This window comes from Pristis pectinata, chromosome 29 (genome assembly GCF_009764475.1).
Source record: "Pristis pectinata isolate sPriPec2 chromosome 29, sPriPec2.1.pri, whole genome shotgun sequence".
Taxonomy (NCBI): Eukaryota; Metazoa; Chordata; class Chondrichthyes; order Rhinopristiformes; family Pristidae; genus Pristis; species Pristis pectinata.
The window spans coordinates 16,292,114-16,364,202 of record NC_067433.1 but is presented as its reverse complement, the minus strand read 5'-3'; the positions used below and the strand labels follow the sequence as shown (position 1 = coordinate 16,364,202).

The following is a 72,089-nucleotide window of genomic DNA, read 5'->3' as shown; positions in this document are numbered from 1 at the left end:
TTGAAGTGAGAAGGTAGAAATCTTCACAGTTTGGTCAGGATTCCACTGCTGGCCTGTCCGTTACTGTTCAGATCCACAAAAATTTTGTATTTTGCAGGAATTCAGCCATTATTCAGGTGCATTATTCTCCACATGCAGGATTTACTGATGGCTCCAGCGGAGGATCAGCATTTGCAAAAGCAACAATTCCTCCTTGCAGATATTGTGATATTCCTCAGTGTAATATCTCACCTCTGCTTCAGAAGCAATGCAGCCATCCACTGAAGAACATATTGTAACTACTAATATCATCCACAGGAGCATTATTGTTTTGCTCCAAACTTTAAACAATCTCCCAGTCTGCAACACGGTCAAAGAGGAAGGAATTAGAATTCAGTGAAACCTTATTCATTCCATCCATTCTTGATCCCCTGCAGATTATCTGCAAAATTTGCATTTGAATAGCAGCAACAACAGTCTTTAATGCTGCTGTTTTGTTGAAGTAACTAGTAGACAGAATCACCTAAACATCTTTTATTGAAGCCAACAATCTCTGTTTAGAGCAGTGCCTGATAAAATCTAGCATCAAAACTCATAACATTCACTTCTGAATGTGCTGCTGATATCCCCCTCTCAAACAGATAGACTGTGTAGGTTAGTGTTGGGAGAATGGCCTCTCAGGAGAAAGCAGCAGCAGACAGGTCTGTGGCACCACAGTTGGCTCTGCTCCACAGCAGGGGACTCGGAGAGCTATGGTGACAGGGACTTGGTTGTAAAGGGAGCAGACAAGCGTTTCTGTAGCTGCAAACAAAACACTCAACTTGTATGTTGCCTCCTTGGTGCCAGGATGACAGATGTCTCAGAGCAACTGCACAGCATTCTAAAGGGGAAAGGGCAAACAGCCAGTGCTCAAGGTACACATTGGTATCAACAACATGGGTAGAAAAAAGAAAGAGGTCCTGCAACATGAATTTATGGAGTTAGGTATCAGATTAAAGAGCAGGATCATGAAGGTTGTAATCTCTGAATTTCTCCTGGTGATGGGGAAGGTGGAACCTGTACAAACTGGATGGGTTGCACCTGAACCAGAATGGGACCAGTGTTTCCTCATGCTATGGCTAAACTAATTTGGCAGTTGGATGGGTCACAGAATGACTGTACAGCTGAGGGCAAGGTTAAGTCAAATATAGACAAAAAACGAAGTCAGTCCATTAGCCAGAGCATATATGGGAGGATTGGAAGGTTAAATTGCATCTATTTTAATGCAAGGTGCCTGACTGGTAAGGCAGATGAACTTAGAGCATTGATCAGCATGTGGGAATATGATATTGTTTCTATCACAGAGATATGTTGGATGGAAGGTCAGGACTGGCAACTCACTGATCCAGGTATAGAAGCTTCAGGTGTACAATAGGAGGAAGTAAAAGAGAAGGGAATGTTGCAATATTGATCAATGAGACTATCTCTACAGAAATGAGGAGGATGTCTTAGAATGCTCTTCAAATGAGGCCATATGGGTACAGCTTAGAAATAAAAGAGGGCCGATGGTTAGGCTGGGTTAATACTACAGGCCTCCCAACAGTCAGTGGGAGACAGAGAAGTGTCACGGTGTACAGCTAGTACAACTCCTGCCTTACAGTGTCAGCTACCTGGGTTCAATCCTGACCTCAGCTGTTGTCTGTGTGGAGTTTGCACATTGTCCCTGTGACAACGTGGGGTTCCTCCGGATGCCAATGATTCACTGGCCACAGGTGAGATGACAGATGACTGGAAGACAGCAAGTGTGGTTCACTTATTCAAGAAAGACAGCAAGGATAAGCCAGGTAACTACAGGCCAGTTAGCCTAACAAGAGTAGTCAGGAAATTCTGACAGACAGTTTTAATCTACAATTGGAAAGGGGGGGATTGATCAGGGATGGTCTGCATAGATTTGTTGGTGGGAGATCTGTCTCACTAACTTAATTGTTTTTTTGAAGAGGTAATTAAATGAGGACAGTGTGGTTGATGTTGTCTACATGGACTTCAGTGAGGCCTTTGATAAGGTCCCACATGGAATGCTGATCCAACAGGTGAGAGCCAGTGGGATCCAAGGCAATTTGGCAAACTGGATCCAAAATTGGCTTAGTAATAAGTGACAGAGGGTGATGGTGGAGAATTGGTTAGTTAAGAGGGTAGCCCTAGGCTACAGAGAGATATTGTTCAGCTGGCAGGCTGAACAAGGGAATAACAGATGGAATTTAATCCTGATAAGTGTAAGGAGATGTATGTTTGGGCGGGGGGGGGGGGGGTCGAATAAGGATAGGACACATACCATGAAAGGCAAGGCCATAAGGAGTACTGAAGAACGGAACCTTGGTGCACAAATCCAAAGATCCCTGAAGGTGGCAGCACAAGTTGATTGGGTGGTGAAGAAGGCATGAAGGATGCCTGCCTTCATTTTGTCAGGGCATAGAGTATAAGAACAGGAGGGCATTGGTACAACTTAATAAAACATTGGTAAGGTCACAGCTGGAATATTGTGTGCAGTTTCTGTCACCACACAATAGACGATGAAGAAGAGATTTATCAGGATGTTGCCTGGGATGAGACTGAGTAATCTGTGTTTATTTTCCATGGAATGGAAGAGGCTGGGGATGTGGGGAACCAGAGAGAGGTGTATAAAATTATGACAGGCACAAATAAGATAGTAAGAAATATTTCTCTATGACAGAGATGTCTAAGACCGGGGGCATAGGTTTAAAGTGAGGAGTAAGAGGTCTTCAGGGGATCGGAGGATGAATTTTTTTCACCCAGAGGGAGGTTACAATCTGGAATGCACTGCCTAAGGGGGTGGTGGAGGCAGAGACTCTCACAATGTTTAAGAAACATCTACATGAATACTTGAATCACCAAGGCCTAGTCGACTATGGACCAAGTACTGGTAAAAAGGATTAGTAGAGATGGGTATTTGATGACTGACATAGAAGTGGTGGGGTGAAGAGCGTGTTTCTGTGTTGCATAACTCTATGACCTTCTCTTTACACTTATGTACACAACATTGCTACATTTTAAAATATAAAAAACCCATAAAGAACATCCACTATCTACATGCATAATATTATACCATGTAAATTATATTCAGATTTGAAATTCATCAGTTAAATAATTATTCACAGATACACAATGAGGCAAACATGAATTCATCCAGACTCAGTCTTCTCAATTACAAAACTCTTTACGGTAAGCTGCACTTAACATCTCTGAAATATCCATTCAGGTTACATTTCCAGTGGATTCCTTCTCCAAAAAGCCTTCATACATGTGAGGTCATTTCAACTATTACAATTGTTACAAGTATGCATTGTATTTGGTACATTGTTCACTGCCATGAACTCAATCATAATTTCTACTTCGATTACTTCTTAAGGTGCTCGATCTTCATGCCTCTGTTTTCATACTTGTCTCGCATTCTGACCACTCAGACTTTCCCTTTTTGGGTAACCTCCAAATCTCTCAATTCTTCCATAAAAGCAGAAAAAACGGAAAACACTCATCAGGTGGAAAGAGAAACACAGTTAATGTTTCAGGTCGAAGACACTTCATCAGAACAATTAAATCATTTTGGATTTCTATCAGTGCAGTTTTTTTTATTTGCAATTCTGCCATGCCTGTTTTTATCTGATCTACTTCTACCCTTACTACATTAGTAAATCCATATCCACTGTGACATCTTTCTTAGGAGCTAGCGTACTTTGTCTTCACATTACTATGCCATCTTCTCTTAAAGTGTCCAACTCAATCCGCGCTTGATTCAATCCATTCAGTGATTCTGCAGGCAATAAAAACCCTTCAAACCCCCATTTCTTTCCTAGAACTTGCTTAGTCTTATCTCCAACCACATTTTCTGCACCTGACTCAATTGAAATCAAGTCCCAGCAGCATCCGGTGCTGAGCCTTTTTCTTTCCATATTGTCACCCTGAAAATCCTGCAAACCAGTCCAGATGGATTGCAGACTCTCCTTCTGAACTGCTTGACATTGAGATTCATGAACTATCCCATTGCTCTGAACTTGCTAAATCACTGTCCAGGCGATGTCAGACTCACACTGGACTATCCCTTCTTCTGGGACACCTCATCCTGTCTAATGCTCTGCCCAGCTTGTTATTTCACTTTGGAGGTCTGTTTTGCAACTTCAAGGCAACAACTGCAGTCCTTCCGTCATCGACATCACCTGCCTCAGTATTGCACTGCCACTATAATGTAAAGTCTGTTTCAGTTGCTGCTCACAGAGAAATAGACCAACATCTGACCCTTACTGTCTAATATCTGAACTCCAGAACTGTTCTCCAATGATTCTCAAAGAATTCCCAAAATATTCTATTTACGTCAGGTGAAGTATATTCTTTATTGATATAGCCCACTTCCATTACAAATGTTCGAAGGATTTCACATTCCCATTCACTACCAGGTGACCTCATCATAGCCCTTGGCTCTATAATCCGCACTCTCTTGAGCTATCTTTGCTCTGTTCAGTCAAATTGCTGCCTTGCCTCTTCCTAGAAAGACCTCATGTTTCACCACTCACCTCTCGTTTCAGCACACACTCTCCTCTTCAGGTGGATCCAGGTGTAGGTAGGGTTACCAATAAAATCTTCTTTACTGAAGCCAATAGCTCTCAACTATTAGCAGTGTCTGACACAACATTGTATCAAGGGTCATACCAATTGACACACTTACACTTAGGTACACGATGAACAGCAGCTTCCATTTATATCACCTTTAACAAAGCAAACACATTCACGATTCCTCCAAGGATTGACGGTGAACCTCATCAGGTGACTGAAAGCTTTAGTCACAGTGTATTTAGGAAAGTGTCAAAAGACGAGAGAGGTTTGGAAGGGAATTCCAGAGCTTCAGAGCCAGACAGCTGAAGGCACAGCCACCTGTAATGGAGAGGTCAAAATTTTGGATGAATTTTAGGCTGAAGTTAGAAGAGCTCAGAGTTCTCAGTTAGTTAAGGGGCTGGGTGAGATTGTAATCATTGACTGACATGGGACTGAAAATGAGGCAAGTGATTGATAACTGTATGGGTGGTTTGTTCTTAAGGCTGATGGTCAACTTCACAACACTGGCCAGAATTTGAGTAGCGTTTGGTTTTGTAAAGCAGGCAGAACAGAGTATAGCAGAACCCCACAAGCACATTATCTATTTCTGTGCTGGATTAATATGGTCCAGAATACTTAGGGAGAACTCTCCAAAACCATACTGTGCAATCTTTTATGTCCAACTGAGATGGAAGACAAGATCTCTGTTTAACACCTCCTGGAAGACCCTCAGTATTGAGCCCCATTGTCAGAGGAGCACCCACAGAGCATGTCTAACAGGTTAAAGCCAAGTGCTGCCACGAACCTGATCTGTGCTCAACTGAGACAGATCCTATATTTTCCATTTTCTTGATTCACATTACACTGCTTAACTTGTTCCTATTGTCAAAAGCTACAGAATCCAAATCAAGTGGAAACTCTTGCTATGCCTGCCAGTGTTTACTTGGCACAGTTGCTAAAAAGGAAGACACACATTTTCCAATCTCAACATCCATTAGCTTCCAAGACCAGCTTTCAATGGGCACAATTTTCCACAACACTTCAATTTACTGCAGTTTTCAATGATGATTAGCGACAGTTACAGTTTGCAAGACATTTTGTTAATGAGTACTCACTGGCACGGGGGTACATCATAGCTTGGAAGGGCTGCAGATGAGACATTATACTCCCAGGGAGACCCAGATAGGGTTCCAGGGAGGTTCTTTGGATGATATGTGTGAAGTTCACTGGATAATGTGCGGGAGCACATAAGGACTTAACAAATAGATCTAGGAAAGATTATAAAGAGAAACACTAAAAGTCATTTGTGAATCTCTGGAGAATATAAAGAAAAGTTAATGGTCATCTTGTGGAGGTAGAAGGATAATTCTGGTGTCCACAATAATGCAAAGGAGATGTGGAGGAATGGTTTCAAGTAGTGACTTGTGTTGACCTGTCAGAAAGGGTGGCGGAAGCAGCACGAAAACTGGCAGAGTTGTGGATAGTGAGGAAGGTTGTCAGTGGACACAGCAGGGTATAGATCAGTTGGAAATTTGGGCAGAGAAGTGGCAGATGGAGTTTAATCAGGACAAGCGTGAGGTGATGCATTTTGGGAGGTCAAATGCAAGAGGGTAAAACAGTAAATTGGTAAAATGGTAATTGGTTTATTATTGTCACCTGCTGAGGTACAGTTAAAAACCTTGATTTGCATGCTATCCTACAGATCAGTTCAAAACATCAGTACATCGAGGTCATACAAAGAGAAAAGCAATAACAGAATGCAGAATATAGTGTTACAGTTACAGAGAAAGTGCAGATAGACAGTAAAGTGCAAGCGCCATGACGAGGTAGATTGTGATGTCAAGAGTTCATCTTTATTGTACAAAAGGTCTGTTCAAGAGTCTTATAACAGTGGGATAGAAGCTGTCCTTGAGCTTGATGGTGCATGCTTTCAAGCTTTTGTATCTTCTTCCTGATGGAAGGGGTAAGAAGAGAGAATATCCAGGGTGGGAGAGGTCTTTGAGTATGTTGGCTGCTTTCCCGAGTCAGCGGGAAATGTGAGCAGAGTCCACGGAGGGGAGGCTAGTTTTCATGATGGACCAAGCTGTGTCCACAACCCTCTGCAATTTCATGGGCAGGATGCTTCTGAGCATCCTGGGGTGCAGGTCCACAGCTCCCTGAAAGTGGCAGTGGATAGATTTGTAAGGAAAGCATCAAACATGCTTGTCTTCATCAGTTGGGGCATTAGTATAAGATTTGGGAAGTCATGTTGCAGCTGTATGAAATTTTGGTCAACCACATTTGGAGTATTGTTGGCACTTCTGGTCACCATACTACAGGAAGGATGTGGGGGCTTTGGAGCAGGTGCAGAAGAGGTTCACCAGGAAGTTGCCTGAATTGGAGTGTATTAGCTATAAGCAAAGGTTGGACAAACTTGAATTGTTTCCTCTGGAGTGTCGGAGGCTGAGGGGCGACCTGATAGAAGTTTATAAAATTATGAGAGGCATAGATAGGGTAGACTGCCAGAATCTTTTTCCCAGGGCGGAAATGTAAAACACTAGAGGGCATAGCTTTAAGGTGAGAGGGGGGAAGTTTAAAGGAGATGTGCTGGGAGGGTTTTTTAACACAACGAGTGGTGGGTGCCTGGACCGCGCTGCTAGGGGAGGTGGTGGAGGCAGATATCGTAGCAATGTTTGAGAGGCATTTAGACAGACAGGCAGGGAAAGGAGGGATATAGACCATGTGCAGGCAGATGGGGTTATCTTAATTTGGCATCATGGCTGGTGCAGATGTGGTGGGCCGAAGGGCCTGTTCCTGTGCTGTACCGTTCTATGTACTAATCAACAACAACTTTCAAGAGGGAAATTAAAAAGAAAAATATTCTAGACTCTGGAAGAAGAGCTCTCCCAATGGGCTAGCACGAGCTGAAGGAGCTGAATGGCTTCCTCCATGCAGTGTGAATTCTATCTTCACAGGACAATAAAGTTATTGAGCACTGCTCCTGAGTCAGAGATATGCCTGCCCAGAGCACACATTAGGAATTCTGACAGGAATTAAGAGAATTCCTGAGCTACCTCGAGCGATTTTAAAGATTCAAAATGGGTGGATGACTCGTTCCTACCCAGCCAGTATTTTTCTCCATTCCTCTGTAATACAAGCCTCTGCTGTTCCCATGACCTGCCTTGATCAAGTATACATCATTTCATGGACTGGAAACACTGCAAAACCGCTCAGCGTTTGGCAGATTGAACAAAGACATTTATCAGTACTGAAAATCATACTTAACCAGTCAGGACTTGCTGTGTTGTTAAGCACATTTTCTAACAAAACTTTCTGTTCAGGAATTAAATCCAAACTTTAGACTGTAAGGACAATATGAAGGAGATCAGCGAGCCAGCGAGGTTTAGAGATGGAATTCCAGAACTTGGGGCCTTGGTGCCTGAGCACATGGCTACCAGTGAGAGGCTCATTAAAATCAGGAAATTGGATGAGGCCAGAACGCAAGGTGTGCAGAGATCTCAGAGGGTTGTAGAGTCGGAGGACATTACGGAGAGCGGAGAGACAGAGAGTAGCAGAAACAGAGACTATTAAAGTAGAAAAATGGAGCCAGGGAGCACAAGGATAACAGATGAACGGTGGCTGATGTGGTTTAGTGTATGTGTGCCAAATTAGGCCCCAAATGAAGTCGACTGATTATATCCTGAATTACCCTGATTTATTTGCTTTTGTAGCAGAGCTTCTGAAATATCATCTTGCAGAAGTTAGCAGGAATAAAAATATTGATAGTTGATGAGCAATTTGAGTCTTAATTAAAATAAAACTGGTCCAAAAAACTTTGAGAAGAACCTTGTCTGGCAACTAACAGCTTTAAAAGGAATAATAAACGCATGGGAAAAATGGAGGGGCTAATCCTTGTGTTTGAAGAGCAAAATTGGAGCAATTTATGATTCTAAGATTAGATTTATCACAGTATCATTCATTGAATCTGCTTTGCTTTAACCGACATTGTTTACTTTATGTGAGGGCTTAATTCTATTGTTAACTTACAAGGACATTCACAGCAAAGGAATTAAATTTGCTGCAAGTTTATTAGGGAGTAATCAGAAGCCAAGTATAGGAGCGTCTCAGGCCTGAGAAGCTGGAATTGTTTCATCTCCATCCAGCTGGGTTAAGACAAGAGTCATAGTTTATATTTCTCTGGTTCTCATATAATCAATCACATCCCTTTGATATAACCTGAAGTCTTTTCAAGCTTTCTTAGCCAAAAGTGATTAACTTTTTTCTATTTCAGGGGAAATAAAACACTATTCCCAAAGGCTGTGGATGCTGGGAAGCCACGACAGACAGAGATTGACGGATTTCATCCATATCTTTATTGCTTTATTACACCCATGCACACCTGCCTCCTTCTTCAACCCTCAACATACTTGAAGTCCTCCAAGACTCTGCTGCTTCATCTCTCACCAAGTTTTGCTCACCTTTCACCCCCGTGCTTGCCGACATCTCTGCTTCTTGAATCTAAAACTCTCACCTGCTTCCTCTAATCATTCAGGAATCTAATCACCAGACTGTGTCTTCAGGGCCTAGGCTCTGCTATTCTCTCCTTAAACCTCACCACTTCCACCTTTAAAACACCCTTTAGCAGCCACCTCCTTGACCACGCTTTTAGTCAAGCATTTTCCTCATGCGAGAGACTAAATTTACAGACTCAGTGAAAGTCCCTTTAAGATAGAGAGTGTGTGTGTATGTGTGTGTGGGGCGTGCTTACGTCAATAGAAGATAAAGGACGTAATGACGTTGTTGAAGAAGTTAGAAGAAGAAGAAGAAGAGAGAGAGAGAAGGGAGAGAGACACCAGCCTGCTAGTGTTCTCTATCGATGGATGAGAAACAATAACTGTGTCTGCCACTGAAATCCATGTATGGAAGTTGGAAGTAATCCGGTGGAGTTCACTTTGTTGCTGACCTGTAGAAGGAAACAGGTATTTGTGTGGACAACCACGATTCGGATGCTTTTCGGGGTGAGGGAGTCACTACCGAGTAAACACTGAAGTGTCGTTTGGGTTCCATCTTGGAACATTTGGATTTCGTATTTACTCTCTCTATGTTTCTCTACATCTACGTCTTATCTTAAGACAACGGTGGTTGTTGAAGAAGCCCTTGCTCATGTTTCACCTTATGACTTGCGGAACTGAACTTTAAGAACCATTCCGGAACTTGGAGTTTGAGACTTTGTCACACACACACACAACGAGTTTAGTTTTGGGGTTAACATTCGAGGTTTAACATTTTTGAATTCTAACATACTAACATTTTTACTTTTATTTTACGTATTATCATAAGTAGTAATTAATAAAATAGTTTTTAACACTGAATCATGCTCAGTGTGTTTCTTTTGTTGCTGGTTCGTGACAAGTAACTCTCCTTCGAAGTGCCTGATAAAAGGAAGGAGGATTTGAATGCCTTTTTCTGGATTTCTGGACTACCAGTACAGGCCTGTGGATTCCTGATTCAGTAACATCACCACTATGCTGTTGTGTCGATAAAACAATTCAAATCAAATTGGTGCCTTAAACTGGATGTTCTACCACACTGAATGTCATGGAGTCACAGGGAGATACAGCAGGGAAACAGGCCCTTCAGCCCATCGAGTTTGTACCCATTTTACACTAATCCAACATTAATCCATTTTTTATTCACCCCACATTCTCTTCTATTACCCCCCACCCTAACTGTACCGCTCACCTACACACTAGGGGCAGTTTACAGTGGCCAAATAACCTGCCAACCTGCATTGATCAGAATCAGAATCAGGTTTATTATTAATGATGCATCGTGAAATTTGTTGTTTTGTGGCAGCAGTACAGTGCACGACATAAAGACATAAAAATTACTATAAGTTACAAAAATAAATAAACAATGCGAAAGAGGAATAATGAGGTAGTGTCCATGGACCATTCAGAAATCTGATGGCAGAGGGCAAGAAGCTGTTCCTGAATCATTGAGAGTGGGTCTTCAGGCTACTGTACTTCCTCCCCGATGGTAGTAACTTGAAGGGGGCATGGTGAGGGTCCTTAATGATGGATGCTGCCTTCTTGAGGCACTACCTCTTGAAGATGTCCTCAATGGCGGGGAGGGTTGTGTCCGTGATGGAGCTGGCTGAGTCTACAACCCTCTGCAGCCTTTTTCGATCCTACGTGTTTGAGCCTCCATACCAGGTGGTGGTGCAACCAGTCAGGATGCTCTCCACTGTACATCTATAGAAGTTTTCAAGAGTCTTTGGTGACATACCAAATCTCCTCAAACTCCTAATGAAGTAGGCTCACTGGCGTGCCTTCTTCATGATTGCATCAATATGTTGGGCCCAGGATAGGTCCTCTGAGATGTTGACCCCCAGGAACTTGAAGCTGCTCACCCTTTCCACTGCTGACCCCTCAATGAGGACTGGTGTGTGTTCTCCCGATCTCCCCTTCCTGAAGTCCACAATCAGTTCCTTGCTCTTGCTGACGTTGAGTGTGAGGTTTTTGTTGCAACACCACCAAATCAGCCAATCTATCTCACTCCTGTACACCTCCTCATCACCACCTGACACTCTACAACAACAGTGGTGTCATCAGTAAATTTTACAGATGGCATTTGAGCTGTGCCTAGCCACACAGTCATGAGTGTAGAGAGAGTAGATCAGTGGGCTGAGCACACATCCTTGAGGTGCGCCTGTGTTGATTGTCAGCGAGGAGGAGATGTTATTACCGATCCACACTGACTGTGGTTTCCCGATAAGGATCCAGTCGCATGATTTTGGGATGTGGGAGGAAACCGGAGCACCTGGCAGAAACTGACGCGGTCACAGAGAGAACCTGCAAACTCCAGCCAGACAGGCCCTGAGGTCAGGATCGAACCCAGGTCTCTGGCGCTGTGAGGCAGTGGCTCTGCTGGCTGAGCTACTACTGCTCAAAAGTGAGTATCACTTTTTTTTGTTTCAACTTACGTGCGCTTTATCTGGATGGCAAAATGGCTGATTAACAAAAGAAGGGTCTTTCTACTGAAATAGAAAATGCTGGAAATAGAGCTAATATTTCGGGTTGATGACTTTTATCAGAACTAGGAAACTAGGTAATTGTTGACCAAGGCAAATTGGTTTAATGCCTCATTAACCCACTCTCATTATATTCTATTCAGCAACAATATAACATTTGTAAAGGCTGCAATGCTGGCCTGCAGTTAGACAAAGCGCCTTAGTTTAATATATTTAGATGTACACTCCACAGACTTCAATTTGGGTTTGTGTCATGACTATAAAACAAACAATGGAAAATCAGTTTGAAGAGAACCACTGACCAAGTTCCTTAACGTGAATGGAAACAAGCAGCTGGAGAACTGATCGGAAGCTCCGAACCTGCAAACCATACAGCTCCATCTACCTTTGATGACCCAATGTGGCCCTTGATCGATCACCTTGTGCCAGAGTCAGCAATTTAAAACAACATTCCAGCTGGAAGTTTTCCAAATTGGAATTGTTACCTTTACACAATAGCATGATGTTCCTGAGCATTAATCCACAGATTTGAAAGTGTAGAGAATTAGAGATAGAGGTGTTCAAATCCCTCTACAGCATCTGTGGGACTTAAATTCAATTAATTAAATGTCAGCAACAGTAAACATTAAACTACCCGACTGCCATAAGAATCCTGACCAAAGGTCATTGGCCTGAAATGTTAACTGTTATTCTCTCTATGTCTGATCTGCACTTTCTGATTGAATTTTGGATGTCCAGCACCTACAGTTTTTTTTTTGTTTTTTTTAATACAAATAAAATCTACCTGCTGCTCTAACCGACTTTTGAGAAGGAAACCCACTGCCTTTATCCAGTCTGGCCAAAATGTGACTCCAGACCCATAGCCATGTAAGATGAGCAATGAAGCATTAAACCAACTTACTTCAGTCCACAATTAAGAAGCTTCCGTGTTGTACAGGTCTCTCTGTCAGTCCCTGCACACAGCAGGCCAAAAGATGGGCCTTGAAATCAGCAGCATTGGTCATCTTCTGTGGTAGCAGCAGCACCTTGTCCTCTGGCTCTGATATCCATTCCATTAAGTCTTTAACATTCCTGACTGGGGGTGAGTTTGCAGGTAATGAAGCCTTCTTCCAGTAATGCGACTAACTGCAGGCCAGCGCTGCAGCCTTTACAAATGTTACATTGATGCTGAATGGATTATAATGAGAGTGGGTTAATGAGGCATTAAACCAATTTGCCTTGGTCAACAATTACCAAGTTTGCATTTCAAACTGTCAATAATTACAGACAAGCTGTGAAAGAATATATGCCCAGAAATTCATCTGCACCTGGTAGCTGTGTACACTGTCCACAGTAGTGCCATGTGGTTGACCATTGACTGCCCTCTGGAATGGTCCTTCAGGATGCTCAAGCAAAACAAACCACTACACGCTGTGTGAATCCTTTATCGCGAAGACTTCAAGAAGGGAGCTTTGCCAGTAACCCCTGCATCCCCTAAAAGAATAAAATGTTCTGTTTATTCAAAGTTTCAAATTCTACAGCTTAGTGTTTGAGTTAGACCTGGGATGAGGCCATGGCTAGATACTCTCACTTTGTCCTACATCAACAAACAATCAATGGAACATCTCTCCCGGTGGATCAGTGGACAACACTCACTCCTCTGAGTCAAAAGATTGTGGGTTTGCCCCACTCTACAGACTTGTGTACAGGAAGGTATTGCCTTTTTCACAGTGTAATTGCAGCCTGAATCCAAGGTTAAACCCATCCAGATGCTAAAATCCCACTAACGAGACTCAAGTATGTGATTCAATCAGTCAGTCTGGTGCAGTACTGAGAGAATGCAGCACTGTTGATTATACCATTTGACAGATGAGTTGAAGCCCTGTCTGCTGTCTCAGATATAATGACCCCATGTTGCTAGTGTCAAGAAGAAAAGGTCATGTTACCCTTAGTATCCTGGCCAATATGTGTCCCTCAGCTAATGTTACCCAAACAAATCATCAGATCTCATTGCTGTTTGTGGGAACTTGCTGTGCACAAATTGCCTTCCATGTTTCCTATGATAAACTTCAAAATATACTTTTCACTGTTAAATGATTTTGGGTGTTCCAAGATTCCAGAAGGCACTATGTAAATATGCATTCTTGCTTCCTTTTCCTCAAGAGGTTTCACTGAGCTCCCCTGTGAATAAAATACGGCATGTTCAAAAGACAGGGTTAAAATGATTCCAAGTGCACACCTCAGAGAAACAATCAATAAACTCCACAATAAAACAAAGAATCACATGAACTAGACTCACACAAGGAACCTTCAAATCAGATCATGAGCCGAGCATTCCGTTTTGGGCATCAGACTCAGGGAAGAGATATTTGACGTTCTATGTTCTATGTAAGAGATATTTGGAAGTTGATAGCAGGGCTCAAAGGATTAAGCTGGTTGAAATGTGAACTTATAAGACTGAACTCTTTGAAATGATGAAAGGTTCAGAGAGAATAGAGACCGGGAAGTTTGTTCCTCTGGTGTGGGAATCAATAAAGCAGAATGTTTGAATATGAGCCAGGGGATTCAGGAGCACAACTGGGAAATACTCTCAGACAGTGGAAAGATGTAATTTTCTCCCTCATACAAGGGCCTTCAGTAATAAGGTTAGTACATTTGGTTTGGCAAAGGTATTGAGGAACAAGGAGCAAAAATGGTGAAGTATGTATCAGCTGCATTCTGATAGAATAGTGGAGAAGGCCTCCACATGGGCCTGTGGTCTGGCCCGCAAGGTGAAGCAACAGTGAGCATGTGTGAAAATCTCACAATGGCGAGAAACACAGTTTTTGTCAAAGTGACAAGAATCTGCTGAGAAAATAACAGGGAGTGTGGGATGGCATGAGATTTGACAAAAGGCAGTTGACATCTCACCGTGAAAGAATTGTTTTCATTGCATCATAAATATCTTAAAATAAAAAAATTCTCCCTGCCTCTTAACCTGATCTTTTGTCCTTCGCATTGTTTCCTGTTCCGTGCCTCTTTCACCTCTGCTTCACCCTCTTTCCTGCTCCCTCATTCCACTGCTATGTTAAATGTCGTTGCTTCATGGACTAAACCGCCTGTGCTTCCGTTAACCAACTCCCATTAGGAGGTTCAGGCCGAAGCAATAATTGCACAGGAGAACTCCACTGGCACAATTTCCCTGCACTGCATGGTCAAGTTCAAGTTTATTGTCATAGGCAGACATACCCAGGGTATAAATGCCATGAAAATTAGCTTTCTGCAGCATAACAAACATAACACAGCCAACATAAACTTAAATTAACATAAATTGTACATAACTTACAACACAAAAACACAAAATAAATATAATAATATTAATGCAAGTTGAGAGAAAGAAAAAGGAAATATGGTTCGAGGTAGTAATAGGGTTTTTCAGGTTGGTTCAAGAACCTGATGGAGGTTAGCAAGAAGCTGTTGTTGAACTTTGAGGAGTGGGTCTTCAGGCTGCTGTTCAAAGACAATGCAATCTGCGTCCTTTCCCCTGTTTCTCATCCCCTTCCTACCATTATTGTCAAGAATGAAAGCGCTCTCAAAGCTCTCCATTTCCTGTTTTCTTTCTAAAGAGCTGGTAATCAGCAGCCTGATTAGAGTCGGTGCTGAGGGCACATGCTCGTTGCTGTTCTGCAAACCATATATTCAGCATAAAGTATCCATTCCACACCCTTCCACTGGAAAACAGCCCCTTCCCACATCCAGAGGAGGCTCCTTACTTCAGGAGAGGAGAAGACGAGGGGTTGGAGGGGTTCTGAAAGTTGCATAGGAGTTCGCTAGGTTAGATGTGCTTGCTTGTTGTGGGGAGAGACCATCCCAGAGGCAAAAAAGTTCAAGTCAAGTCAAGTTGATTGTCATAGCATGTACAGTGAGGAACAGGTACAATGAAAGACTTTCTTGCAGCAGCACTACAGGCGTTTAGACAACACACAGAACATAAATTATAAAAGACGGTGAAGAAAAAAAAGGAATGTAAATCCAGGAATTCAGGAGAAGGCTATTTACCCAGAGAGTGTTGGAAGTGTGGACCTTGCTCCCACAGGCAGTGGCAGAGCTGAATATCAGTGAGGTGTTTAAGAAGAAGCTGGATAAACACATGAGGGCTAAAAGGAATGGGGAAGGATGAGTGAAGGCTGATTTGGAGGAAACATACCAGCATGGGCTGGTGGGGCCGAATGGCCAGTTTCTGCTAAAAACAAGAGGGGAAATACTTCATTTGCAGGCTGCTTGCTCCACATGAATATCAAATGCTCTCCCCCTTCCTCTTGTGGGAAGGATTACTGAACATCAGTATGAGGCGGTGTGGTGACAATATGGGGGCAGTGGGTATGGGTGTATTGAGGTATTCTAATTGCAAGCACTGCGAATTGACAGTCCAATGTATGGACCCTGAAACCACCCTTGTCTCACCCCCATCTCCCTCCTGAAAAACTACAAAGATATTGTGTAAAACTACTTGAGATTTACAAGAGCTACAACTTCACACATTTCACATATTTAGTTCAAATGGACAGTGATTTGGTGGACTTCTGTGAGCTGACGATTTTTGGTGCTGTGGCATTTGTTCCATATAATGGGAATTAGTATGAAACATCTTTCAGCAGCTGTCAGAAGCTGTGCAATTTGCAACCTGGGATCATGTACAGCAGGATCTTATCTGGAACTCAAATCAGTCTCCAATTAGCCTGTATATAACTCGCCAAGTTCCTAGAATTCTCGCCTGGATCCATTTCCAGGAGGAATTAGAACTGTTTGTGAAGACGGTACATGGCACTGTGACATTTCTCTTTGCCTTCCCTCCCATCCTCTCCGAGCATCAAAGGCACCACCCAGCCAAACACTTCAGGCCTTCCTGGCAACAACACATCCTGCTGTTTATTCCATTCATTCCCTGGTGACCTCAGGCAAGACAGGCATGTTCTCTCCTGGCCCCAAATCTGCTTATCAGGACAAAATCTCAAAAGTCGATTTGAACAAACTGCCTGAGTATTTACTTTGTTCATCAAAAGAGAAGATCCCTGCATTCCAGATTTACAGATTATCAGGGATTGGTGGGTAGAGAGGGAACAGTCAATTTGTTTCCTTTCTATATGATACCTTGATCGGTATTGAACAGTTGCCGTTTCTTGAGGCCAACAGAGAGGAGGGTATTGCAGTGTGTATAGGTGGATAGTTGGGGGTAGAGATTTGTCCTTGGTCTCATGATGTGGTTTAGAGCTGCATTGGGCAGGCATGGTAGTGTAGCAGTAAGCGTGACGCTATTGCAGTGCCAGCGACCCAGGTTCGATTCCGGCCGGAGTTGCACATTCTCCCCATGTCTCTGTGGGTTTCCTCCGAGTGCTCCGGTTTACTCCCACATTCCAAAGACGTACGGGTTAGGAAATTACGGGCATGCTATGTTGGCACCGGAAGCATGGCAACACTTGCGGGCTGCCCCCCAGAACACTCTACGCAAAAGGTGCATTTCACTGTGTGTTTTGATGTACATGTGACTAATAAAGATATCTCATCTTATTATCCTGAAATTCCACAATTCAGACTCACTACTTTCAATGGAATCAACTTTCAGAAGTGCAGTATATAAATGTGCCTTTGTGTTTTCTTTTCCTCACTCTGAATCGCTGGGCTCCTCAGCAAACAAGAAATGGCATATTCAGGACATGTGGTTGAAATAATTCCAACTGCACACCTCAGGAAAATAATCAACAAACTCCTCATAAAACAGAACCCCTGCTATACCAAGTGCTTGCCGTGTATGACCAAAGAATTTACAGCACTGATGTAGGCCATTCCATCCAGTAGAACCTTTCTGTTTCTTTTATTTATGGGTTTCATTCAGTAGCCTCGCCAGGATTTATTGCCCATCCCTAACTGCCCCTGAGAAGGTGGAGGTGAGCCGCCTTGAACCCCTAACTTCCATCCAGTGAAGCTGCTCCCACGGTGCTGCTGGGGAGGGAGATCGTGGATTTAGACCCAGTGACGATGGAGGAACTGTTGCAGATATCCAAGTCAGGACAGTGTGCAACTTCGAAGGGCACCTGCAAGGGGTGATGCTCCCATGCACTTGATAGAGGTCACAGGTTTAACATGGAACAGGAAATAGCCCTTCGGCCCACAATGTCTGTGCTGAACATAATGCCAAATTAAACTAAACCTCTTCTGCCTGCACATAATCCATCTCCCTCCATTCCCTGCATATTCATGTACCTATCTAAAAGCCTCTTAAATGCCTCTATCCTATCTGCTTCCACCACCACCCCTGGCAGTCTGCCCCTGTCACCTTAAATGCATGTTCTCTAGTACTTGACATTTCTACCCTGGGATAAAGATTCTGGCTCTCTACCCTATCTATGCCTCTCATCATTTTATAAACTTCTATCAAGTTTCCCCTCAACCTCCATGCTGTTGGGATAGCCTGGGTGAGTAGCTACAGTGCATCTTGCAGGTGTTACAGGCTACAGCCACTTGCACCAGTGTTGGACGGACTGAGTGTTTAGGGTGATGCAAGAGGTGCCAATCAAACTTTGTTCTGAATGGCGCACTCAGTGTTGTTGGAGCTGCCCTTACTGGGCAAATGGAGACATTCTATCACATCCCTGACTCGTTCCTTGCAGATGGTGAAAATTCCTTGGGAAATGAGGAACTTGCTGTAGGATTCCTAGACTCCCACTTGTACTTGGAGGTTCCCAGGAGCCTCCGACTCCCAGCCCCTTCGCCTCATTGATCGTTGTAAATTTATCCTTGTATTCCTTCTGCTTCTTCGTCAGCGTTGATCTTTCCCTCAGACCTACCTTTTCTATCCTCCTCACTGTGGGAGTGAGTTCCACACTCTCACCATTCCCTGGGTGAAGTTTCTGTTGAATTCCTTATTGAATCAATTAGCAACAACTTGAATCATAGACTCAGAGCACCAGATCCATACTGACCATCAGCAGCCACCAACATGTATCCCATTTTATTGTCCTCATATTCCCCATCAATACCTCAGAATCTAGGACACCAGCGGTACTATGGCCAATTAGCATACCAATATAAACTCAGAGAGTACAAAAACAGGCCCTTTGGCCCAACTGGTCCATGCCGACCAAGATTCCCATCTAAGCTAGTCCCATTTTCCTGTAGCAGGCTCATATCCCTCTAAACCATTCCCATCCATGTACCTATCCAAATACCTTTTAAATGTTGTTGATGTACCTACCTCAACCACTTCCTCTGGCAGCTCGTTCCATATACTGACCACCCTTTAGATGAAAAAGTTGCCCCTCGGGTTCCTTTTAAATCTCCTCCCTCTCAGTTTAAGCCTAGGCCCTCTAGAACTTGTATGTCTTTGGGATGTGGGAGGAAACCGGAGCACCTGAGGGAAGCCCACATGGTCACAGGGAGAACATGTAAAATCCACGTAGACAGAACTCGATGTTAGAATCGAACCTGGGTCGCTGGAGCTGTGAGCCAGCAGCTCCACTAGCTGTGCCACTGGGCCGCAGGACAAATTTGTCTCCTAATTTTGCTCTTCTCAACAAATGGGAAAGAACTTCTCTGCAGTTGCCCTAACAAAGTCTGGATAGATTAAACACATTCACCCAATTTTTGTCCAGTTGCACACTGGTGGCAGTGGCTCTATAGGGAATGGACAGGCACCGACTTGGTTCAATGTGGGAAGAGCCTCCTTGGCCTTTGAGGATCCTGGTGGGGGGATCCTGAGCTGGGTTCTGCTCAGGCCATTAAGGGGAGCTGTGAGCTCTGCTCACCGATGTCGAGTCGGTGAGCTACTCCTGGTAAACCTGGCTGCTTCACACCTACTGTTGAACATCAGGCAGCACTGGGCTTGACTGAAGACACAGTTTTCTACAATCTGTCCGCTAAGACACTGAACAGTGCAGCTGTCTCTTGGCAGACTCAGTGCGCACACACAGTCTGGGAGAGCTGAGGCCCCTTGTACCAGAAGAGGTGAACTTGCTCTTTAGTAATGCAGCCTCCTGTTCGCACCTGAGCAGTATGTCCCATCCACCATTCTCTCCCGCAAATAATTACATTAATAAGTAAACTGTATAAAACATGTCATGCACCTCACTAAAACTGTCTCTGACACAGCGCAATCGAGAAAAAAGTAAACTCACCCGCCTCTCTCTATCAGAAAGTAAAAAGACTTGCCATTCTATAGCACCTTTCACATCCCTCACATATCATAACAAAGCACATTACAGCCAAAGAAATATTTTTGAAGTGTTTAATCACTGTAATACAGAAAATGAGGCAGCCACCTTAAACACAGGATTTCAGAACAGTATTTTAGTAATGGTTAGATAATCTATTGTGGAAATACTGTTTGAGAGCTAAATACTGACACAGGGCATAAAGAATAGTTCCCCTGTTATACGTTGATATAATGTGGTGGGATTTCTTCCACCCATCTGAGAGGATAGCTGGCATTTGATGTTTCATTGGAAAGCTGGCTCATCAGAATGTGAGGCACTCCCTCAGAAATGCCCCACCAACCCTGCAGCTCTCCCTCAGTACTGCCGGTCCCTGAGGGTACAGCGCTCCCTCAGTACTGTCCCTCCAACAGTAGGCGCTCCCTCAGTACTGACCACCCGGCGGTGTGGCATTCCCTCAGTACTCCCTCAGGACCATACTCTGTCTGTGCAGTACTCCCTCAGTACTGGCCCCTCTGCCACGCACTGTGTCTCAGGAGTAGGGCTTGAATCCCACATCAGCCACTTGCCCGTTACAACAATAACTGCACCAACAGGGGTGGCACAGTAGTGCCGCAGTAATGTTGTTGCCCCACAGTTCCAGTGGCCCAGGTTCAATCCTGACTTCAGGAGCCATGTGCAGTTTACACATTGTGCCCGTGACTATGTGAGTTTCTTCGGATGTTCTGATTTCCTCCCACATCCCAAAATCAAACTGGCTGGGAGATTCATTGGCCAGTGTGTAAATTATCCCCAAAAGCTGGCTGGATAATCCGGCTGGAAGTGATGGACACGTGAGGGAGAAAGAATTACAGGGAAATAAGGGGGTGATAGGATTGATCTGAGGGACAGCATTGATTCGATGGGCCAAACAGCCTCTGGTGTCATAAGGAACGATGAGATCTCCATTGGTTGGACTGAACTTTGTGTGACTGAGACAGCAGAAGGCAGCATGAAAACACAAACTCTCTGTCTTCATCTCTTTATATTTTCTTTCCTTCTCCCACTGCAGACGCAGATCAGCCTCTCTGCAGCTGTGCTGCACGTTTGCTTAGCCACACTCAGTCTGACTTTTATAGGGCTGCTCCTGAACGTTAGAGAATTATTGGATTTACTTTGAAGCCTCCATTGCATGACACATCTGTTTTCACAGCTCGCCGTGAAGGCAGTAAAGCAAGTTCAAAGTCATGAAGCAAGAGAACAGTCATTGTAATTTAGCTGAAGATTTGCAAGAAGTGTTCTGTTCACCATTCACTGAGATCACAGCTCATCTCACACATCTCCCACATCTTGCAGTACCTTGGGTTACAGAAAACCTCTGGAAAAATCACAATGAACCCAGCATCAACTGCCTCTGTGGAAACAGGTTCCAAACTTGCACCACCTCTGACTTCACACCCGAAGGGACTGGCATTCGTCGTTGGACTGTGGCGTTTGTCCCAACTCTCCGACCAGTTCTCCACTGCAGTGCTGAACAGTAGGGCCAGATCTGCAACCCAAACCATGTCCGAGGATCACTCATGGGGCAACGGGCTTCAGGTTCACTGTTCCTGACTCGACTTTAGCCATGTTAAAGGACACAAGTTTCCTGACTCAACTTCAGCCATGTTAAAGGACACAAGTTTCACTGTCTCCTGCCTGCCCCCCTTACTCCCCCTTCACTGCTCCACTCACCTCCCCATTTCCCCTTCACTGCCCCCTCACTCCTACCTCACCCCTATCAACCCATTCACTGCCCCTCATTCCCACTCACTTCCCCACTCACTCCTCCGCCTCACTCCTATCTCACATCCCCCCACTTGCTTCACTGATCTGGATCTGGACTCAGGCCCTGAAGATCAAACTCTGCCCACCAGAGTCTCTGGGTCTCTCCCTGGCCCCAGCCTCTTTTGGGTGCCTTCTCCCAGCTGTGTGCAGAGATGTGGAGTTCCAGGGGTCCAGGGGCTGCCTGAATGGTGAGCTGGTCAGGTGGATCCATCTCACAGGCTTTCTGCTCCACTCTACCAGTTCCCCGGGAAAGCTGCAATTGTTGGCCCTTAATTCTCCAGGTTTCAAGGCATTCCAGACTAATCACTCCTCTACACAGCACACTGGTGCATCAGTTAGTGCTGCTACCTCACAGCTCCAGCAACCCGGGTTCGATCCTGACCTCGGGTGCTGTCTGTGTGGAGTTTGCAGGTTCTACTTGTGACACATGGGTTCTCCAGTTTCCTCCCACATCCCAAAGATGTGCGGGCTGGTAGGTGAATTGTCTACTGTAACTTACTCTGTCGCGTAGGTAAGTGGCAAAAGAATCAAAGGGGAGTTGATGGGCAATGACAAAGAATATGCCTTTAGGGGAAAAGGGAACGGGACTGATCAAATTGCTCTGCTGAGAGCCAGCATGAACCCAATGGGCTGAATAGCCTCCTTCTCTGCCAAAATAAGTGCACGCCAGTCCATGTGCCCGTGGTGTGTGGGTACTGGATTCAGGTGGGCGCTGGTTCAGAGGTGGAAAGAGATGAGGTTAAAATTGTGTGGCAGGAACAACCTCAGGGCTGTGCAGTCAGCAGAGAGGTGGGACGAGGCTCAAGGTGTAAGGCCAGACCACGGTGGGCTTTCTGACCTGGCACTAGCCACCAGCAGCTGGTACCAACCCCCAGCCTGAACAGCTGGTACTGAAACCAGTTCAGGTCCCACTCCTGCCTCCTCTGTGTAAACCTCTTCAACCTGCTATCAGTGCAGACATCGCTTCTCCATGCCCAGATAACGTTCAGCAGTACAAAAGGGACACCCTCATCATCAATAAGTGCTTTTTATTTTTGGAAAAGTCAAATTGCACTATTGATGTTAATGAGCGATTGTTGTGGCAACAGGGAAGCTATTTCAACACTTGCCATTTGCACAACATTCTCTGCAGAACACACAATGGGCCCCAGCTTTAAACCCTTTCAGAAATGTAAATGATTCAGATCCATCAGTCCGATGAAGTGCTCTGTTATTCACAAGCTGTCCAGATGTTGATTGCATAGAAGTTCCATTTTAAAAGATGTATTCCCCTGATTCTAATATCTGATTAAGTCAGGCAGCTCCTCTGTGGGGAGAAATAATGTTTCAAGTCTGAGTGTCGAAACCATGAACAGGGTTTGAAGAGCAGGGAGTGGGAGACTGCAATAAGAAGGCTGTTTAATTGCTCCGACCCTGCTCCTTTACACCACCCTCAACATGAGTTCCTTCTGCAACTGGCACTGCTGCGTAACATCCACAAAACACACTGCAGTTTCCACCTCAGCCGCATCGACAGCACCTCCCAAGAAAGACAAGGGCTTCAGGTGCATGGGACATCACCCCAGCAAATCCCCCACCATTTGAAATATGGAAATATATCACCAGTCCTTCATCTCTGCTGGGTCTAAGTCCTAGAAGACCCTACTCAGTGCAGTGAGAGCTCCTTCACCAGAAAGGCTGTAGTGATTCAATAAGGGGAATTCCTTGTTCTCAAGGGAAATTAGAAATGGACAATAAATGCTGGACCTGCCAGTAATGCATGCATCCTAGGAATTTATTGTTAAAAATATACAAATATAAACCTGGATTAAAATGCAACTCCCCCTTGGTGCACAGACTTGTAGGCTGGCATGCAGGGGCAACAAAGGAAGGAACTTGTGTTTACATAGCACCTGCCACATCCCTAGGATGTCACAGCCAATAATAAATGTTGCAAGTGCAGAAATACTGCAGTAATGTGCACGAGGCCAGATCTTATGAACAGCAATGTCACAGCAAGTGGATAATCTATGATTAAGGATGTAGACAGAAGGGCAAACACTTGTCTCAGACACCAGGGAGAAGCCCTTTTCATTTGCTTTATATAGCCTACTGAGAAAGCAGAGGCACACAAACAGAGGCACTTGGATCTCAGTCTCAACTTTAGACACAATTGAAGGACTTAATCAAATAACCTGCAGTATCCACGTTGGTCTGCTCTTAATCTACTGGGATATCTTGAGTCAACACTGCAATGCAACAAGACAACAGGCACCGTTAGACAGAAAGCAAATGTGGACAAAGACTTTTGTTAATGGACTAAGTTTATTGGCATTTATCTCTTTTGAGGTACGGTGCCCAATCTGTTGCTAACAACCAGGAGAAGATTGGGACCTGTATCTACACAATACTGTGTCCCATGTCCCACTGTTTACACCTCTTTCTGACATCCCAATGCACTTTACAGCCCACAAAGTACATTTTTGAAGGGTTGTTGTGCAAGAACCAAAGCAGCCACTTTATGCACAGCAAGATCCCACAAACAGCAACAAGATAATCACCATAAATTAATTAACTATAAATTTGTTCCCAAATCATTCATGTTAAATATGCATTGTACTCCTTTTTGAAAACGTTATGCGAATAATTTGTTTTCAAAGTGAAATGCAATATTTTTGTTTCTTAATCAAGGAAATGAAGATCATTATAGTAAAGAAAGAGACCATTCAGTCCATTATATTCATCTTGGCTGATAAACGACTATTCAGACAAACTTCCTGGTCCTGTTGATTATAGTATGTCAAATGCTCATCAAGGAGCTTCACAAATGTGTCACAGTGTCGTAGAGAGTTATGGCACAGAAACAGGCCATTCTGCCCACTGAGTCCACACCGACAATCTACCACCATTTACACTAATCCTAACTTAATCCCATTGTTTCAGTGCCCCTACATTCCTGTTAACTGCCCCCCCCAGATTCTACCACTCACCTCCACACAGAGGACAAATTACAGCGACCAATTACCTACCAATCCGCACAAACAAGGATGTGGGAAGAAAGTGGAGCAAATGGAGGAAGCCAACACAGTCACAAGGAGAACGTGCAAACTCCACAAAGACCGCACCTGAGGTCAGGGCCGGACACGGGTCTCTGGTGCTGTGAGGTGGCGGCTCTATCTGCTGCATCACTGTGCTGTCGACACTCTCTGCCTCTGCCACTGTCCTGGCAGTGAGTTCCAGAACCCCTTCACCCTATTAACTTTCCCTCCATTCCTTCCTACCATGACAGTAAAGTTACATCCATTAGTTATGTACTTCTCTGCTAAGAGAAATAGGTCCTAACAATTCCCCCGTCTAGAACTCTGGTAATCTTGTACGCCTCAGTTAAGCCTCCCTTCTGCCTCTTCCACTTCAAAGGAAACACCTGCAGCCTAACCAACCTCTCTAGATAAATTCCCCATCTTCAAAGATATCACAAATCACCTCTCACCCTCTTCATTGTGACCCCTCCTTCACAGCCAATTACATCAGACACCTCTCACATCTCCTCCAAAAGATGGCATCTATCATGCTGCAAGACAAGTATAGGTTAACACTGTAAGTAGAATTTATTTACAGGTCAGTTTATACACAGAAGCCAAATGATGCAGCAAGACTGCCAACACCAAATGTTAAAAACAAGTTCTTAGGTTGGATGAAAGGGTTTGCAGATCAGACTATTCAAAACAAGTTTCACGTTAACTGCCACACACATATTTTGTTATAATCTCCCGTGTGCTATTTTTCCTTTATTATTGCAAGACAAGATTATGGTCAAATCATTCATTTTGTGCTGTCAAGTTGTGTAACTGATTTCATTATAGTCCAACGTTCCACGCAAGTAATTGTCAAATTAACACAAAGAGGCTTTAATTGTGCAAAGGTAACAAGATGGAGGGTTGACATTTCCTGACTGATTTTCCAAAGGTCACGCATGCTTTTCTATTCAACTCTTCACAAACACACTGTCTGCAACTCCTCTCCAATAGCTTAAGAAGCACGTACAGTACAAAGGAAATAGTATGCTTATGATATAGTGTTATGGACATATATATAGTGTTGATATACTGTATAGGATTAGAGATAATACTTTGAACATAAACACTAAAATGTACACAGGATTATAAAACAGAATTCAAAAAATGTATACAGAATATATATGAAAAATGTGTTCCAAGATAGTTACAATATTGAGCCTTAAAACACTCCTTTTCTTCCTCTTCTTCTTATGCAGTCTCTCAGAATCGAGGATGATGCCTCCACTCAGGCTCTGAAGTGACTACTGAACCTAATACAGAAACTGCTGACTCTTCCAGGAGGTACCTGGTGGGGAGAAGGGAAGTTTGTCAGGTGGTTCAATGCTTCAACCATGTACATAGAGTTTCTGTGTGCTCCCAGTGCATGGACTCAAGGTCCTCAATACCAAACCAAATGCTCCTTTGCCATGCCTTACCCAGCACTCAGTGCCGACGTTCCTTTTTCTCAAAGAGGCTTTGAGCACATCCTTGAATCTTTTCCTCTGCCTGCTTGGTATCCTTTTCCCAGTACAGAGCTCAGAATAAAGTTTTGTGTTGGACATGTGAATGATGGAGCTGACTGAATGTACCAGGGCCCCAATGTGGGGTCGGTGTCCTGGGAGTTGACATTGACATTAGTTTGCTTAAACATCCAGTGAAATGAGAGGAATTTGTAGAAACAATGGTCATGGTACCTTTCAAGTGAGTTGAGATGCTTTCTGTTGGTAATCCAGGTCTCATATAGAAGGGCAGGGATCACTGCTGCCCAGTAGACCATGAGTTTTGTTCCAGATCTGAGGTCTTGATCTTCAAATACCCTTCTACTTTATTGATCAAAGGTGGTGCTGGTTCATCAGAAGCTATGGTGAACTTCATCAATGTCTGCCTTTACTGGGAGGTGGTTCCTGAGAATGGGAAGTGACCCACATTTTCCAGGGTCTCCCGATTGTCAGAGGGCGGTGTAGGTGCAGCGGGGGCAGGGTGGTAGAGGACCTTTGTCTTGTAGATGTTGAGTGTAAGGTCCATCCTCTGGTGTGCTTCATTGAATGACATTACAGCTTGCCCTCTGAGCTTGAGCAAATGCAAGCATTGCCTGCAGATTGTAGCTCACTTCCTGCAGCTGGATGGACCTTGGCTCTGGTGTAGACGCCTCCACACAAAATTAATAAAATTGCAAAACATTACAGGTTATAAACAGAGGTTATGATTTTGTAAGTGTCCTATTTCAGATTTTACTGAATAATTTTCCTCCTCATCTTGTGCACAGGTCAATATTTTAATCCCAAGTCATCAAAGGTTTATTGTGTTCACTGTGAGGTTATTCAAAATGTAGCTCCCTTACATGGGAAATATGACAAACCTAACTTCCATCTGACAGAGGAAGATCTAGATTTTGTCCAGAACATGCCCAAGTCCGAAAATCAATAGTTACAATACATCCTTATCCGGGTGAAATGACCATTGGAAGGTTTAATTTCTCACTGAAGGTTGCAATCCACTTCTTCTGAATTATCTTTCCGGATCGGAGGGTGCTGCAGTCAGTGTCAGATAAGATGGGAGAAGTCCTCATCTTTTACTCTCTGATTTTCCTTTCCTCAACCTCCTGCCCCATCTATCAGTCCGTGAACACTTGCTCTCAAAGTCCCAAGCAACTGACCACTATTTGTGTTCGTCTTTCCCCACCCCCCCCACCCCACCCGGGGCTGTTGGTGAATTACCTGGGAATGGATGGTTTCAAAACAATTATTCATGCTCAGTGTTTGGATAAAGCTTTTAACGACAAATGCAGAGTAAATTTCATAGAATCATAAATTCGTAGAGTCATACAGCACAGAAATAGGTCTATTGGCCCATCATGTCTATACCAACCTTCAAGTACCTATCCATACTAATCCCACTTACCAACACCTAGTCTCTAGCCTTCTATATGTTGACGATTTAAATGCTGATTTAGATAATTCTTAAATGTTGTGAGAGTACCTGCCTCCACCACCCCTTCGGGAAGTGCATTCCAGATTGCAACCACCCCCTGGGTGAAAAAGTTCTTCCTCAGACCCTCTCTAAGCCTCTTACCCTTTATCTTAAATCTAGGACCTCTGGTTTTAGATACCTTTGCTTCTAGGAAGTTTTCTGCTATCTACCCAGCTATGCCCCTTGTCCACCTCTATCAGGTTCCCCTTCAGCCTCCTGTGCTCCAAGGAAAACAAACTCAGCCTGTAAGTTCTCTCCTCATAAGTTCCATCCCGGGCAACATTCTGGTGAATTTCCTCTGCACACTCTTCAGTGCAATCATGTCCTTCCTAAAGGGCAGCAAGTGACACTACACACAGTAGTCCACCTGAGACCTAACCGATGTTTTATAAAATTGTACCAGAACCTTTCTCTTCTTATTTTCTGTACCCCAGGTAAAGAAGGCAAGCATCCCATATGCCTTCTTCGCCACCTTATCCTCCAGTGCTGCCATCTTGGATACTTGCACTTGTACACTGAGGTCCCTCTGTTCCTCAATACTCACAAAGGCCCTATCATTCATTATGGATAATCTACCCTTAATTGGTCCTCCCAAAGTGCATCAGCTCACACTTATTAGGATTAAATTCCATCTGCCATTACTTACCAGCTAATCAATATCATTCTATAGCCTACGGCTATCCTCCACACCATCATCAACACCACAGATGTTTGTGTGTTGTCTGCAAATTTACTAATCATACCTCCTACATTTATTTCCAAATTGTTAATGTATATAATGATCAATAATGGATCCAGCACTGATCCCTGTGGCACACCACTGGTCACAGGCTACCAATCACAGAAATAACATCCACCATCACCCTTTGCCTCCGATTACCAGGCCAATTTTGGATCTGATTTGCCAACTTACCCTGGATCCCATGGGCTCTAAGCTTTTGGACTAGTTTCCCATGTTGGCCTTGAAAAGGCCTTACTGAAGTCCATGTAGATCACATCAACTACACTGTCTTCATCAATACATTACCTTACTTCTTTGAACAATTCAATCAAACTGGTCAGACAGGATCTCCTCCTCACAAAACCATGCTGACTATCTTTGATCAACCCCTGCCTTTCCAAGTGAGAATTAATCCTGGCCCTCAGAACTGATTTCCAATAACTTCACTACTACTGACATTAGACTCACAGGTCAGTAACTACCTGGCTTATACCAACTGCTTTTCTTGAATAAGGCCACTACATTTGCTGCCCTCAAGTCATCTCAATCTGTGGCCGGCAAAGAGTTAAGAATCTCATTCAGAGCTGCAGAAATCTCCTCCCTTGCCTCCAGTAATGTCTTGGGATTCATCTCAGGCCCTAAGGAATTATCCACCTATAAGCCTGATAAGACATCTAACATTGTGTTCAGTTCTGATCGCCTCATTCTAGGAAGGATGTGGAAGCTTTGGAGAGGATGCAGAGGAGATCTACGAGGATGTTTCCTGGATAGGAAAGCATGTCTTATGAGGATAGGTTGAGTGAGCTAGGGCTTTTCTGTTTGGAGCGAAGGAGGATGAGAGGTGACTTGATAGAGGTGTGCAAGATGATGAGAGGCATAGATCGAGCGGGCAGTCAGAAACTTTCTCCCAGGGTAAAAATGGCTGACACGAGGGGGCATAATTTTAAGGCAATTGGAGGAAGGTATGGGGGGGATGTCAGAGGCAAGCTTTTTACACAGAGAGTGGTGGGTGCGTGGAACGCACTGCCGGCAGAAGTTGTGGGGGTAGATAGCCACATGAATGATGGGGAAATGGGGGGCTACGTGAGAGGGAAGGGTTAGATAGACCTTAGAGCAGGATAAAATGTCGGCACAACATTGTGAGCCAAAGGGCCTATACTGTGCTGTAATGTCCTATAGAAAATCATCCCAAGGATGATTATCAAATAAAATTTGGCATTTGGCATTGAGCTTTATAAGTTGCTATTAGAGTAGGTTACTACAAGCTTGGTCAAAGAGGGAGGTTTTAACAAGTGTATTAGAGGAAGAGACAGGGGTGGAAGGGTTTCCAAGGGATTTCCAGGACTTAGGGCCTTGGCAGCTCTGCCTACAGTGTAGTGACAGAAAAAGGACGGAGTGCAGTTTCAAGGCTTGTGAGGTCGTGGCAGAGCTGGGGAAGGGTTGATCAGATGGACAAAAGTTGTCACAGCCTTCCACCCACCTTGCAGGTTGATGTGTTAGATATGGCAACCCATTGACTGAGAGAGGCACTCCAGCCTCAGCACTGCCTCAATACCCTCACGCCTCCATTTACTAAGCTACTCAACCTCAGAACCATATTGGCCACAGGCAGGAAACAGTGAAGCCAGATGTGTACCCTATGGACCAAGCCCCAAACTGATCTTCTGCCTTAATATTCAAATCCTCATTAACCATCCATCATCAGCTCTGCCCCTCCTTACCCCTGTGATTTCCACCAGCACTCCTCCTCTCTCTGCTCTCCTAAACTTCTGAAATCTTGCCCTTCCTCAATTTTAATGCTCCACCATTGGCAGCTGTGCCTTCAACTGCCAGGGTCCTGAGCTCTAGAATTCCCTCCACTTTAAGACGCTCTCCTTGACCAAAGCTTTGGCCGCCAGTCCCCCAAGTGTATAACAGTGATTGCGATCTCCCCATGTAATGCACCTTGGTATAGTTTGCTGCATGTTATATGAATGCAAGTTATTTTATTCATTACCACTGCTGCCACTCAACAGAATTTCTTAAATCAGTGGTTTGCTAAATTGAAACATAAAGCAAACACGGAGGCCTGGGAATCTCTCCCAACTTTCTGTTCTGCTTGGCACTTTCAACTGCTTGGCGATGTGCGTTCTACCCCTGGGACCTGAGCAGAGCAAAGTCTTGCTGACCCACAGTATCCACCTTTAACCCCTTCAGCCCTGGGGCAGAGATGGAAAGCCGATTGCCTCGTTAACTGGCTCTGTCCACTCTTGAACTTGGTCTGGGGCTGTGGGAGGTAAATTGACCTGTGCCCTGCTGGAAAATAAAAATTAAATAGCTTTAGCCCCACCACTGCAAGTGGTCCCTTGGAAATCCAAATACTGCCAAAGTCTGTTAAACTGAGCAGAACTAGATAGCAGTGCAGCAGTTAGTGCTGCTGCCTCACAGCTCCAGTGACAGGGTTCCATCCTGACCTCGAGTTCTGTCTGTGTGGAGGTTGCACGTTCCCACTGTGACCATCTGGGTTAACCCCAGATGCTCCAGCTTCCTCTCACATCCCAAAGACGTGCAAGTTGGTAGGTTAATAGGCCACTGTAAATTGCCCCCAGTGTAGCTGAGTGGTAGAATCTGCGGGAAATCGATGGGAATGTAGAGAGAATAAAATGGGTTCAGTGAAGGATCAGTATAAGTGGGTGGTTGATGGCTTGTGGATCCGCACCTTGTGGTGTTTGACTTTATGAGGAAACAAAAGTCATAGAGTCACACAGCACAAAACAGGTCCTTAAAGTCATGTTTGTGCTGTGCCTATCTACACTAATCCCATTTACCTGCATTAGGTCTGTAGTTGTTAAGCCTTGGTGATTCAAGTACTTGTCCGGAGGCTTCTTAAATGTTGTGAGAGTACCTGCCTCAGAATGCAAAAACAGAAATCCCATGCATTGTGTAACGCTATTACAGCGCCAGTGCCCCGGGTTCAATTCTGGCCGTTGTCTGCAAGGTGTTTGTACGTTCTCCCCATGTCTGCATGGGTTTCCTCCGGGTGCTCCGGTTTCCTCCCACATTCCAAAGACGTACGGGTTAGGAAGTTGTGGGCATGCTATGTCAGCACCGGAAGCGTGGCGACACTTGCGGGCTGCCCCCAGAACACTCTACGCAAAAATGCATTTCACTGTATGTTTCGCTGTCCATGTGACTAATAAAGATACCTTATCTTAAAATCCGCAACCTTGTCTTCAGTTCCCTCCACTAGCCTCGCCCCTCCCTGCCTCTGTAAGCTCATCCAGTTCTACAATACCCCATCCACAAAGATCCCTGCTCTCTCCAAATTTAAACACTCCACCACTGATGGCCTTCAACTGCCTGAAGCTCTGGAATTCCTTAAATCCTATGTCTCCTTTTCTTCTTCTAAGATCCTCCTTATACCCTTCCTCTTTGACCAAACTTTTGGTCAGCTACCCCAACATCCCTTGACATAGCCTAGTGTAGCCCATTGTTTGATAACCCTGGCATGAAGCAGATGGGATGGAGTCATTGAGAGATACAGAAACAGGCCCTTCAGCCCATCGAGTCCATGCCGACCATCAACCACCCATTCTACATTAATCCTATTTTATATTCTCCCCACATTCCCATCAACTTCCCTCCACATTCTACCCCTTGCTTACACACTAGGGGAAACTAGTGGTCCAATTAACCAAACAACCCACACATCCTTGGGATGTGGGAGGAAACCACAGCATTTGGAGGCAACCCATGCAGTAACAGGGAGAATGTGCAAACTCCGCACAGGCAGCACCCAAGGTCAAGACTGGACTCAGATCTACCGGCTGCCCAAGTTTTAGGACTATAAAGGTGCTGGATAAACGCAATGTGTTGTTGTCATTGACAAGATAATTGAGAAGGACATTCACACAGCTGTGGAGTTAGTCTCTGTTGGGAAGGATAGATGCTGGCAAACCCTCTCTGTGGCCTGAGGGGCACAGCAGGGAGCCACTCTGTTTTTTCCATGAATTAAAACTGCATTCTCCACCAAATCCTCAAGATTTCCCATGGCAACACTGGGAGATATCTCTACACAGTTAGTTTGTAACCTCTGTCAAAGCTGACTGCAGAGGGCATAACTCGATACACAAGAGCTGAGTGTGCGTGTTATTCAAGGATTCTTCACCCATCTAATATGCACGTGATGTGTAATGTGTCATGTGCTATAACAATCGATGAGGTGCATTTGCAAAGAATAAATTGTTATGTCATTGGAAACACAGCAGCTATTGCACAGCAAGCTCCCACAAACTGCAAATGCAGTAGTAACAGCTTGTTTGACATAAATGAGAAATAAAAGCTGCAGCTGATGAAAATCTAAGACAACAAGAGAAAATGCTGCAAACACTTAACAGCTCTGCAGGAAGAGAAATAGAGATATAGGTTTCAGGGAAAGATGAGTGAGTTTTAATTTGAAGAGAAGATGGGGAGGAATTGATAGGACAAAAGGGATATCTCTGACAGGGTGAGGCCAGGGTTGCTGTGGAGATAAGAGGAGAGGTCACCTGGTCGATGGGTTAATGTTGGCAATGAGAGAGAGAGGGAAACTGAACAAAAGTTGTGGGTTGAGGGTAGTTGGAGAATGAGAATAAAAGCAAAGGAATGTAAAAGTTGTGAAATGCAGGGCTCTAGGACGCACCCAGCAGGTCAGGCTATGCTAATGGAGAAAGAAAAACTGAGCCAATCTCACAGATGGACATTGAAGAGAAATGGCTAGTTCTCGTACAGACATAAATGAGCATTTTTAGCACTGTTAATTAAAAGGCATTTGTAGACCAGGTCACCAGAAAGAACCTGAAACAGTGGCATGGGATCTTTTACCCGGGCAGTTGGGACCCCTTGTTTAACATCCAATCTGAAAGCTAAAAGGAGGCCATTCAGCCTCTCTAGACTGTTCTATCATTGAGCTTATGGCGGACCAGTCTCTTCCTTGACTTTACTTATCTGCAGTCTTAACCTGCAGGCATCTGCAGAACTAGAGCGTACACACTGTGACCAGCCGTGCAAACCCTTGACAAAGTGGGGCTGGTGGGATTGCATTCCATTGGAAGATGGGTATCCCGTCAAAACCTGCTGTCAAGATGTGTGCTGGCTTTAAGGGAGCCATACACTTAAGGCAGTGGCAATGTCCCTTTTATTGGAGAAGCTGACATCATCTCACAATCGTACTCTGATATATTACCAAGATGTTTATGCCAGTGTTTGAAAAATTAACTTGAGTCTGGAGGCATGTGAACTTTTCCTTTTATTTCTCCTGTAGTTACAAATACGACCACGAGCAACATCTGGTGACCATCAGTGTGCCTGAGGAATTATTTACCTGTGTGTTGTGCTGCCTGCATCTGGCCAAGTCATTTTGGATGCAATTATAAAATTGCACAATGCACAACTTGGAATGAGAAAACCCAACACCAAGAAACAAAGTGGATTTAAGGTCCCATTGTGCGTGTGCAGTATTGGGATCAGCGCTGATGAATGGGCCGTTCTCTTATCTATGAGTCCAAAAGCTGTGGTTCAAGTCCCACTCCGTGACTTTACTGTAGAACTGTCGCACCAAGAGAGTGCTGTGTTGTTGGGGGGTGTTGCCTTTCAGACAAGACCTTAAACTCAGGCTCCTTTTGCTCTGGCAGCTCGATGCTAAGATTTCAAAACATAAGAGGAATGCAATGTACCCGTGGCTCTAAATATATCCCCCAATCAACGTCACGAACAAGTTACCCTCATTGGTCATTGTCACATTGCTGTTTGTAGGATCTTGCGGTGCTCTTGTGGACAGAAAGGGAAGTCTAATAAATAATGGTGCATTTTTGCAACGTGATTACAATGGTATGATAAAGACTGTTGCTTTCTGAAAGTGCTCAGAATCCCAAGGCTTGCATTCCAGTCTCTTGTGTCTCTCTTGCTGTGTTCACATTGGCTGCTACCTTCCTTACGTTACAATAATAATCTTTGGCTACATAACACTTCAGATGTGAAAGGTGCAATAGAAATGCAAATCTTTTTTTTCCTTATCTTAGCTCCAGTTATCCCTATTGTTGAAACCAGTTATTCCCAAGGGGACCATTTCCATTCCATGGTATCATTGATTCATTTAATAGGCCCAGGAACTTGACCCTAATTCTACCTGTGTCCCCAGCTCTGCATAAACTGCTCCTGCTGAGGCCATCAGTGTGGTAACTGTGCCTTCACCTTCACACCTACAGAGCAGGACATGTGTCACTCAGCCAGTTGGGAGTGGGGGTGTAAGTATGGGAGTGCTCTCCTGAAACCAAACGCCACTTTTGTTGCTGTTGGGAAATGCAAACAGGGCCTCATTACTGATAAAAATCTTGTGGACGGAAAGGGAAGTCTACTAAATAATGGTACATTTTTGCAAAGTGATTGCAGTGGTGTGATAAACACTATTGCTTTCCGGAAATGGTCAAGTCCCCACAGTTCGCATCCCCTGACAACTAAACAGGAATTATTCTGCTTTTCAATCATTACCCCATCATTGGGGAAAAAAAACTTCCACAAAAAAAATGTTGATTAACATATTTACAAAATTTAAATCATTCTGAGTTCAATATTTGCAAAATGTACCTCATATTCAAACATTCCTATCTTTGTCCAGGATGCACGCCAGCCCCTGCCATGCTCGCCAGTCCTGGAAGGCCTCCAGAGAGCCCGTGGACACTGTGTACTCTCTCCAGGAATACCCAGGCATGGACATATCTCCGGAGGAGGGGCAGACTGTTGGCTCAAGCAGAACCCTGACAAGACATACTGGTAGGTTAATTCGGGTTTAAAATGGGCGGCGCGGACTCGTTGGGCCAGAAGGGCCTGTTATCACGCTGTAAATAAAATTTTTTAAAAAACATCCCTCGATGTAGTGTACACACTGCAGCCGCAGGTTTTTTGACATACCCATCATATGCACTATACGTGCTGTGTGAACTTTTTGCAGAACAGTCTGTGTTTGATTGCACAGAAGATTTGTTCGACTAACACGAGTCAGGCAGAAGTAAGTACTGAGAATTCCAGTGGCAATCTGTCTTATCCAAGACAGATTGTGTGGAGACATTCCTGAACTAATAATTAACAGGAGACAACTTCAGCTCCCAGCATTGGTCGTTAAAGAATTAATTTCAACTTTTCCGTAGCCAGATTCAGTTGAAGTGACCAGGAAAGTGTTGAGATTGTCATTATAAAATGCACCACTTTCACATCTAGGAATGGGCAAAAGTGCCAGTCTTACCAATGATGTCTCTTCGTAGACAATGAATATTGTAAAATAAAACCTCCTGTATCACATCTGGCTGGCAGCTGTGTCAGTGCACAGCTGGACGTTGACACTTCATTCCGTTTCCTGGTGTAGCCTGCATCGCTCAACAGATGCCAGACTCTGCTTTGTATGTAGCTGTAGGCAGGGGTAGCTGAGTGCCTGTGTGTGTCCCACACTGGAGCCATGGTGTACACATTGTGCTATGTGCTGTGAGCATCTTTTCATTGAGGAGCACTCTGAACTTTTGAATTAGGTATTGAGTCACACAGCATGGAAACAGGCCCTTTGGCCCACTGATCTGTGCTGACCATCAACTACCGGTTTATACTAATCCCATTCTGTTCCCCCTACTATCCCATCAATTTCCTATCAGATTCTAACCCCACCTACACACTAGGGGCAATTCACTGTGACCACTTAACCTACCAACCCCCATGTCCATGGGATGTGGGAGGAAACTAAAGGGCCCAGTGAAAACTCACGTGGTCACTGGAAGAACATGCAATGTCCACAGGCAGCACAGGAGATCGGGATCGAACCTGGATCACCAGAGCTGTAACCTCCAGCTGCACCACTGCCGCCCAAATTCAGGCACTACTTTAGACAGTTTGAGCAGAAAAATCTGACAGTCCATGTTTCGTGGTGTGAGGAGATGTTTTTAGACTGAGACATTCAACTGACAGTCTGCCTCCTGCCTCAGCAAAGTGTAAGATGGAGGTCGGGGGGACTGCCTCACTCCTCCACCTGCCTCCAGGCCCAGGCCCCGACACTGCACTGGGCTTCCAGTGACTCTTATGCTGCCACTGTTCTCACCAGACCCACCACCCACCCCGATCTCATATCCCACCCCCACCACCACTCTCAACACTTCTCTCTCCCCTTGCTCCTCCGAGCTCCCTTCCCACTGCATTACACCTTCCCCCACACCACCCCCCCCGAACCTATCACGCTCTCCTGACCCCGCGCCTTGCCCCCAGCTCCAACCCCTGTCGGGTCATCACCATGCCCCGCAACCTCCCCGCTCTGACATTGAGCGGTCTGTTCTCAACAGAAGCCTCACCTTTGTGCTCCCACACCTCAATGAATCCTGGGATGTCATGATGTTGAGCTCTTCTTCCTCCACCTCCATGCCTAGTTCTTCGGGGCAGAGTCTTTCGCCCCCACTGATGACCCCTTCTCACGTCACCGACACTCCTCCTCCTCATGGACAACCCCTTTGGGCCTTTCACCCTCTCTTGACCTTTTCATTTACAAGTGCAGATGTGACATCAACCACCTCAGCTTCTACATTTCCATAATCCCCTCCCAACGTCTTGCTCTCCACTCACTTTGCACCGATCCCAGCCTCATCATCAAACCTGCAGACAAGGACAGTGCTGTTGTAGCCTGGTGGACTGACCGAGGCTAGACGGCAACTCTCAGACACTTCCGCCTACCTACCCCAGACCATGACCCCACCAGTGAACACCAGGCCACTGTCTCCCACATCATCGCATCAGGAGATCTCCCCTCCACAGCCTCCAAGCTGATAGTGCCCCAACCTCTCACTGCCTGCTTCTACCTCTTACCCAAGATCCATGAACAGGACTGTGCAGGTAGGCCCATTGTTTCTGCCAGCTCCTGCCCCAGTGAACCTATCTCCTCACACCTCAGCTCTATCCTGTCTCCCCTTGTCCTGTCCCTTCCCACCTACATCTGGGACACCTCGCATGCCCCCCACCAGACTGACAACTCCCTGGCTGCCACAGTTCGTCTTCACCATGGACATCCGGTCTTTAAGAACCTCTATCCCCCATCAGGAAGGTCTTAGGGCCCTCTGCTTCTTTCTGGATCAATACATGCTGGGTCTCCTCTCCCCCTCCCTTCTATCTGCCCATCATTCCTCCCTTATCTAGTTCCAATTACCACCTTCCTTACTTATCACATTCCAACATTCCACTTATCACGCTCCACACTCCTCTCCCCCAACATCTCCAGCCACCTCCTTTACCTCTCTCCTGATCTGTCTCTACCTGTCACCCACCACTCACTGTCTCCCATCTCCACCTTCACCTCCTCCCCTACCTGGATCCATCTGCCCATCACCTCCCTCCTCACTCGGTTCCACCTGCCAGCCCCTGCCTCACCCCTCCCTCTCAGCTCTTTATATTGCCTATCTCCCCTTTTACACTCTCAGTCCTAATGCAGGGTCTCAACCCAAAACGTTGACCATCTCTTTGCCTCACAGACGCCGCCTGACCTGCTGAGTTCCTCCAGCAGTTTGGTTCTTGCTTCAGGTAGGTGTAAGTTATCCTACGGAACCAGTTTAAAAACTTCTGCTCAGTATCCAATAATTCTCCCTCAGGCAACATCACGAAAATAGATGATCTGATTGCAGCAGCTTGTAGGAATCTGATGTGTACTAGTTGGCCACTGGAGTTTGTGCATTACAACAGCAGAGGCACTTTGTTCTTTGCAGAGGGTTTGGGACATCTTCAGGTTGAGAAAGAACCATAAAACCATAGAACCATAGAACAATACAGCACAATACAGGCCCTTTGGCCCACCATGTTGTGCCGACCTTTAAACCACGCCTAAGACTCTCTAACCCCTTCCTCCGACATATCCCTCTATTTTAAATTCCTCCATATGCTTATCTAACAATCTCTTGAACTTGACCAATGTATCAGCCTTCACCACCACCCCAGGTAGCGCATTCCATGCCCCAACCACTCTCTGGGTAAAAAACCTTCCTCTGATATCTCCCTTGAACTTCCCACCCATCACTTTAAAGCCATGCCCTCTTGTATTGAGCATTGGTGCCCTGAGAAAGAGGCACTGGCTATCTACTCTGTCTATTAATATTTTGTATACCTCTGTCATGTCTCCCCTCATCCTCCTTCTCTCCAAAGAGTAAAACCCTAGCTCCTTTAGTCTATCCTCATAATCCATACTCTCTAATCCAGGCAGCATCCTGGTAAATCTCCTCTGCACCCTTTCCAACGCCTCCACATCCTTCCTATAAAAAGACATTATCCAAAAGCAAGTTTTTCTTTCAAAGATGGGATCTCGCACCAGAAACTTTTCAAGAAATTGGTGATTGCTCAATTAATTGGAAATTACCAGCTGCAGGATTCTGCTGTCACTTTATTGACACTTTCTGTGCCAAATCCACAACTAAGGAAGCAGTGCTCATGAAGGGTTAACACAACACAGACCTGTGAGAGTTCCTCTTTGTGAGCAGCATCACAAATGCAAAGAATTTGCAAAAGGTTCTGAGAAGTGCTGATCACTCTTTCCTCCCCACAGATTAATGGGATCACATCCGCGGGAAGACTGTTCAACATCTGATGCACAAACCACATCATTAAAATCATTTGGAATGTAAAGGTAGAGCTCCATCTGGTGGCCTTGCTTCCATCTACAAGGCATAAGTCAGGGATAGGATGGATTCAGTTGGACCTTGCCACACTACTTGACCTCCAGGGAAAAGTTTCTGCAGGAAAACAAGTCCATCAGGCAGCGGTCGGCATGGAATGTCCTGCAGACCCTGTGAGAGAAGCACATGGTGGATCCTGTGGGATGGGTCCTGAAGCAGACTGTCAAAGCTATTTGGCAGAATGCCTCATCACCAGAACTCACAATTACCAAGACCTCACTGGGCTGGCAGTGAGATGGGCCCTTCTTGTCAGATCCTTCCTGCACAGTCAAAGTCTCACTCCCAATGCACTCTGCTCTTGGGACAGGTATGATGAGGATGAGATGATTGCCACCTCTTTGCAGATTGTGTTTTTGCCAAGAAGGTCTGGGAAAGGACGCAAGAGTCCTTGTTGAGGTCTGTCCTGAGCAGCTGCATAACAGAGGACTCTCTGATCTACGGGCTGTTCCCGGGGATGCATGGCGAGACAGACATCAACTGCTGCTGAAAGATCATAACTCAGTGAAAGACATTCTTCGGTCTGCCTGAAGTTTGTTGGGTCTTCCCGTGCAATGAGATGCCCGTAAGCAAATGCTGCCGACTGGAACATTTCAGCTGAAGGAGTACGTGTGGAGGGATGTGCTGAAGCTTGGTGCAGACAAAATAAAGGCTCTAGGGAGAAGGAATGCAATCTAAGGTCCTGCTGTCACTGAACACTGAGGGACCAGATCCTGCGGTGCAACCCTGCAAACATTTGAAGGACGAATTGTTCCACAAGGCCCCGTGAGTGGCTTTGGTACTTTTTACATTGAATGTTTGGCAGCACAATAAACTGAGGACACAATGATTGTATTTTCTGTATATATTTTTAGGAATAAAGTTTATTTTCAAAATAAAAGAAGTGAGCACAGCTCCAACTCCTAAGAAGCTCAACATCATCCAGAAGAAAACAATCCCTTTTACTAGCAAGCCATCCATCCCCGTGAGGTATTCATTCGATATACTACTGGTACACAACGGTTGTAGTATGCACCGACCACAAAATGAACCACGGTTACTTGCCTTGACTACTTCAACTGCACCTCCTAAATCCGTGGCCGCAGAAGAACAAGAGCAGTGGGAGCATGGAAACATGACAAATCGCACTTCATTCTCACTTGGGAATATATTGCCATTCCTTCACTCTCACTGGATCTAAATCCTAGAACTCTCTACTCAACAGTCCCTTCGCCACTTGGGCTGCAGCATTCAGGAGAGGCTCACCACCTCCTTCTCAAGGGCAAGTAAGGATGTGCAATAAATGCTGACCTTGCCACCGTTTACACCATGGGATATGAAAGGGTGGAGGGTATTTGCAGAATGTGTGTTTAATCTTGGGGTGTTATCACAAAAAGAGAACAGGTTAAAATAGACATACAGAGGTTGAACCTGCATCTGCAAGATGACCTGCACCACGTCGGTGATTAGCCAGTCACTCGAGCATGGGATCTTGCCCTGTCATGAGCCAGCATCACCTCACTCTGGTGCTAACTTAGGCCTGGCCTCCAGGGATTCCTATGGGATTTTGACGAAAATTGCAAAAACTAATGATCAAAGAGAGAGAAAAAATGGAGACACTATGTCGATAAACATTTTTTTACCTGATTCCTCACTGATACTGTTTGATAGAAGAATAATTGTGAACTCACGAACAGGAATGGGAGTAGTGCATTCACTTCACAAGCCTGCTCTGCCATCCAATCAGATCATAGCTGATCCCCTCTCCAACTCCTCTGATCCCCTCAGAACCCAACAACAACAGTGCATCCCTTTCTGATGAACTTCACGCATCCGCTGCACGTGTTGAACAGAAGACGAAAGAAATGTCACCACCCGCCATGACAGCCTTCAATGCACCTGTACCCACGTGATTATGCTCAACACCAGCGCCCCACAAGGCTGCATCGTCAGCCCCCGACCTTACCCCCTGTACACTCACGACTGCGTGGCCAGATTCTGCTCTAACTCCATCTACAAGTTTGCAGATGACACCACTGTAGTGGGCTGTATCTCAGTTAACGACGAGTTGGAGTACAGGAAGGAGATAAGGAGCCTAGTGGCATGGTGTCATGACAACAATCTTTTTCTCAATGTCGACAAAACAAAAGAGCTGGTCATTGACTTCGGGAAGGGGATGGTGCACATGCACCTGTCTACCAGTGCAGGTAGGTGGTAGGAGAACTGGGCATGTGGGAGAGAATAGGTTACATGGAAATAAGTGGGGGGATGGTTCTGATGAGATTTCTCGGAGAGCCGACATAGACTCAGTGGGCTGAAGGGTCTCCTACATCATAAAGAGATATGAGTGCATTTCCTTTTGTAACACAAGAAACGCAGCAGGCGTTTTGCGCTCAGCAAGATCCCACAACTAAACGGCCAAGTGATCTGATTCCACTGGTGTTGACAGTGGGACAGATGTTTGGCAGGAAATAATGCAACATTTTACAACATTAAACTCATCAATTTGATGTGGCAGGGCGGCTCACTCAGGACTGGAACAGGGTGACAGTCAGGGCTGGCTTAGTGTTCAGTGACCCTCAGGAAGCAATTGACAAGCTGCGCAGCAGCGAGTGTGATGGCGGGTCCTAGCGCTCATCGTTTCATTGCTCTGGAAACGTTTCCCGTCTGTCAAACTTTTGAAGAGCGTTCGTTTAAAAACTACTCGTGACACCAGATGGACGACATCGCTCAACGCCCCTAGTCTGTTTAGTCCCTCACTGACACTCTTTCCAGGAGGCCTACACCTTTAAGAGCTGCAGGGGCGACGCCCAAATGGTAGGTTGGATTTGGTGTCATTGAACGCACAGGAAGTTAACATGGTGAAGTTTAGGGAGCTGAATCTGTTTTTTCTCGTCGTGTGGCTGGGGAGAGCCGTCACAGAGACTCCCAACGCAGAAATACCACCTCCAGAGAGGATAGGTAAATGTTTGTCAATCATTGCATGGGCAATGCGCGCTGCTAAATCACTGGAGTCCGAATGAAAACACTTGTCTTGCAGCAACATGCTCCTTGGACTGATCACAGTGCAAGGACGTGAGCGGACAGGAGCGTAGAACCCCTTCTCTCTCTCTCTCTCTCTCTCTCTCTCCTTCCCTCTTACATTGGAATTGCATTGGAAACCAAAACGAGCGCTGGGATCTGTCGGCAGTTCGGGGCCTGTGTGGAGAGATGACAAATATTTTCAGATTTCATTGTCTGTGACAGGACGCGGACAGGGCGTAGACAAAAGAGCAATGAGAGAGGGGGATCAGAACTGCAAATGGTAATTGACTTTTTAGCTGGAGGTTGAAGCCGGAAGGTTTAGTTAAACCTCCATAAGAGTTGCTCTGGATTGATGTTAGAAAGGAATGTAGAGATGTTAGATCCAGAGGACATTTACCACAAGGGATGGAAGGGTTTCAGATAAACCCCCATCAATGAGCATCAGCAGCTTTTGTCTGATATATTGTTGGTGGGATCGATTATCTCTGTCTAACCACTGTCAGTGTGCACATGTGTTGCCTCACTGGCTTGGCACCTCATCCTCAGGTACACCTGGTGTTGCTGGCAGACTGCCTTTTGGCTCATTAAACCGGGGTTGACCCTGGTTTAATGGAAATGGCAGAGAATAATAAGCTGGACCGGGAGGTTGCAGACTGTGGCAGAAACATGTAGTGTGATACTAGTGCCAAACAGCAGGAGAGAGGGTACCCTTGGTGTGAGGATGGGACTTTGTCTCTTCAAGGATGGTGTGGTACTGGATTTATCCTTGGGGAATCTCTCGAGGGTGGGGATGACTTGCATCCACTCCAGTTCCATGGATCCTGAGGTGCCCCTGTGTGTCCCACAGTCCAGGGAGCAGGCAGGCTTAATGGCGCGGATGAGGGGTGTAATTTGGGAGGTCCGCCATTACACTGGGATTCTTTGTGCTCCAGACAAAGACACTCAGTTCCCAATGCCGAGTCGGATACTTCTCCACCACTGTGAGTGGCCAGGGGTTCCCACAAGTCAGTGGAGAGGTTACACTTTCACAAGAACGCTCTGAGAACATCCTTGAACCGTTTCTTTTATCCACCTGGTAACTTCTGACAGTGATGGGCTGAACTAAGTGTGTCTCTTTTAGGGACCTGCCCATTGAATTAAGGCCTCAGTTCTGGGATGTTGGCCAAGGAGAGGACAAGCCCGTGACTCAGAAGTATACAGCAACACCTAGATCACTGCTGTGCAGAGGACCCCGGGCTTTGTGCCAAGTCTCGGGTCTTGATCTTCAGCCACTCTTTTCCTCAGATGACCAAAGGCTGTGCTCACACGCTGAAGGTGAAGATAATTTTCATCATCGATGTCTACCTTTCTCAAGGTGGATACAAACTTAGGCGGATCCACATTCCACAGGTTCTCATTGTGGGCCTTTATTGCAAGGGATTGTGTTGTGCTGCTGGGGTTGCTACAGGACCTTTGTTTTGTGGGTGTTAATTGTAAGGCCCTGTTTGTCATTTGCTTCAGTGAACAGGTCAAAAATGACTTGGAGCTCAGCTTCCAAACATGCACACAGACAAGTGTCATACTGCAGCCTGATGACTGAAGTTGGATTGACTTTAGCTCTGGAGTGGAGGTGACGCAGGTTAAAAAGATTTCCCATTTGACCTGTAGATGAGCTCCACTCCAGCAGGGGGCTTATTGGAGGCGAGGTGGAGCAGTGCAGCGGGAAAGATTGAGAACACGGTGCCTGACACTGGTCTGCACTGAGATTGGGTCTGTTGTGGACCCATTGGTTAACAATGCAGCCTGCACATCTTCGTGTAGTGGACGTAAGGTGGTGATGAGTTTCTGTGGGCAGCCAAACTTGAGAAGAAGGATGTTCCACCTTCCCTCTTAATTGATAAAGACAAAGCCTTTTATACAGTTAAAAAAGACCGTGTATTGTGAAGACACAAGAAACTGCAGGTGCTGCAATCTGGAATGAGAAACAAACTGCTGAAGGAACTCAATGGGTCGGGCAGCATCTGTGGAGGGAAATGGACAGTCGACATTTCAGGTCAAGACCCTTCATCTGGACTCGAGACTGTGTATTGCAGTTGATGTCACTCCCTGCATTCCTCTTGGATGACCTGCATGGAACATCAGGTTCACCATGCCTCCAGATGGTGGAATCCACACTGTGATACCAAGAGCAGTTCCTCAGTCACCGGGAGGAAGTGTTTGGGGAGGATCCTGTGGCAGACAGCAGAATTACACATTGTCTCTTGGAGATGTCCACAATTACAGTGTTGTTGAAGTCCCCTGACATGTCCTCCCCTTCTCGCCATCCAAGGTGAGGTTGAGAAGTTTTGACTGTGGTCCGTCCTGCCATTGACAAATGAATTTGTAGCAAGCAGGTTGTGAGGTTGAGGTTAACCCAGGTTATTTATACTGGTTCTCTCACACACCCAGTTTGGCAGCTCTCCTTAATGCCACAAACAATCTGCTGGATCAAGCAGCATCTGTGGGAGGAAAGGAACTGTCGACGTTTCAGGTTGTAACCCTGCATCAGGACAATATTGGTGGTATTTTTCCAGTCCTTTTCTGGTCAACATCACCAGTGTTGAAGACCTAGTTACTCCCAGTAGGATCTGTTGGATGGACCACATCACTCGTGTGCCCAAAACCAAATTCCTGAAAGGGACACCCAGTACCGAGCTCTATCGTGGGAGGAGATTGCCAGCTGGACAGAGAACAAGATCCAAGGATGTTTGCAAAGCTTCCTTGGGAAAAGTGCAACATCCCCACCAACTCCTGGGACCCTCTGGCCTATGACGATACATCGGGGAGAAGAAGCATTTGAGATTAGATTGAGAACCTTGAGTCCATGCATCGAGGTTGCACAGAGGTCCTGCATAAGCAGCAGAAGGCACACACCACCCCTCCAACTGCGTCTGGTTCCCATGTTGACCTCAGAACCCACAGAACTGGAGTGGAAGCAAGTCATCCTCAATCCCGGGTGATAGAAGAAGAAGAAAAATTGGGAATCCTGTGGAAAATAGTTATACTGTTCACTGCATCGACTGACAACATGTTTACCATGATTAAAATCGCCTTCCAAACATGAACCTAATTGAAGCAATATTTATTGGTGGGATTTAATTGTCATCTCCATTCCTGTGGCAATTCTCCATTACTAAAGGTCTCCATAGTCTTGCTGTTATTATTTAGATCACATCAGTCATTCCCAGGACCAGGCCCAATGAAGACCGCAAGCTGTTATATGCTGGTACAGCTTAAACTGTCGCATTCTCTGTGACTGTCACTGGAGTGGTCGATGGAAATCCTGATTGCGTGATACATCTTTTCCCTTCCGGAAGGATGGCATTGGCCTGTTGGAACATGCCAGTTTGTTTGTGGTGCTGATTATAGGCTTTGCAAGGATATGCAGGGACAGCTGAGCCAGTAAGACTGGCAGAACGTGCATCCCATCAACAATCCAAGCTGCTTTGCTTCAAAATGAATCTGCTTGTTCCAAAAAGCTGTTTGTGAGACTTGAGGTCAGTCTACAAAAGGGCAAGATTTCAGTTTGTGTGATGTCTTGGCATTGAACGATTAGTTAGCAGAGTGGACTAATGTCCAAAATCTTGAACTAATGATGCAAAGGCACAAGTTCAAATGCCACTACAGCAGATGGGGAACTGAAATTCATTTAGTTAAAAAGAAAATCTGGAATCGGGTCTGAAGTGGTGACTAAGATTTGTTGCGAAAAACCAGGCTGGTTCAGTAATGGCCTCTCGGGGAGGAAACCTGCCTTAATGCGACTGGCTTACATGTGACATCTGACCCACAGCAATGGAGGTGACTCTTAACGAACCTTTGAAGTGGCTCAGTTCAAGGATAATTAGGGACAGTCAGGAAGCAAAATCCATATCCTGTGATTTTTTTAAATTAAATTTCAGTTTTAGAATACAGTGAACAGAAATAGATTTTGTTGCAAGTGCCAACTAATCTTTTTTGATGGAGTAAACAGGGAGAAACTATTTCCATTAGCATGAAGGCCAGTAACCAGAGGATATAACACAAGTTGGCAGAGGAGGAGATGAGAATTTTTAGGCACCAAGTTATTGTGATAGAGAGGAATGGTGGAGGCAGATTCAGTGGAACTTTCAGCAGGGAACTAAAAAGGAAAAGCTTGCAAGGCTGAGAGGAAACAGCAGGGAAGTGGGAATCTGAGATTGTTCTTCTCACAGTAAAGAAGGTGAAGAGGAGACTTTAAAGGATCATGAAGAGGAATTGATTAAATATCTGAAGGGAAATCATTTTCAGGACTGTGGAACTGGGATTAGAGTTCTCTTCAATAGCTACCCAGACAAAGTGGGCTGAATGGCCTCCTGTGATTTTAAGGTTGACATGCTGTGGAAGGTCATTTGGCCCATTGAATCGATGCAATCCCATTCCACAACATCTCCCTGCGATCAATGCACTCTCTCACGCCTGACAACTCCCCCCTCATTCTCCTGCCATCCACCGACACCAGGGTTAGTTTACGGCAGCCAATTCACCTACCAACCTGCACGTCTTTGGAATGTGGGAAGAAACTGGAGCACCCTAGGGAAACGCATGCAAACTCCACACAGACAGCACCCGAGGTCGGGATTGAACCCAGACTGCTGGAGCTGTGAGGTAGCAGGATTAACTGTACAGCTGCAATGTACTTCTATCAAAGAACCAGCCCAGGTAGAATGGATTAGTTCGGCCTCTTCCTGTGATGTAAGATCTCCTTGTTTAGGTTGAACTTGTCAGGTGTGGTCTTTAATCCCTTAGACATTTCTCTGCTTAAGTGACTAGAATAACAGTATTTGTTTTCTTTCCTCCCCCCACTCCTGCTTCCCTCAGCTGTGATCGGGGCTGGGATCGGTGGAGCGGCAGCCGCCCACTTCCTGAGGCAGTATTTCGGACGGGATGTCCAGATCGACGTTTACGAGAGTGGGACAGTCGGAGGACGATTGGCCAAGGCCACAATCAGCGGCCAGGACCACGAGATAGGAGCGGCAACCATTCACCCTCTCAGTCTGCACATAAAAGAGTTTGTTCAGCTGCTGGGTGAGTTGCATCGAACTCTCAACCATAAGAGAACTCTGAACTCAACGAATTTTTGAGTCATACAGCACAGAAATGGGCCCTTCGGCCCAAATGTCCATGATAACCTTTTTGCCTATCTACACTAATCCCATTTGCCTGCACTAGGTCTATATCCTTGTGTGCCTTGTCTATTTAAGTGTTGGTCTAAATGCCTCGTAAACATAGTGATTGTATCTGATTTCACCACCTCCTCTGGCAGCGTGTTCCAGATAGTAACCACTCTGTGTAAAACAAAAACTTACCCCTCAGACCCCCTTTAAAACTCCTTCCTCTCACCATAAACATATGCCCTCTTGTTTTCTATCACCTGACAATGGGAAACAAGATTTTGACTATCCCATCTATGCCTCTCATAAACTTACATACTTCTACCAAGCCACCCCTTGGCCTCCTTTGCTCCAGGGAAAACAAGCCCAGCCTATCCAATCTCTCCCCAGAACTAAAGTCCTCCAATCCAGGCAACATCCTGATGAACCTCCTCAGCACTCTCTCCATCCAGTGCAGTTTTGTATTTCCTTTATAATCCTGCTATTTTTTTCAGCCACGTTGCTGTTGAAGAATTTTTGAACCTTGCATCCCAGGACAAAGCCATACAGTGCAATCTTGTCTTATTGACTATTTGAAGGAAATCTTCCATTAATCTCGATTTCTCTGCTCTTTCCCTGTAGCCCTGAAAATTATTTCCCTCAAGGTGGTTATCCAAATCTTTAACTTTCTCCCTAGTCTTAAGAAGAACAATCCCAGCATTATAAAGGATTTAAAACAAGTTCCATTTTGCCTATTGATGTAGAAGGAGGCTATTTGGCCTATCTAGTCTATGCCAGCTCACAGAGAACTTTCTACCATTCTTTCTGCCAACTGGATAATTACACACTTCCTCATTATTGGTCACTCACTTATCCTGTCCAAACCCCATTAGAGACACTTTGTGCACCCCTTTATAATTTATGTTCTGACCTTGCTTTATAACAACAGCAAACCTGGATATTTTACACTTGTTCCCTCCATCTGTCATTAACATAGAGTGTAAATAACTGAATGCAATTCTCCCACTAATTTTCCCTGTAACCTATTCTCCGCATGTTCCCATCAATTCCATCATCCACCTACACATGAGGGGCAATTTTACATCAGCCAATTAATCTGCCAACTTGCATCTCTTTGGTATGTGAGAGGAACCCAGTCACTCAATGGAAACCCACTTGGTCACGGGAGAACATACACATTCCGCACAGAGATTGCCAGAAATCAAGATTGAACCCGGATCACTGGAGTTGTGAGACGCCATCTCCAGCTTATTTAACGCCGAGGTGTGTTCTGACCCCAATGCCTCTCCACCATGAGGATTGACCGTTGTCAGTCCCATAACATCACGCATCCATTTGCTGCTGAATGCTTTATCCCTGGTTTTGCAACTTCTGCACCAGACTCCCAACTGTGTTCCTCCATAAAAAATGATGCAACCAATTCCCCTGCGTTTATCCCAACTACTAACACACACCAAATCCCATCAAGAACTGAACTCGCTGATCTACACTGGTTCCTGGTCCAAATTTAAAGTTCTTCGGAGCGTGTTCAAATCTTTGCATATTCTTCTTGTTAATTGTGTGATTGCCTGTAATTCTACTCAACACTCTTCCAATCCTGACTTCTTGTCAGGAGATCCATTCAAGTTGAGGATGTGAAAAGGAATGTAGTAGTGGCAGGGAACGATGTAGTACGGCAGCTACAAAATAACTTTCTGACAACTGTACATCTCCATTTATTATTCCCCACCCACTTATCCTGCCCAGACCCCACTGCAGACACTCTGTGCACCCCTTACGATTTACTTTCTCATCTTGCTCTATAATGCAAACCTGGATATTTTAGACTTGCTCCCCCCATCCGTCATTAACAGAGTGTAAATAACTGAATAATTTCTTTATCGGGGAGTAGAGAGTCTGTGTAACTCACTCCAGTGCGGAGTGGTTGAGGTGAGAAGCGAAGGTGCACTTAAAGGAGGCTGGATAAACAACATGAGGGAGAGTTATAGTCATAGAGTCGTATAGCATGGAAGCAGGCCCTTTGGCCCAACTCGTCCGTGCTGACCAAGGTGTCCACCTTAGCTGGTCCCATTTGGCCAATATCCCTCTAAACTTTGCCTATCCATGTACTTGCCCAAATGTCTTTTAACTGTTATGTACCTGCCTTAAATCCTCTGGCAGCTCATTCCATATATGGACCACCCTCTGGGTGAAGAAGTTGCTCCTCAGGTCCCTTTTAGATCTTTCCCCTCTCACCTTAAACCTGTGCCCTCTAGTTTTTGGTTTCCTTTCCCTGAGAAAAAGACTGTGTGGCATTCACTCTATCTATGCCCCTCATGGTTTTATACACCTCTGTAAGGTCACTGCTCAGTCTCCTACGCTCCAAGGAATAAAGTCCTAGCCTGCCCAACCTCTCCCTGTAACTCAGGCCCTCAAGTCCTGGCAACATGATAGAATAGAAGGATGGGGAAAGAAGATGGAGAAGCAGCATGGGGTAGTTGGGCAAAAAGCCTGCTTCTCTGCAGTGAATTCATTGTAATCCTAGAATCTCAATTTTCCCTGTGTTCATTGACACACAAGGTCTTAAGGAGCGCAAGCATCCCAACAACCTGCTGGCGGTGTACGATGGGGAGCAGTTTGTGTTTGAAGAGAGCGAGTGGTTCATTATTAACTTCTTCAAGCTGATCTGGCGATACGGCTTTGACTTCCTACGGGTGAAGATGTGGCTGGAAAATTATCAGCACAAGTTCATGAGGTAAGGGCCATCGTTACTGAGAGCGCAGAGCTACATGTGGACAACTGCCGTGTTATCCACTTCTGTTCTGGCTCCTTTGCAAACATTGGATCTCCTCCCCGTTTGTCCCAGTCCACTGGACTCGGAAGGGAGCAGAATAATACTAATGCTGAAAGGGTTAAATTATGAGGCTTGTTGCAAAGAATGGACTTGAGCAGACTGATTGAGGTGATTAAAACATTAATTAGAGGAGAACAAAAAGGAATTGATTTGGGGACCTTGGGTGGGGAGTCCAGACCAAGGGCTATTGGTATTGGTTTATTGTTCTCACTTGTACCGAGGTACAGTGAAAAACCTGTCTTGCATACCGTTCATACAGATCAATTCATTACACAGTGCATTGAGATAGTACAGGGTAAAAACAATAATAGAATACAGAGTAAAGTGTCACAGCTACAGGGAAGTGCATTGCAGGTAGACAATGAGGTGCAAGGTCAAAACAAGGTAGATTGTGAGGTCAAGAGTCCATCTCATCATATAAGGGAACTGTTCAATAGTCTTATCACAGTGGAACGTAAGCTGTCCTTGAGCCTGGTGGTATATGCCTCAGGCTCCTGTATCTTCTACTTGAGGGGAGAAGAGAGAATGATCCAGGTGGGTGGGGTCTTTGATTATGCTGGCTGCTTCACCAAGGCAGTGAGAGGTATAGACAGGGTCCATGGAGGAGAGGCTGGTGTCCATGATGTGCTGGACTGTGTCCACAACTCTCTGCAGTTTCTTGCGGTCCTGGGCAGAGCAATTGTCATACCAAGCTATGATGTATCCAGATAGGATGCTTTCTGTGGTGCATCGGTAAAAGTTGGTGAGTGTCAAAGGGGACATGCCAAATTTCTTTAGCCTCCTGAGGAAGCAGAGACGCTGGTGAGCTTTCTTGATTATGGTGTCTATGTGGTTGGACCAGGACAGGTTATTGGTGATGTTCACTCTTGGGAACTTGAAGCTCTCAACCCTCTCAACCTCAGCACCATTGATGTAGACAGGTGCATGTACGCCGCCCCCTTTCCTGAAGTCAATGACCAGCACTTTTGTTTTGCTGACATTGAAGGAAAGGCTGTTGTCATGACACCATGTTACTAAGCTCTCTATCTCCTTCCTATACTCCGACTCATCATTATTTGAGACACGGCCTACTACAGTGGTATCATCTGCAAACTTGTAGATGGAGTTAGAGCAGAATCTGGCCATGCAGTCATAGTATATAGGGAGTAGAGTAGAGGGCTGAGGACACACCCTTGTGGGGCACCAGTGTTGAGAATAATCATGCCAAAGGTATTGCTGCCTCTCCTCACTGATTGCGGTCTGTTCGTCAGAAAATCAAGGATCCAGTTATGGAGGGAGGTGTTGAGTTCCAGGTCTCGAAGTCTGGTGATGAGTTTGCTTGGAATTATAGTATTGAAGGCGGATCTGTAGTCAATAAACAGTAGTCTTAACATAGGTGTCTATACTGTCGAGATGCTCCAGAGATGAGTGTAACCTTACACTGACAGCCCGGTCACCTCACACAGAGGAAATGGGAATTGGCATCCATCGAGACTGGGGGGGTCTGTTGTAAACTTCAAAACTGGCGTTGGGAGAGATTTGCCAAGGCAGGGAGTAAGTGTCACAGAGCCAAAGATGGGGTTAGAACATAGAATCAGCCCTGATCCAATTAAATTGCAGTAAAGACTCAAAGGACTAAATGGCCTCTTCCTATTTGCATGCCCCTTGGAGCAGGGTTAGCTTAGCTTGGTTGTTTAGAGTGTGATAGGGTGTGATCTCAAACACATAACTTAGTCTGGCTGTTTCGAGTAGGAGTGTGAGAGGGACGAAGCACGTTCTCCCAACGAGTGGGGATTCAGTTTGTTTTCTGGGACTTATTGCCCATCCCCTCAGCACCCAGAAGCTCTGGTGAGCTGTCTTAATTCACAGCAGCGAAGGCACCCCAATGACGGATGCAAGGCATGATCCCAACACTGTGTAGGAGAATAAAAGGCCAGGGTTTCTTTGCCTGCTGCTGCCAGTTTTGAAAGGAATGTCCTTCGTCAGAAGCTGCGTGGGTTGTAATCACCACCTCCCAGGAGCATTGCAGTTGTGTGCTCCAACCCATCTAGAGATGGTTCATGGAGCAGGACAAGGATAAACCATACATTGGGGTCACCGAGAGCGCATTATACCTCCCACCCGAGTAAATCCAACACTCAGCAGATCAGGCAGCATCTGTGGAGAGAGAAACAGGGTTAATGTTTCAGTTTCATGATCTTTCATCAGAACTGGGAACATTTATGTCCAGTTTTTAAGCAAATGCAGCAGCAGAGAAAGAGGGGTGGGAAGGAACTCGAGATCTGTGATTGGCTGGAAGTCAGAAGGAATTAAATGATGAAAGGGATATAGTCCATGGTGAACAAAGGTGGTAATGGGCCAAAGAAAGAAAGAAAAATTGGGTCTAGAAGAAGTGTGAACAGGATCGTTATCAGAAGTTGTTAAACTCATTGGCATTGATAGGGTGGTGATAGTCTTTTTACTAGATGAAGAAGTCTTAAAACTAGAGGGCATAAGCTTACGTTGAGAGGGGAGAACTTTAAAGGAGATCTGAGCGGCAACCTTTTCATACAGAGGGTGGTGCATATATGGAACGTGCTGCCGGAGGAAGTGGTGGAGGCCGGTAAAATTACAGCATTTAAAAGGCATTTGGACAGCTACTTGGATAGGAGAGGAAAATGGGCCTAATATGGGCAAATGGGATTAGTATAGTTAGACATTGTGGTCAGCGTGGATGAATTGGGGCAAAGGGCCTGTTTCTGTGCCATACAGTGTTGAGTGCAGACGGTTGCCATGTGTCCAATTATGTGAGGCGTTGGTCCCCAAACTTGTGTCAAGCTTCATAGGAGGAATGTAGGAAATCAAGAGATCAGAGAGGGATGGAGGAATGAAGGGTAATGGAGGGTCACCTGATCAAAAGGAGGTGTCTGTCAAAGTGATCACCCAAACCAGAGGGGACCTAGAGCTGCAAATGCAGGAAATAAATTGAAAGAAGTAAAAGCAAATTGCTGCTGCTTCTGCAAGAGGGATTTAAGACTCATGATCTTGCTGTTCTTGAAGTTTAATGCTCAATTGGAGACTGAAACATCTGTATTCTTTGCCTGCAGAATCTATCAGTACCAGGCTCAGGGCTACTCCTTCACAACCATGGAGAAGCTGCTGCAGGTGCTCGGAGGTGACAATTTTGTACAGATGACCAAGCATTCCATTGATGAAGCCTTGCAGGAGGTTGGCATCAGCCAGAGGTTCATCGATGAGATGGTTGGCTCCATCATCAGGCTGACCTACGGGGAAGGTGTCAACGTCAATGCCTTCGTAGGTACAGAAGCACTTCACATTATTTGTTGATTGCTCGGGATACAGGTAGAGCTAATATTGTGGTATTTCAAAAATAGGGATAGGAGGTTGTCATTGCCGTTGATCCTTTATTTGACAACTTCCATGTCCTGCAGGTTGAGGTTGTGGCTTAGCCAGCTGTGGTAACCTTCTGTGGGCATGGCTAATTTGCCAGGAAGGTTGTCCAACATTTACCCTCCTCCTTCACCTCCCCACCCCTCCATGGTTCCTGAAATTCCCACTGGGAGATTCGATCCAAGGTTAACAGATGAAATGGGGTGCATCAATATCACACGGGGGTGGTCACTTTCCCATCTAATGCAGTACTTAGGAGCACTTAAAACCCCAGGTACAGGCGGTGTTGGCCAGGGTGCATTTATTGTCCATCTGCAGTTACCCTGCAGAGATAGTGAATCAGGAGGCATCTTCTCAAAGTCCCTGCCGTGATGCAGGCTGGTACAGAAAAGGTCTTGGCTTTTCCTATTCCTGCAATGTCAGAGCATATCATTTGCACTGTTCCAGGAAGCGCAGAGCCAGAGTGACCTGCAGTCCACTCAGTAAATCCTGAATTAAAACCAGAAGGTGCTGCAGAAGCGCTTGGGCGGTAGCTGCGGAAGGAGAAACAGAGTTAATATTTCAGGTCGAAGGCCCTCACAGACGGATTCTGACAAAGAATCTCTGACCTAAAACGTGACTCTGTTTCTCTCCCCTCAGCCTTCGAGGCTCCGGAGAAAATAACCCAAGTTTGTCCAACCTCTTTGTTTTGAAGAAGACCAGGGAAGTTCTCCAATGTCCCGGCCAATATTAACTGCAGGAGCAACAAGACTACAAACAGATTATCCACTCGACCATATTGCTGTATTGTGGGATCCACTGTGTGCAAGTTGCCTGCTATGTTACACTTCTAATTTGGCAATAAAGCACTTTGGGATGTCCATTGGTGGTGAAAGCTGCTTTTGGAACACAAAACTTTTCTTTCTGCATGGGCGGCACAGCTGGTAGACCCATTGCCTCACAGCTCCAGTGACCCAGGTTCAATCCTGACCTCTAGTGCTACTTGTGTAGAGTTTGCACGTTCTCCCTGTGACCACAAGGGTTTCCTCCCAAATCCCAAAGACATGTCGATCAGTAGGTTAATTGATCACTGTTAATTTTATGAGTGTGTAGATGGGTGGTAGAATCTGAGGGAAAGTTGATGGGATTCTGGAGAGTAGATTACAGGGAGAATTAGTTAGGGTATGGGATTGCTGTGTGAGTTGGCAAAGACTTAATGGATTGAAACATCCTCCATCTACAGTATATAATAAGGAAAATATGGGAATATAATCCTGCTGAATAGTAAATAGTGTGAGCAGTGGAAAGGCAGGAATTGCTCTATATAAAGCAATCCAACCAACAATACAGAATCTCTCTCTCTCTTTGAAACAACAAGAAAAGAGAAGTTTATTAAGACAGGATGGCATAACACTCCTTTGGATTTCCTGAAGTACTTTGCAACCAATACTTGATTCCACAATGTTGTGATGGAGGAGATGGGACAGACAATTTGTGCACAGCATGGTCCTGATAATAACCAGGTAATCTGTCTTTCAGTGGCTTGGTTGAGAGGTAGAGATTGGCCAGAACACTGGTGGAATCTCTCCTCTGCAGAATAGTGTTGTGGAGCCTCTCTCATCCACTTAAGAGAACAGGCTGAGCTTTGGTTTAATGTAAAAGCAGAAAATGCTGTAAATATTCATCAGGTCAGGCAACATCTGTGAAAAGAGAAACTGAATTAATGTTTCAGATTGATGACTTTTCACAGATGCTGCCTGGCCTACAGAATGTATCCAGCACTTTTGTTTGTATTTCAGGCTTCCAATATGCAGTTCTTTTAATTTTCACTTGGTTTAACATCCTGTCAGACAGTGTGCCACTTACCCAGTGCTGCACAGAGAGCATCAGGCTGGATTTGCACATGACTTGAATCCACAGCCTGTGAATCAGAGGCAAAATGATAACTCAAAACCTGATGCCTTTGTCCCACCTGCAGGCATGACCTCGCTTTCAGAGACCGAGTCCGACCTGTGGACTGTGGAAGAGGGAAACCAGCTGATATGCTCAGGCCTGCTTTACTCTGCTAAAGTCAACCTCATCAAAGGCAAGGTCACCTCAGTAGATGCCAAGGAGAGGCCTCGTCGCAATGGTGAGTCCTCTAGTTTCGACCATCAGTCAATGACGTGGGTGGCCAGAAGAAAGTTATTGGGAGCCAACCATGGCTTTGTTCTTGGGCACTTGCCATTCAGAGGACAGATTGGTATTGCTGAGTCCTTATCCTAATGTTGTGAAAACTCTTGGAAGCTTCAAATCCAGATTTGTACTTCCAGTTGTACAAACATAGAATTGTCATGGCAGAGGAGGAGGCCATTCGGCCCCTCGAGACCGTGTAGGATCCAAGTAGAACAATTTCATCAGTCCCATTCCTTCCTTTCTTTCCCCACAGATTATTCTCTGTCAAATGCTGGTCCAATTCCATTTCCATTCACTGAATCCGGGTCCAGCACACTTGCGCAGCAAGGTCCAAATCAAAACCATTCTCTTGTGTACAAGAAAGAGTTTATCCTGTCATCTCCTTGTACCTTTTGCTCAGTGCATGCCGAGCTGTTGGAAGTGCAGGATTCTGGATGAGATGTTAAATTGCCCTCTCGGCTGGCTGAGAGAAATTCCAGGGAAGTTGTCCTCTGTGTTAACTAGGTGTCCCTCAACAAATAATTTCTAACACAGATTACCTGGACTGTGTGAAAAATTGTCTGCTGTTTCTCCTACATTATGTTGATGACTGCTCTTCATTGACTGTAAAGCACAATAAGTCTTTCCTCCTTCCGATGCATTTAACCTATAGAAAATGCATATTTTGATGCCTAAATTTCTTACCCAGTTTCTGGGACGTGCACACAGGAAGTGCACACCAAATGAGCTCCACACAAGCCCGGGAGCTCGGGGAAAGCAGAGGATCCCTGTGGTTCTCCCTGCAGTGGCTGTGCCTTCAGCAGTGTGGATCCTAAGCTCTGGAATTCCCTCCCTAAACTTCTCCTCCTTTTGAGATGTTCCTTAAAACCTACACCTCTGAATACGTTTATTCACCATTCACTGTATTACTGTTTGTTTTTCTGCTCCAGATTCCAGCATCTGCTGTCACATGTGTCCCCACCCTGTTATCTTTTGTCCAAGGGATGTGGAAATAATTATGAAGGTCAGCATTTACTACCCAACTCCAACTACCCCTTGGAAGGTATTGGGAGCCACTGCCTTGAACCATTGCAGCTCTTTCAGAGCAGGTGCTTCCAAAGTGCTGTGGAGGATTGAAACCCAGCCACAAGAAGCTGTATAACTTGTCGTTGCTGGTTTATGCCCTATCCTTCCAGATGGAGTGGCAGATCTGAGAGGTTCAAATTTATGCCATGAAAATGAGCTTATTGCAGCAGCAGCACAGGATGTTACAAGCATGACAAACATAAATTAAATAAACTTAAATTAACATCATTCTGTCCCACCACCTTACCATTAACAAAACATTACACGGACCAAGAAGCTTAATGTGCTACCATTAAGCCATTTTGAATCATCCTATCACAGCCCCATTCCCTTTCTTCTACACATACCCCCCACCCCCCAAGTTCCCTCCTATTGAAAACTAACTTCAATCTCTCTCTCTCTCTCTCTCTCTCTCTCTCCCAGCTGTAACGAAGGGTCACAGACCTGAAATGTGGACTGTTTCTCTTCCCACAGATGCTACCTGACCTGCTCGGTCTCTCCAGCATTTTCTGTTTTTTTTTATTTTGGATTTGCATCATCTGCATTTATTTTGATTTTCATGTGCTGTCAAAGAAGTTGCCTAGTTGTACAAGAAGTTGGTGAGGCCGACTTTGGAATATTGTGTTCAGTTTTGGTCACCCTGCTATAGGAAAGGTGCTAGTTAGCTGGAAAGAATGCAGAAAAGATTTACAAGGATGTTGCCAGGACCTGAGGGATTGAGTTATAGAGAGAAGGAGAACAAGCTACGACTTTTTTTTCATTGGAGCAAGGGAGAATGAAGAGTGATCATATAGAAGTATATAAAATCACGAGGGGCATAAATAGGGTGGATACACACAATCTTTTTCCCAGAGTTGGGGAATCAAGAACTAGAGGGCACAGGTTTTAGGTGAGAGGGGAGAGACTTAATAGGAACCTGTGAAGCAACTTTTTCACCCAGAGTGTGGTCTGTATATGGAACGAGCTGCCAAAGGATGTGGTTGAGGCAGGTATATGTACACGAACAACATGTACATAAACTACACTTGGACAGGTACATGGTTAGGAAAGGTTCAGAGGGATATGGACCAAATGTGGGCAAATAGGATTGGCTTAAACGGGCATCTTGGTCAGCATGGACCAGTTGGGCCGAAGGGCCTTTTTCCATGCTGTGTTACTCTATGACTCCAAGCTATTGTGAGTTACTGCCTTGAATGTCTTGGGGTGAAATTTTGCTTGGGTGGTGCATGAGAACATTTCATGAGGGTAAGAATGCAGATAATTGTGGAAGGGGCAGAAGAAGAGGGGATGTGTGTTCTATCCAGGTGATGCAGTGTTCTCTCCTTAAATTTCAGGTGAGGTTGTTACCGTCTATGAGGTGAACTACCTGGTGGGCCCCCACACTGACTATGGGGCGTACGACATCGTAATTGTTGCAGCCCCCATACAGAGTTCCGATCCGGAAATCCATTTCCGGGCTTTCTCCCAGCCGATCGATGTGCCTCGGGGCCGGTACCAACAGAAGTTTGTCACGCTGGTGGAGGGCCGTTTAAATGCTTCCTTCTTCAGCTACCATGGGGCTGGGCCGTTCCGTCCCACCACCATTGGCACCACCGTGCACTCGGGCAACTTCATCCTGGGTGCCAGTGTCTCGGCACCCGTCACAAGGGGCACACCCCCCGCCCGGGTCTGGAAGGTGCTGTCACCTGAACCCCTGGGCGAGGAGGGTCTGAGGCACCTCTTCCCATCCTACGCTGCTGTGCGCCAGGCCCAGTGGCTCGCCCACCCCCGCTACAGCCCGGACGACCGGGTGCCACCCTTTGTCCTCCACGACCAGCTTTACCACCTCAACGCCATTGAATGGGCAGCCAGCACCCTCGAGATGATGGCCATCGCTGCCAAGAATGGCGCCCTGCTTGCCCACCACCGCTGGTTCAGGCAACTGGACAAGATCGACCAAGACACACTACAAGAAGTTAAGGTCGAACTCTGACCCAAATCGACCAGAAAAGATGGTGTTCTTTTCAAGGCCTTTTGTACACTGGATGTTTGCCTCCACCTGAAGGAATAGGTTATGTTTGCCCTGATTTACATTGAAATTCACAGCACAGGAAAAGACTATGCTGCCCTTCCGGCATGTGCTGGCGTTGATGCTCCGAACAAATCTCTTACCCTCACTATTGCTGCTCAGTCATGCCGTCTGGGAGGAAGTTCTGCATTCTCAATGCTCTCTAGACAGCGTTCCTCTAGAATTCCCTACTGGATTTATTCGTGACTTCCTACCTAGTTTTGGACTTCCCTCGCAAAAGAAATGCCTTCTCCTCTCCAACCCTTCCTAATCCTACGTCTCTAAAACATCACTTGTAAGGATCCCCCGTCCAGCCTCTCCCTGATGCGTAGAACCTCTGCTGTCATCCTCACAGATCTACTCCCATGCCTCTAGATATGTAATATTGAGGCTGGAACTGGGTTTGTCATCCTTGGAGCAGGGGTGGGACCTGATGGAGGTGGACAAAGTTACAAGAGCATAGAAGGGGTGGACAGTGAGAAACATTTCTCCATAAAGGAGACATTTATAAGATATCTGTATTAGTCACGTGTACATCAAAACACGCAGTGAAATGCACGGTTTGCGTAGAGTGTTCTGGGGGCAGCCCGCAAGTGTCGCCACGCTTCCGGCGCCAACGTAGCATGCCCGCAACTTCCTAACCCGTATGTCTTTGGAATGTGGGAGGAAACCGGAGCACCCGGAGGAAACCCACGCAGACACAGGGAGAACGTACAAACTCCTTACAGACAGCAGCCAGAATTGAACCCGGGTTGCTGGTGCTGTAAAGCGTTACGCTAACCGCTACACTACCGTGACCAGAGGACATGGGTTTAAAGTGAGGAATAAGATGGTTAGGGGGATCTGAGGAATTTCTTCCACCCTGAGGCTGGGTGTAATCTGGGATGCACTGCCTGGGAAGATGGTGGAGGCAGAAGCTCTCAAACGTTTTAAAAAGTATCTGGATGAACACTTGAATCGCCACAGGCCAAGTGCTGGTAAATGTGATTAATTTGTATGGGTGCTTGTCAGCCTGGACATGATGGGCTGAAGGGCCTCTTTCTGTGCTGTATGACTCTCTGACTCCGTAACTACTCCAAATGATTCTCAATTAATCTAGTCTGGGCTGGTCCATGTTTTTGCTTTGTTCTGTGCTATTTTGGAATAGTTTGGAAGCATTGGATGAAATATTTTCTCTGTGAAGGTTAATATCTTTAGACTCCTGGGTTTTTATTTCTTCTCAGATTTAGCCGACCCTACCCCATGACTTGTTCAAAGAAAAGCACGTTACGTAAAGCAGGTGCTACTTTGGGAGCTGGGTGTATAAGCTTTGCGAATGGAGGAAATTAAGATAATTTGCAATAATTTCTCACTAACTTCTGAGCAGTCTTGCATGCACTGTGCCAGATTCAGCAGCCAACCTCTTTCTTCACTTGTCCTTACAATGCTAATGTACCAACACAGACCACTGCCATGGGTCGACCTTCGTGATTTCATGTAAAGAATATACTGAGGGAACTGCTGAAGGTGAATTGGAATGAAGATAAGATTTCTTTATTAATCACATGTACATCGAAACACACAGTGAAATTCATCTTGTTGCGTAGAGTGTTCTGGGGGCAGCCCGCAAGTGTCGCCATGCTTCCGGTGCCAACGTAGCATGCCCACAACTTCCTAACCCGTACATCTTTGGAATGTGGGAGGAAACTGGAGCACCCGAAGGAAACCCACGCAGACACGGGGAGAAAGTACAATCTCCTTACAGACAGTGGCCGGAATTGAACCCAGGTCACTGGTGCTGTAAAGCTTTACGCTAACCGCTACACTACCGTGCCTGCCTGAAGTCATGGGAAGCAGTCACAGAGGCTCTTGAAGAGACAGATGGCGGGGCAGAGAGATTTAGGAAGAGTATGTAGGGGACTGTGGTGCTAAGAGCCAACATTGTGGGAATTTGTGTTTTATTTCTTTGACTCATCACGCGTGGGTGATGCACCTGATATGCAGCCAGACTACCAAATGTTAGAACGTGAGATGGGGCTAAGAACAGCAATAATAGAGACATTTTAGCAGTAATGGTCTTCTATCTTACTAGTTTGGCCTTCTTTCCCCTGACTTTTGTAGAGGGCTTAAGTTGATTTACAGGACACTCTTGAGCATCTGGGTCTTCCCAACGTAATGAACATGAGGATTTTGCCTGGTCTGAAATCAGCCACTGGGAGACTGTGAGCAACCTCTTGGATGCGATATAAAACTGAGACCCAGTCTGTTCTCTTGGAGGGGCAATAATTCTGTGTTAAAGCAGAGAAAGGGCTGTCTTCCTGGGGTCAATAATCTACCCCTCATGCAACATCACTGAAACAGGTTATCTGCTGTGTATAAGTTGGCTACTGTTTTTTTGACATGACCACAGATAATAATCATTTCATTGGCTGTGAATGCTTTGAGATATCCTGAGGTTGTGAATGGGACTATAGAAATCGGGTCAGTCCTTAGTTTTTTTTCTACCAGCTGCAACTTCTGTTTCCTTGGCATTTTAACAGCTATTTGTGTCTCGATATAAAAACAGAAGATGTTGGAAATACTTAGCAGTACGGACAGCATCTATGGAGGGAAGAATAAAGCTAACATTTTAGGGTGATGACCTGTCCTCACTATTTTGAGGAAAGACGATCAACCTGAAACATTAACCCAGTTTCTTTCTCCACAGATGCTGCCTGACCTGCTGGGTATTTCCAGCATTTCTGTTTTTATTTTTATTGTTTTCAGAACTTCTGCGGTTTTTGTTTTTTGATTTGTGGCCTTTTTTTTAAAACAACAGTATGTGCCCATTCTATCAGCACCTGATGTTTGCATGCAAGTCTGCTTTCAAGATTCTTTTAATAAAATGGTTAAATAATTGCTAAATTATGCCTGTTGTTATGCTTTTTATGGTCAGAGAGAGAGAGACAGTAGTCCATTAAGAGAAAGCACAAAATGCTGCAAAGGTCAAACAACATCTGCAGATAGCAGTAACTGTATTAGTCTTTCAGGCTGATGAATGTTTGTCTTTTGAAAGGGGCTAGATAAAGAAAGATGAGTGGCTGGATGCACTTAAGTGGAAGCTAAATACAGTTGACTTCTGATTACCTTAGGGAATGGAGGGGAGTGTGTCCGTGGTTAATGCAGGGGTATGTTAACTGGCATCAGGAGCATTACTTTTAATTCTTGTTAGTTCTTTATTAAAACACATCTGGATGTAAGGAACAAACCTTGTGTCAGTCCTCTCTGGGGAAAATTGCAAGTTCACCCATACTTCTGGATGAACTATTCCGCTGGCATTAATACTTTCAATTCCTTTAAACAAACACTTTGCCACTTGCACAATGTTTGAGTTCATGTGAGTCATTTGCATTTGCATTTTAGGAGTACCATCCCACCTTTTACTTTTGGCATATACTTTGGTCTGGATTGCGAAAGTCTTTGTTAGTAAGCATTTCCAGTTTCATCCATGTTGTAAATCTGCTCTGGTTGCAATTCCTTTGCAATAAATTCCATGAATTTCTCTCAGAAGCCATTAACAGCTGACGAACCTCAACTTTTTCCCTGGAAAAAAGGCCTCATGGTTGTTGTGCCATTTTACTTAATTGAGTCAGTTGCCCAGATGAAGCATTAATATAAAATCCTGACTTGTTTAGGATGAGTAAGTGCAGACACTGGTGTAGCTTCATCCCTTTGAATACTGAACTATTCCAGACTGTGGTAAAAGTGAAAAACTGAGGCCTTATCGCAGATGAATGGGTGAGTTCTGCTGCAGCAGGGAAAGCAAGTTGGCTGAAGTTGTAGAATTTGATATTGGTTCTAGAAGGCTGCAGTGTGCCCAGACAGAAAATGAGATGCTGTTCCTCCAGCTTTCATTGGGCCCCATTATAACAGTACAGGAGGCTACAGACATAGATTGGAGTGGGAGTGGTACGGAACACTAAAGTGGCAGGGTAATGACTCCCGTGGGTTGTACGCAGGAGATCACGTTGTGAACACTGAATGCTGTATACTGAAGTGGAAGCTAATTGTTGCTTTAGCTGAAAGGACTGATTGGATTACTGGATGGTGGGAAAGGAAGAGATGAAAGAGCAAGTGTTGCTTCTCCTGTGGTTGCACTGGGAGGTTCCATTAGAAGGAGAGCGGTCTCATTCATTTGAAATGTTGAAAGGGAAGGCAAAGATGTGTCTGTGGTCGAATCTCATTGAAGGTGACAGAAATTGAGGGATGAACTGTTCAGTGTGAAGGCTGGTGGAATGGAAGGTGAGGACCCAGGGAACTCTTATCCTTGCTTTGACCAAGAGGGGTGAGAGCAGAGGTGTGGGAAGTAGATGAGAAATAGTCCAGGGCTATGTCCATTGTGATTGGGGGGTGGGGGGAGCTAGACATAGATCAGGAAGAAGAAAGACCTCTCAGAGACACCTTCACAGAGCTTCATATTCGTCTATCTCTATTGTACTCGTTTGGATGATGAGAGTTTCCACACAGTGACTTTCCTAAAGTAGATTATTTGTTACCATTTTGTGGGATTGTTCTGAATATGTATTGGGTGCCTTGTTTCCTAGACTTCAAAGTAAATTATGTCCAAATTCTTGAATCAAAAATTCACTCTACAAGAAAATGCTGTTTGGCCCACAGTGCCCAAGTGAAAAGCTTAAGTTTACAAGCACTTCCCAGCCTTCAATTCATAATCCTGTCAGTCATGACAAACTAAGTGCCCTACTAGGTAGTTCATAGAGTATGTGAGAATGTAAAAGATGGAATAAAGATGCAGTAATTAATTAGAAATGCAGTGTGTGAGGCAGAACACTGGTAGATGCTGGTTGTAGGGGAAGGGTAAATGGTGGGAGTTGCTTTGAACAAGGTATTAATAGTCGTACAGCATGGAAACAAGGCCCCTCAGCCCAACTGGTCTATGCCCACCAAGATGCCCATCTAAGCTAGTCCCATTTGTATGGGTTTGGTTCGTATCCCTCTTTCCTAAGGCAGAGTGCCAAAACTGAACTCCAAATGCGACCTCACCAATGTCTTGTACAACTAATTGATAGGCGCTGAATGAAAATCAAAACAATTGCAGTTGCCAGTTGCTGCAAACTCTCTGCAGATCAGGCAGCATCCGTGAAAAGAGAAATAGAGGTAGGAGCTGATTGGACGGGTGGGGCCAGTGCGGGAGCCGATTGGATGGAGAGGAGGCAATGCTAGAGCAGAAACCGACCTCCACAGATGCTGCCTGACCCGCTGACTTACTCCAGCAGTTTGCTTTGCACCAGATTCCAGCATCCGCAGACCATTGCATCTCCCTGGCAATGCTGGAAGCTAATTACGGGGGGGGGGGGGGCGGGGAAGCAGGTGCTTGGAGTTGATTGGAAGGGCGGTGACATGTGCTGTGAGATGATTGGACACGCTGGGAGGAGCGCTTGGAAATGATTGGATGGGAGCGCAGGAAGGAATTAGTTGGAAGAATTAAAATAAAACCTGCAGGTGCTGACAACCTGGATAAAAACAAATGGGGAGGAACATTCAACAGGTCAGGCAGCATCTGCGGGAAGAGACCCGGAGTTAATGTATTGTAGAGGACGACCCTTCATCTGATTGGATGAGCGGTGGGCATGGAACTGAGAGGACGGGGAGAGGGCAGTGGTGAAAGCGGATTGGTTGGAGGGAGGGCAATGCTGCCAAATGATTGGACGGGGCAAGGGCAGTAGTGAAAGCCGATTGGTTGGAGGGAGGGCAATGCTGCCAAATGATTGGACGGGGTAAGGGCAGTAGTGAAAGCCGATTGGTTGGAGGGAGGGTAATGCTGCCAACTGATTGGACAGGGTGTTGCCTTTTGCCGCGCTCCGCCCGTGGAGGAGGCGGTGGGTCCGGGGGCGCGTCAATGACGCGGTAAAGTCTGCGCCGGGGCTGTTGACGCGAGAGGGCGAGCGACGGGAGGAGAAGGGTCGAGGCAGCGGCGAGGGGAAGATGAGCAAAGCGCACCCGCCCGAGCTGAAGAAGTGAGTCCGGGGGGAGCGGGGCCGGGGGACGGTGGCAGAGCCCGCGGGCCCGCGCTCGGCCTCTGCCCGGGCCTGCCGTACCCCGGAGGCGCGGCTCCCGCCCGCCCGGAGGCGGCCTGGGCCTTGGCCGCGTCCATGTGGGGCCCGCGGGGTGATGAGGGAGAGGATCCCGGCCCGAGGTACCGCCGGGCCCGGCGCCCCTCCACATGGGCAGGGCGGCCGCACAGCGGGAGGGGAGGGCCGGGGCTGGGACTTCCCTCCGGGCGGCCGGGGCCGGTGAAGATGCCGCCGGCCTCGAGTCTGCAGCCGGGAGCCGCTCCCCCGCCCCGCACAGCTGCTTCTGCTCCACACCCGTCCCCTCCCCACCACCTTCCCTTCCTTCTCCTGACCTCCTCCCCACCCTACCCCCTTCCCACAGGCGTCCGGTCTTCACTCCCGCAGCTCTCGGGGCAAACCTGAGAAATAACCCGAAGAGCAGCTTTACCCATTGCATCTCTGCAGAGCGCATTTGGTCTTATCTCCCCTCTCCTTTGAAAGTGAGATCCGCTTTGTAAACACCGGAATGAAACGGATCACTTATAGTTGTAAGGAGGAAAGCAAAGCGTTATGATACCTAGAACATAGAACACGACAGTACAGGCCCTTCGGCCCACAGTGTTGTGCCGACATTTTATCCTGCTCTAAGATCTACCTAACCCTTCCCTTCCACATCGCCCTCCATTTCTCTATCATTCATGTGTTTTAAGAGTCTCTTAAATGTCCCTAATATATCTGCCCCCATAACCTCTGCCGGCAGTGAGTTCCACTCTCCCACCACTCTCTCTGTAAAAACAAAAACTTACCCCTGACATCCCCCTCATACCTTCCTCCAATCACCTTAAAATTATGTCCCCTCGTGTTAGCCATTTCATCCTTTTCATACCTTTTCATCCTTTAGGAATATTGTTATTAACAGGTGTTGTCAGACCAACAAATTTACATGGGTTTCAACATTTTTGCCTGGTAGCCCTAGACATCACTTCAACTCTTAATTTGTTAATAGGCCCAGGAACAATCAAAGTCAAATTTATTGTAATATGCACAAGTGCAGTGAAAAACTTATTGCAACAGCATCACAGGTACATAACAACATGCAGCATTTACAAAAAAAAACATAAGCATAATTTTTACAGGAAAGAACACAATCAGAACAAACAATAGGCCATTTTAGGTCAAAGTGGTCATACTGTTGTTAAACTGTAGTGATTAGGGTTGTGCCCGTTGGTTCAAGAACTGATCGTTGAAGGTAAGTAGCTGTTCTCAAACCTGGTGATGAGGGACTTCAGGCTTCTGTACCTCCTGCCTGATGGTAGCGAGAAGATAGTATGGTCTGGATGGTGGGGATCTTTGGATGTTGCCTTCTTGAGGTAGTGCACATACACAGAGGCAACTGAACTTATTCTGTGAACATTTACAGTAAAAATGAACAGCAGGAGATCTGTGATATTCTTAAATATTATCTATAAATTTTGCACTTTCCAATAAGTGTTTGTAACTAGATATTCTCATGTTTTAGAGATGTTATTGATTTAAGGACTCTTGAGTTAATGCTAAACTTAGTTTGAGCATATCATTAATCTTAACATCTTTATTTTTCTAGGTTCATGGACAAGAAGTTGTCACGTGAGTTTTGAATTAAAATTGCATGCAAAGAACTGAAGTGTTTTGGGGAGTGGGGGGCATGGAGGAGAGTTGTAATATACAAAACTGGAACTCTGTGAAATAATTTAAGTCTTTTAAGGTTTCTTGAGCAGTGCATAACTGTCAAAACTGGGGAAACATGAAGCAAAGTCTGTGTTTTGACTAACCCACACTGGATGTGTTAATATTGCCACTTTCTGTGGTGGATTAGAATAGAATTTTGACCTAATGCAGGCTCAAATTGAATGCATCTGGTGTGGTGACATACTGTACAGAACTGGCAATTTGCATCCTGCAGAGCATTTTAAATGACCAGTCCTGTAGCAAAATATTCTGTGTACAGTTGGTCAGCTAATTCTGACATGATATATATGATAATTCAATAATTTCAAATTAGAAATCCTGCATATCTGCAAGGATATGGCATCAAGACTTTGCATACATAGTTTGTGTCATCCTGTTGTGTGTTGACTCGGAACTAAACTTAAATTGTGTGATGTGCTGCCTGGTAACAGAGTTAGATTGTGCTGGTTGTGATTCTTGTTGTGAAAGGCAAGCTTTAGATGTCTGGTCTTCTGTGAAGTAGGGACTATAAATGCATTAAAGTTATTCTTGTTCTTTTTTTTTGGAAAATTTGCAAAATACTTTTTTTAAGAAATGCTTTGCCTCATTCTTGATACGTCTGGGGAAGTGATCCTGATTTCAGGATTCTTGCCAATTTGGTTTTTGTAGCGGGGTGCTGCTTTAAAAGTCCACCATCAGTTCTGTTCAGAGATCAAGGACGCTGCAAAAGTAAGAGTTTTTGATGCAGATTTTAAAAAGCTTTTGTTTTGTTCAGTAAAACTGAATGGTGGAAGGCATGTGCAAGGAATTCTACGTGGGTTCGACCCCTTCATGAATCTTGTGGTGGATGAATCTGTGGAGATGGCACCTGGTGGCCAGCAGAATAATATTGGCATGGTGGTAAGTTATTTGAGAGTTTATTACAGTGAATTAATTTAACCAATATCTCAACCTAATTAGTTATTTAGATCTGTATGCTGTTCTGACCACCCATTTTCTGGATTGCTTGTTAGTTGAAGTTGCAGAGAAGGTTTAAACATCTGAGAGTGAAAGCCACAGTCACTTTAAGTGGAAATCTGGGCTTTAATTAAAATGAGTGAAAACGCATTACAGGACACATCTCAGTAAGAATGTAACATATTTATAATTCTAATGAGCAAAACTAAATTTCCATTTGGAACAATATTTGTGATACTTGTATCAGCAGTTCTTGATGTGAGGTAAATTTTTACCTCAAAATAGATCAAGACTCCACTTAGCACCAGTGTTTCTGATGAAGTTGCAGCTGGGAAGAGGTTGTATTCATTGCAACTTTATTAAATATTTTGTAGTCTTCTGATTGGAAATTGATTGGGGGTTCCCTCATCTAGAGAAAATAATCTTTGGCTGTATCTGATGGAATTTTATAAACTTCTGAGAGACACAGAAAGAGCAGACAGCCGATATCTTTTTTTTTCCCTGAGTTGAATTGTCTAATACTAGAGGGCATGCATTTAAGGCGAGAGGGGGAATTTTTTTTTTACAAAGTTTGGTGGGTTGTTAGTGGAGGCAGATACAACAGAGGTGTTTAAGAGGCTCTTATGAATATGCAGAGAATGAAGGGATATGGACCATGTGCAGGCGGAAGGGAGTAGTTTAAGTGTCTTTAGCTTAATTAGTTTGGCACAACGTCATGGGCAGAAGGGCCTGTTCCTGAGCTGTACTGTTCTATGTTCTGTACCATATAGCTTTAATGAAGTCAATGTCCTTTGGGGCTGTTTCTTTTATCCTGCTTTAGATTTTGTAAGTCACTTTAATGTTAACTAATCCTACTTTCCAAAAGATATTATCAAATGGCAGTGCTTTACTGTTTTGCTCTAACTTATGACATCAGAGCCATTTTAAATCAAAGGTGGAAAATATGGATATGTTCGTGGTCAGAGTAATGAGATCGTCTTCCAACACACCCAAACTGCTGTGCATGTATCTGTGAGGAAGCATCTTTTTTTTTAATGCTGGATGCATTTTCACCACAAGGCTCTTCTATAATGTGATCAGCATAATCTGGCCCAAAACATTTTGATCAGGAGTCCAGCATCAGTCTTACATAATGCACATTCCAGCATTAACATGTGGCTGTCCTTTCAGTGAGTTTTAACTTTATCTTTTGAATTCTCTTCACCAGGTAATTAGAGGAAACAGCATTATCATGCTAGAAGCTTTGGAAAGAGTATAGTGAAGACCTCATCATTTTTGAGCCTTTGAGGCATTACCGGAAAGGTGACGCTGAACAAGGATTTGAAGCTTTTAATTTTTTGTCATGGAAGAGAACAGGCATTTGCATCTTACTTTATAAAGAGGGATGAAGAACCATCGGAATAATTTGCAATTTGTACCTTTTGTGCCCTGAAGAATATTAAATGTTTTTGTATTAAAAAGATTGGATCAGTTGCTTTTATCTGCATTGTTTTGATATATATTGATAGATTCCAAAGGTCTGCCAATTGCTGGTGATGCAGTCGAATTGCCTTCTGAATAATCCTTATGTGACAATAATTGGAACTATAGATTTTCAGTAGCTCTCTCTCAAACCAAGAATAAGACTGTTGACATTAGTACATAATGCAAAGAATCAATACTTTCTATAATGTTGCCTCATTGGTCACCTTTAGAACCCACAGAACCAGACTGGGAGCAATGATCTGCCTGAGAAAAGTTTGATGGTATGAACTCAGCAACATTTCCAGTGAATAGGACAAGGTTTAATTGATCATGAGCAGCTGCATGGAATCTAAAAATCTGTACTCTGAGTGGATATTTCTGACCTAGATAAATTGTTGCTGGTATATCTTCATTAATGCTGGTGAATCCATTCTTGGGGACAGAAACTAGAATGGGCTCTGTACACTAGCAAGCCTGTTCATTGAGGTTGTCAAATCAGTGATCTGACTCCAAACACTTGCCTCTTCCCCATATTTCTTGCTATGTTTGTTAAAACTGCGCATCTTCAGATTTAAAGTTGCCAATTTCAGCATCCAGCATCATCTGTATTTGGAGAAAATTCCAAGCTTTTACCATCCTTGGTGTGCAGAAATGTTTATTGCATTTGCTCCTGAAAGTCCTGACTCTAATTAAAAATGATGTTCCCTGGTCCTGGCCTCCCCAGGCTGCAGAAAGTTCTTGAGCTTAAAACTGTAGTGATCGACCTTTGCAATTACGTTTGCATGATTGTTTAATTAGAAAGTGACCAAATAATTCCCCAGCATTGAAGGAGACATCTGTGGCATTGGTGTCTTTCTCTGCCCTTTTTTTCATTTTATAAAAATCATTTTTTTTAAAAAAGATACTGTGGCCATTGCTGGTAGACCTACTTGGTGCTGAGCCTCCAGAGCATCCTGCACAGAGAATGCTAAAGATTTGCTATCCTCCGGGTGCAGAAACTTCTCAACTCAATCCTGAATGGCCAGCTCTTTATCTTGCAGCCATGATCCCTGGTTCTGAATCCCCCCCCAGCCAGGCTTTTTGGTTTTGTATGTTTCAATAACCTCTTGCTCTTAGCTCTGGAGAGTGTAGACCAATCTGTTTAATTTCTCCTTGTGACAATTCCTCCTAAACCAGGAATCAGTCTGGTGAATCTTCATTGTAATCCCATTGTGTATAGAAAAATTAGTACATTGCATCTATTGGTTTGCAACTCCACACAGTCCTGATGGTTTAAGAAGATTGGAGGCAATTGGATCATGACTGACCCATGTACTGCATTTCTCAGGTGCAGCTAATGGCTGATCTGTTACTCTTCTGATGTGTGACTTGGGAAGTCGAGATGTGCATTTTAATTTGACGTGTCTAGGTTGCTGGTATGCCCTTGTGGTCTGAGACAATCTAGGTGTTCATGTGAATGAATCACAAGTAGGTGCAGCAAGTGCTTAGGCAAATGGTACATTGACATTTATTGCATTTGTTGGAACTTAGAAATAGAAAAGTATTGTTAAAGTTGCACAGGGTTTTGGTGAAGCCACACCTGAAGTACTGTTGGCACCTATTGTGTTCTTTTGTAGGTTAGGCTGAAAATGGGGCATGATTTGGTGCCATTTTGATGCATTCCTCCAGCAAACTTTAGTGAACAAAAGAAACAGCAAGCTGTGCATTGCTATATTGGGATGCAACTTTTTTCTTGTGACAGTGGTGTCAACCAAAGCTGAGCAAGTTCTGTTACAGGAGGATGCTATGATTATAATGAGCTTTACCACTTATTCAGAGTACACTCTACTACAAATTATTGACAGCAACAGTGCTGAAGTCGCAATTGCCATTAACATCTAAAATATTTACATTTGTAACAGCATGTTTAATAGTCACCACAACTCAAAGCAAAATTTGATGCTTGAGTCACAAAGGTTAGTTCAAGAGAAATTGGTTTTAAGGGGCTTGATGGGAGATCCATTCCAGGAAGGAATTGAACCAAGTGGAAGAGAGGCTGGTAATAGTACCACATTCAATCATTCCAGTACAGGGATCACTGAAGCTGCACTTCAAAATCAGCAGAGTTTCAGGCCAAGGTGTCGTAGGGATATACAGCACAGAAACAGACCCTTCGGCCCAACTTGTCCATGCCAACCAAGTTGCCTGTCTAAGCCAGTCCTATTTAGCTCGTATCCCTCTAAACCTTTCTTATCCATGTGCCTGTCTAAATATCTTTTAAACATAGTAATTGTACCCACCTCTATCACTTCCTTAGGCAGCTCGTTCCAAATACCCAACACTCTAGAAAAACTTTCCCCTCAGATCCCCTTTAAGTGTTTGCCCTCTCACCTTAAGCCTTTGTCCTCTAGTTTTGGACTCCCCTACCCTGCGGAAAAGACTGGCCATGCACCTTATCTATGCCCCTCATGATTTTAAATGTCACCCCTCACCCTCCCACACTCCAGGGTAAAAAAAAAGCCCCAGCCTATCCAGACTCATGATAACTCAAATCCTCCAGTCCTGGTAACGTCCTTGTGGATCTTTTCTTATCCTTTCCAGCTTAAGGACATCCTTTCTATAGCTGGGTGACCAGAAGTGCACACAATACTCCAAATGTGGTCTCACCAACGTCTTATACAGTTGTAACATGATGTCCCAAGTCTTATACTAGTGCCCTGACTGAATTAGGCAAATATGCCAAATGTCTTCTTCACCACTCTTGTCACCACTTTCAGGGAACCATGTACTTGTACCCCCAGGTCTCTCTGTTCCACAACACTCTCTAAGGCCTTGCCATTTACTCCTGCCCTGGCTTAACTTCCCAAATACAACACTTGTACTTGTCCAAGTTAAATTCCATCTGCCATTCCTGGCCCACCCTCCAAGGGTCTTGTTGTAAGGGTTCTAGATCTTGTAATCTTGCGCAGTATTCTACACCATTCTCTGTACCACCAATTTTGGTGTCATCAACAAACTTACTAACTACGCCACCTACATTCTCATCCAAATCATTGATATAGAACATAAAACCATAAGATATCAGAGCAGAATTAGGCTATTCATCCCATCGAGTCTGCTCCCCCATTCAATCATGGCTGATTTTTTTTTGAACCCCTTGCTCCTGTCTCTCCCTGTAACCCTTCAACCCTTACCGATCAGGAACCTATCAATCTCTGCCTTAAATACACCCAATGACTTGGCCTCCACAGCCCTCTGTGGCAATAACTTCCACAGATTCACCACCTTCTGGCTGAAGAAATTTCTCGTCATCTCCGTTTTAAAGGGACATCCCTTTATTCTGAAGCTGTGCCCTTGGATCCT

The 72,089-nt window shown here is 45.1% G+C and overlaps 2 protein-coding genes across 2 annotated transcripts; both read left to right on the top strand.

Annotated features, from left to right (window-relative positions):
• The first annotated feature begins 41,790 nt into the window (after window positions 1-41,790).
• On the top strand, window positions 41,791-61,470 carry LOC127584272 (prenylcysteine oxidase-like). Its single transcript, XM_052040923.1, has 6 exons — window positions 41,791-41,912; window positions 46,830-47,036; window positions 49,682-49,856; window positions 53,021-53,232; window positions 55,282-55,434; window positions 57,878-61,470. Exons 1-6 carry the CDS (start codon window positions 41,810-41,812, stop codon window positions 58,513-58,515), a joined length of 1,488 nt encoding a protein of 495 aa, XP_051896883.1. The 5' UTR covers window positions 41,791-41,809; the 3' UTR covers window positions 58,516-61,470.
• A 2,977-nt stretch (window positions 61,471-64,447) lies between these two features.
• snrpg (small nuclear ribonucleoprotein polypeptide G) lies at window positions 64,448-68,763 on the top strand. Its single transcript, XM_052041007.1, has 4 exons — window positions 64,448-64,583; window positions 66,223-66,245; window positions 67,102-67,226; window positions 68,491-68,763. The coding sequence occupies exons 1-4, from the start codon at window positions 64,552-64,554 to the stop codon at window positions 68,539-68,541; spliced, it is 231 nt and encodes a 76-aa protein (XP_051896967.1). The 5' UTR covers window positions 64,448-64,551; the 3' UTR covers window positions 68,542-68,763.
• The last annotated feature ends 3,326 nt before the right edge of the window (window positions 68,764-72,089 follow it).

Bases quoted from the DNA above. Each gene is read 5' to 3' on its own strand.
- snrpg (XM_052041007.1), top strand. From the start codon at position 64,552: ATGAGCAAAGCGCACCCGCCCGAGCTGAAGAA. The intron at 66,246-67,101 runs GTGAGTTTTGAA...TGTTTTGTTCAG, and splicing joins CATGGACAAGAAGTTGTCAC to TAAAACTGAATGGTGGAAGG. The intron at 67,227-68,490 runs GTAAGTTATTTG...TCTCTTCACCAG, and splicing joins AGAATAATATTGGCATGGTG to GTAATTAGAGGAAACAGCAT.
- LOC127584272 (XM_052040923.1), top strand. From the start codon at position 41,810: ATGGTGAAGTTTAGGGAGCTGAATCTGTTTTTTCTCGTCGTGTGGCTG. The intron at 47,037-49,681 runs GTGAGTTGCATC...TTGACACACAAG, and splicing joins AGAGTTTGTTCAGCTGCTGG to GTCTTAAGGAGCGCAAGCAT. The intron at 53,233-55,281 runs GTACAGAAGCAC...TCCCACCTGCAG, and splicing joins CAACGTCAATGCCTTCGTAG to GCATGACCTCGCTTTCAGAG.